This window comes from Gossypium raimondii, chromosome 2 (genome assembly GCF_025698545.1).
Source record: "Gossypium raimondii isolate GPD5lz chromosome 2, ASM2569854v1, whole genome shotgun sequence".
NCBI lineage: Eukaryota > Viridiplantae > Streptophyta > Magnoliopsida > Malvales > Malvaceae > Gossypium > Gossypium raimondii.
The window spans coordinates 38,403,040-38,474,779 of record NC_068566.1 but is presented as its reverse complement, the minus strand read 5'-3'; the positions used below and the strand labels follow the sequence as shown (position 1 = coordinate 38,474,779).

Here is a 71,740-nt window from a genome sequence, read left to right as displayed (position 1 = left end):
GAATATGGAGGTGTTTGCATCACCAACGGCGACGGTCTTTCAAACCCATACGGTGGTGGGGATTGGTAAAAGGAAGAGCTCCTCGACGGCCCCTCTTGCGATTCCTCGTGCGTCGTTAGCCTATACATCGGCGGTCCACTCGGCGTAACAGGAAATGGAGCTGAACTGGGCCATTGGCTCCAACTTGCCATAGGACTCGGAAAAGGAAACATATAAGTGTTAGGATACATAAAAGGGCTAGGAAATGCACCTGGCATCATCTGAAAAGGCGGTTGCGTGGGTATCATCGGTTGAACTGCTGGGTCGGTGGATCGTGTTCGTGTTCTACCGGGCCTGGTGATTCTATGGGCGCTGATGATGGGCTGGGCGAATTTCTGGGCATAGTTGATGGGCCTGCGTCGTCGTCCCTTCTTCTTGGATTTAAAGGGCCACGTCGCTCCCTTTGGTTACGTAATTGCCGCTGCCTCTCCTCTATCGATAGTAAACACGGCTTGCCATAGATCCTAAACCATGGCATGTACTCCGGTACCGACGCTAACTCCGGAACGTTGATCGGTTCCCTATTAGGTATATAAGCATACCTATCTTCCCACATTTCGATGAACTCGGACCAGAATCTCGGCCAATCCGTATTCAATTGCCGAAGGCCGATTTTGTGGTGATCGTCAAACACCTCAGGTTCCACGGAAATCGGTTGTCTACATCCAAATTGCCGTTGTCGAAACCATTTCTATTTTGGAAAAAAAACAAAAATTAGTTGTCGACTTTAAAAAAAAACAAAAATTGGGAGTCGCCACCAATCTTTTATTGAGGTGTGATTGGATCACCTAAAAAAATAGCTTTGGTCTACGAGTTTTAGAAAAACAGATTCGGGAGTCAGTTATGTAAGAGGATGGATTAGCACCCTCGTAACGCCCAAAAATTAGTACCAAATTGATTAATTAATGTCTTAAAGTCGAGAGTTTTAAAAAAATGCGATCCTTAATTAAATTAAATTATCTATTAAGACTTTTTCATTTTGAAAAAAAGAAAAATATCACACCTAATGCGTTAGGGCACAACATTTTATTCTCTTCAAAATGAGTTAGTCAAAAAAACTCATGTAATAAAATTTAAGAAAATATCTAATTATTTAAAATTTATGAACAAATTGCAGCCCAATACGTTAGGGCACAATTTCCTAAAATCTCAAACATTCAATATTTCCTTTATTTTTAAAAAATCTTTGTCTCGAGAAATCAATGTGTCACATCCAATACGTTAGGACACAACCTATTGAATTCCCGATGACAAGTTTTATTTTGCTTGATTAAAGAGCAATCCTCGATAGTTAGATTTTACGAAGAAAATCGGAACCCAATACGTTAGGGCTCATTTTTCTTGAAAATCCTAAATACGAGTATTATCTCTATTTTGAAAAGTTCTATTTTTAAATTCGAGTGAAAAGATGACGTAATGTTAGATTGTATGTACAAATGCCACAATAATAAATACAACAACAATAAATACATCAATGGCATAAAAATAATATAAACAAATAAATAAACGAAACTAATATGCATAAAAATGAACAATGACGATGCAAGAATATCAAATAAATAAACAAGATAAACAATAATATAAATGAAAACACAAATTAATAAACAAATGAAAGAATTAAATAAAAAAGAATAAAAGGTATATAATATACATATTGAACCCTTTTTTTAAAAAAATGCATGTGGATTTACATATAAAATCTAGAATTATAAAATTTATATACATAGCAAAATCTATAATGTATTTATGAAAATAAATAAGAATACGAAATTATATGTATATATAAAAATAAAAAATAAGTAAGTATTTAACCATTTTAAAACATAAATATATACGAATAAATACAAAAATATTTATTAAAAATGAAATATAGAAAAATATTCATGAAAAATATAAATATATACATATGTAGATAAAATAATAATAATTACATATATATATATACATAAAATAATTACATTATCAATTAATTAAAAAATAAAGAAGAAAAGAAAAAAACAACTAAATTGAACTGTAGACAAACATCTGGGGCAAATTCGCAAATAATTGGAGGTAAAAGGACTAAATTGAATGCGCGAATTACATAGAGGGGCTGAAAGGAAAGTTTTCTCTTCTCCTCTAAAACGGTGTCATTCAAGTAGGGTTAAATTGAAATTCAAAATAAATTAAAGGGCGAATTAAAAAATAAAAAAAAAACCTAATTGGAAATATATTAAAAGGCGGAGGGGCCAAAACCGCAATTTTCCCCTCCGCATAAAAAACACGCGGATCCTGGATCCGGGTCGGGTCGACGCGCGGATCACCCCTCCTTCAAACAGTGTCATTTTCAGTAGGCTATATAAGCCAAAATTTAGTTAAAAAAACTTCATTTTCATTCTGTTTTTAAAAAAAGAACCTTCAAAACTGCTCTCTTCCCCCAGTCATCCGGCCTCCTATCCGGTCATCAGGCCACCGGCCACCGGCGACGACGTCACCATATGCGGTGGCCAAAAAGCCATAAATCTCAGATTCGACCCTTTCGAAACCTCTAAAACTTGAATTTAGCCCCGAAATTGCCAAAATATTGGCGGAAAGGGCCCAAATCTCAAGAAACCTTTCGGTTTCTGGCCATCAATCCTCGGAGACGACTTCCTCGGCCATCCGCGACGGTTGGGACTCGAATACAGGTTGTTTTACTTCCTTTTGTATTTATATTTATTTATATGCGGATGAAAAAATAAAAAAAATAAAAACAGTAGACTAAAGTAAAACAGAAAGAAAGATATAGACTTTGAATCGATTTTTCTGCTTTCTTAGTATTGAACTTATTGTTTTTCTTTGCTGTGAAAATAAATGTTTCTCTTATTGATTTCGAATCTGTATCAATGGCTTTTTTATAGCCATAATAAAATAGAAAATAAAGAAACGAATCGCTTTTGATTCAAAATCTTTGAATTTTTTCCTTTTTTGTTGTTTCTTGTTGTGCAGGTGAAGATCGGGGACGCGGCTCGTGTGGATCCTGGCTGCGGCACGAAGGTTTTCTTAGAAACCCTAGGGTTCTGCAACTGATTTGGGCCACGAAGCTTTGGGCCTCTGCTTTATTCCAATTTGGGCCATGTATTCTGGGCCAATTACTTGTTTTGGATTCGACTTTGTAAAACAAACTGGACTTTTTATTTTATTTTTATTTATTAAAGGGCCGGGCAAAATTTAGGTATTACAGCTGCCCTTCTTTGCTCATTATCGTGTAACGGGAATGGAACAAAGACTTTTAAAATTGCCAAATTTAGCCCGGTCATGCTGTCTTTTGGTACTCTTCTTCAAGTAGCCTTATGCCTTCCTACCACATCTTCAGGGGCATAGGAATTAGTACTTCAATCTACTCCACTGCAACTTTCAAGGAGATAAGACTTATAACTTCAACTTGAGTCTGCCTCACTGTAACTTCAAGGAGATAAGACTATATACGATCTGCTCTCTGTAACTTCAGAGAGATAAGATCTAAGTTTTTAATCTGCTCCACTGCAACTTCAGGGAGATAAGATTTGCCGTCGTGGCTTCAATCTGCTCCGCTACAACGCCAGGGAAGTAAGATTCACTGTCATGGTTTCAATCTGCTCCATTGTAATGCTAAAGAGATAGAATTCGCTGCCCACAGCTTTAATCCTCTCCACTTCAACTAATCCAAGCCTTAACGCTAGGGAGATAAGATTCGCCGTCGTGGCTTCAATCTGCTCCGCTTCAATGCCAGGGAAGTAAGACTCACCGCCGCGGCTTCAGTCTTTTAAATTGCAATGTTAAGGAAACAAGATTCGCCGTCGTAGCTTCAATCTGTTCCACTACACCGTCAGGGGAGTAAGATTCACCGTCGTGGTTTCAATCTGCTCCACCGTAATACTAACGAGATAGGATTCGCTGCCCACAGCTTTAATCCACTCCACTTCAGCTAATCCAAGCCTTAATACTAGAGAGATAAGATTCGCCGTTGTGGCTTCAATCTGCTCCGCTACAATGCCATGGAAATAAGATTCGCCGTTGTGGTTTCAATATTTTCCATTGCAATGTCAAGGCGATAAGACTAAATATCTTTGATCTGCTTCACTGCCAGTACAGGAAGGCAAGATCTTCTATTTTCAACCTACTCCACTTCAACCTAGGGAGGCAAGGCTGGTGTCTTCGATCTACTTCACTATCGATGCAGGAAGGTAAAATCTGTTATCTTCAGCCTGCTCCACTGCAAACCAAGGAGGCAAGGTCTTGTGATCTCACCGATCTATTCTCTGAGGAACATGACCTGTATAATGAACTTAAATATGCCTAAGATTAGGATGGCATGATCGAAATGCATCAAATGCTCCTAACTAGACATGTGTGAATGGTGTTTGTATGAATGTAGAATGTTATTTTTTAGATTGATCCCTTTTTTCGCTTAAATTATCATTGCTCAAAGTTTATTAAGGCTTTATCACTAATGTGCTATAGCCTTTTGTTTGGCTGGCGTCTCCAAAGAAACACTTGACCAGATTGTCCCCCCACTGTAAACCTCCAAGTTTGATCCACTATGATGCAAAATTTATACCATCTTTCTCCCGTTGTAACCCAAGAGTAAAAAGATTTGGCCTTTTCTCAATCCTCTTCTATCACAATTTAAGGATACCGAATGTGAAACTCTTTGGTCTCTTACACCATTCCCAGGGTGTCATGCCAAATGCTCTTGCATAAACGAAGAATTTTCTTTTAAAGGGAACTTCTTCTTGGTGATTAAAACTTTGCCACCCACAAGATATCTTGACAAAATCTTAGACATTTCAACTTTCAAACTTGGCATGTTCTAAACAATAGTCCTACTTCAGGTTACTGTATTATTTAGAATCTTCCAAAGTAATATGCAAAACTTCCTTTGTGAAAGTATATTAGTCCATTAATCATTATTCTAATGCAACATGCTCGCACCGAGATTATGAAAGAAAAAGAATTTATTGAGAGAAAGTGTCTTGAAAAGAAAAAGATATTCAAGAACAGTGAAGAATAAAGTATTACAAGAACAAACAAATTTTATATAAGTAATATGAAGACTAGATGCCTTGGATATCGTAGCTTGAACTTCTCCGTGCAAACTAAGAATCATTTTGAATTTAACATGTGTTTAGGAGATCTACAGTACTTCATTGATGCCCCAAGATGTCGCCTACCATTTCTTGTTGATTCAGGTATATCACGCTCATTACATGCCCCAGTTGGTCAGTATTTGAGCCGCCCTTTTCAGGTTTTTAACTCAAATCCCCTTTGGGCTCAAGGGGCCCTTTGCGGATTTTCACATTGGCCTCTCCCTTTTTTTTATTTAAATTCTCTTTGCGAGTTTTCACTTTGATCCCTCCCCACTCTTCAGGTGAAATATTTCTTGACTGAATCCGAGTTCACAGGATTCGACAAATTTTTACCATCCATCTCAGCCAAAATCAAAGCTCCTCCGGAAAAAGCTTTTTTTACAACATAAGGTCCTTCCCAATTTGGCATCCATTTCCCTCTGAAATCCTTCTGCAAATGGAGAATCTTTCTCAGCACCAAGTCTCCCTCATGAAATTCTCTAGGACGAACCTTCTTATTATAAGCTTTCTTCATTCGCTTCTGGTACATTTGATCGTGACGAATAGCTTTTAGTCTTTTCTCTTTTATCAGGTTCAACTAATAATACAGAGATTGAATCCATTCGGCCTCATCTAGTTTTAGTTCAGCCAATACTCGGAGAGAAGGAATTTCAACCTCAATGGGTAAAACTGCCTCCATCCCATAAACCAAAGAAAAAGGCGTTGCCCCAGTAAAAGTTCTGATAGACGTTCGATAAGTAAGAAGAGCGAACGGCAACTTCTCATGCTAGTCATTGTAAGTTTCAGTCATTTTTCTCACAATCTTCTTGATGTTTTTGTTGGTCGCCTCCACTGCACCGTTCATTTTTGGGCGATATGATGATGAATTATGGTGTCTAATATTAAACTGATTGCAGACTTCCGCCATTGTGCTGTTGTTCAAATTCAGTGCATTATCAGATATGATCCTTTCAAGCATTTCATATCGACATATAATCTCTTTCTTCAAAAAATTACTGACTGCTGACTTCGTGACATTCGTATATGAGGCTGCTTCTACCCACTTAGTGAAATAATCAATAACCACAAAAATGAAACGATGCTCATTAAAAGCCTTCGGTGATATTGGTCTAATGACATCCATACCCCACATGGAGAATGGCCATGGAGAGGTCATAACGTGAAGAGGTGCAGGAGGTGCATGCATTTTATCCCCATAAATTTGGCATTTATGACACTTCTTGGCATAATTGATGCAATCTCTTTCCATGGTAGACCAGTAATATCCGAATCTCATGATCTATCTAGCCATGGTGAATCCATTGGCGTGTGTTCCACAAACACCCTCATAGACTTCTTCTAAGATTTCCTTAACCTTTATAGCATCCACGCATCTCAACAGTACTCGATCTTTTCCCCTTTTGTACTCTTATCATTCTCCGTTGCTTGATTAGGATATTTTCGATCCTTCACGTATTGCAATATCTCTTGGTACCGAGGGCAATTATCATTCTCCACCTCTTCAATGCTGTAACAATGGGCCGAGATCTCATAAATACTGATTTGAATGGGCTTCATGTCTTCTAATTTATTCACTTTAATCATGAAGGCTAGTGTAGCCAGAGCATCAACCATCTGATTTTCTTCTCGTGGAAGATACCAGAAAATGATATTGTCAAACTCTTTAATCAAATTCAGAACCAATCTCCAATAACGGATTAACTTTGGGTCTCTCGTTTCCTATTCTCCTTTTAGCTAGTATATTACCAATGCCGAGTCCCCATATACTTCTAGTGTCTTGATTTTTCACACTATGGCTACCTGGATACCCATGATGCAAGCTTCATATTCATCCATGTTATTGCTGCAATCAAAGTCTAACTTACTAGTGAAAGTATGATGATCTCCGTTTGGAGATACCAGGATTGCCCCAATCCCATTACGCAACGCATTTGAAGCTCCGTCAAAGTTCATCCTCCAAGAATGATTTTCTTGAGAATCCTCTTCAGAATTTGCTATATACATCAAGTCTTCATTCGGGAAGTCAAAGTCCAGAGGCTCATAGTCTTCTAAAGCTCTGCTAGCCAAGAAATCTGCTATTGCACTCCCTTTGATGGCCTTTTGACTTACATATACTATATCAAATTCGGAGAGTAAGATTTGCCATCTAGCCATTCTCCCATTCAGCACTGTGGACTCCATCATATACTTTAAAGGGTCTAATTTTGAAATTAACCAAGTTGTATGATAGAGTAAGTACTACCTCAACCTCTTTGTCGCCCAAATCAAGGCACAACATAATTTTTCGATAGACGAATATCTCATCTCGCAATCAGTGAATTTCTTACTGAGATAGTATATCGCCTTTTCCTTCTTTCCAGTCACATCATGTTGACACAACACACATCCCATGGAATTGTCGAACATCGTTAAATACAAAATCAATGGTCTATCTGGGCTAGGTGGTGACAAAATTGGTGTATTGGATAGGTACTGCTTTATCTTTTCAAAGTTTCCTGGCATTCTTCATTCCAAACACCAGGATTATGTTTCTTCAGAAGGCGAAATATAGGATCACATTTCTCGGTCAACTGTGAAATGAACCGAGTAATATAATTCAATCTTCCTAAGAAACCTCGAACTTCTTTCTGAGTACGTGGTGGCAATAAATCTCGTATTGCTTTAACTTTTTCTGGGTCAATCTCAATTCCTTTTTCACTAACTACGAAACCCAACAACTTTCCTGACCTAGCTCCAAAAGTGCATTTCGTCGGATTGAGTTTGAGTTGAAACTTCCTTAGACTTAAGAACAATTTCCTTAGGACCTGTACATGTTCCTCCTCTGTTCTGGATTTGGCTATCATATCATCGGCATAAACCTCAATCTCCTTGTGCATCATGTCATGGAACAAGGCTACCATGGCTCTCTGATATGTTGCACCTGCATTCTTTAATCCGAATGGCATCACTTTATAGCAAAATGTTCCCCACAAAATAATGAATGTAGTCTTTCTCATATCTTCAGGATGTATCTTTATCTGATTATATCATGAGAAACCATCCATGAAAGAAAAGAGTGAATATCCCGCTGTATTATCCACCAAAGTATCAATATGTGGCAATGGGAAATTATCCTTCGGGCTTGCTTTGTTCAAATCTCTATAATCCACGCACATTTGTACTTTTCATCTTTTTTAGGGACTGGAACGATGTTGGCTACCCATTCAAAATATTTGACCTCCTGCAAAAACCCAGCATCAAACTGGTTTTTGACCTCCTCTTTTATCTTAAGCACAATATCAAGTCTTATTCTTCTGAGCTTCTGTTGAACTGGCTTACAATCTTCCCTTATAGGTAGACGATGCACTACAATGTCCGTGCTCAACCCAGGCATATCTTGGTATGACCATGCGAAGACATCTTTGAATTCCTAGAGTAATTCGACAAGGTCTGGTCTTGTCTTTGCAGAAATCTCTGTTCTAATTTTCACTTTTTTCCCTTCTTCTAAGCTCACAGTTTCAATTGTTTCTCTGTGTGGTAGGATCTGTTTCTCTTCCTGTTCTACCATCCTCAATAAGTCCAAGGATAAACCACAATCTACTTCACCTTCAAAGTCATGCGATCCCTCTAAACACATGTTTTGTTCAAAAGGAAACTCTGAATTTGTAGCGGCGCCATTCACGTCATTGATATACAAGGACCTAATATGGTAACAAAAGAATGTATGAATTTATGTACCATTATTTGTGCGATATGATTATAAAGAATGATTAATCTATTTACTTATATGGAAAAAATAAAAGAATATTTGCTTGAAACAATTGCAAAGATGTATTTTATTAAAATAATAATATCTAAATATAAGTTTTTTTCACGAAGGAGTTCTTATTATTTCTAGGCTAAAATAACAAGTTTGTTCTGAACATTACTCTAAGAGAGTTCTAAAGACTTCAGGTATTTCTTCCGCAGTCCAATTATTTAAAACACTCCTAGGTTCAAAAGGGCAGATATCTAACATGCTCCCTTCATCGTTGGCTTTCTCATATATGACATTGATGTGCACATTTTCCAACGTCTCTTCAATGCTTTCTTCAATCAGTACCCTTCTCTTAGAATGAATGTCCCTCTAGATACGAAGATTTTGGATATGTGAGGAATGATCATTGGCTCCCATTTGATTTTCTCCCCATTCAAACGCGCCCTTCTTCTTTCTTGCCTCATTTCCAGCTCTTTCCTTCTCTGCCCTCTATCTGGCTTGTACCCTAAACCAAAGCTGTCTTGTTTCTCTTTTAGTGCTGGGACCCCAATTCTCCCTTGCAGGTATTTCCTTAATCCTCTTCTGGGTAAAGCTCATTTTCCTACCAACAATTGCAAACCCATTTCTATAGTTCTGGATATTTTAGGTACCAGAATTTTGCTCCCGTCACGAACAAATGTTGCATTTACAAACTCCAGAAATCGAAAAGAGCATTCTACCGATTCGTCATTGGTCTCCACATACGGCGCCTCGTTGGATACAGCCGCTATAATATCCTCTTCGGCGTTTATTGTCACCAGTCGACCTTCTGATACTAGCTTTAGTTTCTGATGTAATAATGACGGCACAACCCCGGCCGAATGTATCCTTGGTCTTCCCAATAAGCAATTGAAGGAGGGTTTAATGTCCATCACGAGGAAATCCATCTCATAAACTGTTGGGCGAATCAATAGGGGTATCTCAATTCTTCCCATAACCTTTCTTTCGGTACCATCAAATGCCCTCACTATGTTTTGGCATGTTTTCATGTGTGAGCTGTCTATGGGAAGCCTGTTAAGTGTGGATAACGACAACACGTTTAAAGCTGATCCATTGTCAATTAACAGACCTGGCAAAGTATACCCCTTGCATCGTGTAGTGATATCCAAAGCCTTAGTGGACCCCATGCCTCCAGGTGGTATCTTATCATCGTTGAAGAATATGAAGTTATCAGCACTGATATTATTGACCAATCGATCCAATTTATTGACAGAAATATCATTGGCTACATAGGTATTGTTCAACACCTTCATCAACGCACTACGGTGTACTCCGGAATTCAAGAGCAAGGCTAGTATGGATGTGCGAGCCAGCTGTTTATGCAACTGTTCGACCACATTATACTCACTATGCTTCAAAATTTTGAGGAATTCCACAGCTTCTTCCTCTTTTACTGGCTCGTTAGTGGATGACACATGCTCAGATATTTCCCCTTTTGCTCCACTGTTACGGCCCTTTTTTTCACCAGCTCTGGATAGGTATCTATACCCCGATCATCTATAATCTCTTTTCCAGGGACAGTTGTATTGCATTCTTAATTCCATGGTACTTTCTTACTATCTTGGTAAGGAAAGGCTGCAGGTTTCTTTATTATGATCCTTGGCATTACTGGCGTTCTCATTTTATCGTTCTTTGGTTGCGAGATAATGACCACAGGCTGAGTTACCCTTGAAATCTTTGTGGATTCGGATGTGCAGATACTCCCCTTTTCCTTAACCTCTTCATAAAACTCTATTTCTTTGTCATCCATCAGGCCTTGAACCAAGGCTCTGAATTCTGTACATTCTTGAATCTCATGTCCCTCCCCGTGATGGAACTCACAGTAGTTTTTCACCCCTTCAAAGCTTCTCTCTGAATCCAAAATAAACAATACCCTTTCTACCATATTCCTCCAAGCCATCTCAAAAGAATTTTCACTTTTGCTATGTCTTCCTTGATTTTTCTACCCATGCTCTCACCTATCATGTTCACTCCATTATCATTATGATTAGGTAACAGATCCTCTGTATTGGGTGAATCATCCAATTTAACGACGTCCATGCCTATGAGTTTTTCAACCAGCTTTTTGAACGTCGTACAATGTTCTATGGAATGCCCCACGATTCCCGCGTGATAATCGCATTGTGCGTTTGCATCGTACCACCTGGGGTACGGAGGCTGTAGAGGTTCTAGATAAAAGGGAGAAACTACGTGTTCATTAAATAACTTTTGGTACAACTCCTTATACGCCATTGGAATGGGCGTAAATTGGGGCTTTTCATTGTTTTTCCATGTGTCAGCTCCTTGTTAGTTAACAGCCACCTTTCTTGGCTAATTTACCATAATCGTCTTTGAGTAGCTGGCGTTATTGACCTCGTTTTCCTTTTTCTTCGATGCTGACCTTCTGCTACTTTCTCTCGTATCTATCTTCCTGCTTCTGATAGCATTTTCTATCATTTCACCATTCATAATTATGTCAGAAAAGCTTTTAGTAGCACTTCCCAACATGTGAGTAATAAATGAGGCCTTCAATGTATTAACAAAGAGCATTGTCATCTCCCTTTCTAGAAGAGACGGTTGAACTTGGACAGCAACCTCCCTACACCTCTGTGCATAATGCCTAAAACTTTCACCAGGTTTCTTCTCCATATTTTGTAGAGTGATTCTATCAGATACCATACCAGTCACATGATTGTATTGTTTTATGAATGCCTATGCTAAATCTCTCCACGAATTAATCTTGGTACGGCTCAATTAATTGTACCACTTGGACGCTGCCCCTGTGAAGCTATCCTGGAAGCAATGTATTAGCAGTGGGTCATTATTAACATGCCCAGTCATTCGCCTACAAAACATGGTAATATGAGCTTCGGGGCTACTAGTTCCGTTGTACTTCTCAAACTCTGGCATTTTGAACTTGTAAGGGAGTACTAAATCCGAAACCTGGCTCAATTCTTTAGCATCCATCTCATAGTAGCTCTCCGCACATTCCATCACTCTAAATTTCTCTTCCAGCCATTTGTACTTTTCCTCTAGCTGTTTTGGCAATTCATCATTCATTTTCTCCTTCACAGCTGTCTCATCGAAGTCAGGGATAGCAGGATTAACAAGGTTAACTCCCGGGTTAGAGCCTGATCCAGCATGAAGATTCATTAGCGTCGCAGCGTCGTCCTGAAACTACTGAGGCTTAATGGTAACAGATGACCTGCGCGGGTATATCTCAACTTGCTGGGGGTAAAGTCTGGAGGATAGACAGGTCCCTCATTGTCTCCTTCTTCAACATTAAGCACTGAGCCTTTTCCTTTATCAGTTCCCTTGTTCGACCATTGAGTTAACTGGGCCATCATACTCCCTTGAGATTCTATCATTTTGTCTATCATTTTTTGCTGAATTTTCTCAAACTGCTCATTCATTTGCTGTTGAACCTGCTCCTGCATTTCCTTTTGGAACTGTTCTAGCCTTTGGTCCATGTCTTTAGTTTTCGATCGAGTACCGTAGCGGTGTTTGGTAGGTTGGTTGGTTTCTAGATTATCTGAGAAATTAATTAAAATCTTTTAGTATTTTTTATTATTATTTTTAATGCATGCAATGCATGAAATGAATGCAAAAAGGCGTCAATTTTGATTCAATTTCATTTAAGAAAACTTTACTAGAAAGCAAATTTCTTTACATAAAGTGAATTACAAATAAAGCTTTGCCCTATTACTCAGCATTCTAATCTTCCTAAGTAGCACAGCTAACTCTTGCCCCCGATCTGCTTCTAATTCATACTCCACACTCAGCATGTCTGCCTGTACTGCCAAAGTTTGTACGTGATCAGCTACTTCTCGGATCTGGACCACAGCTTCCCCCATAATATGATCTCTGCTCCTAACTTGGTTCTGAAAGTAGTGTAGCTGTTCATTATTACGATTTTCATTTGCTTCCAAGTGCTTGATCCGGATTTCACAATTTTGCAACGCCGTTTCTAGCTCTTCGATTCTTTTCTTCATTTCTTCAATCTTGCTCAAGCTTGCTTTCAACTCTATTGCGGAATTTCGATTTCGATACTGATGAATAGATCTTTCCAACTCAGTCACCCTATCCTTTAACTCGCCCTTTTCCTTTTGGCTTTCTAACAAACTCTTTTCTAAAGCCTCGTTTCGCCTCTGCATCTCTTGGAATTTCTGTTCCCATCTATCGGCTTTTTCCTTTTCTTCTCGATTTCGCTGCCACTTGTTCAAGTTTTTCCCACCAGCAGCTTCATTGATGACGTAAATTTTTATAATCCATCTTCAGACTACCTAGCTCCTCATCAGCCTTGTTTGTCTCTTTCCTTAATTTCTCAGTTTCGAGCTTCTGAATATCTATGTCTAATCTCAAGTTCATATTTTCTTTCTTCATTTGTTCTATCATCTTTTCTAAATCCGCATTTCTTCTTTCAAAATCCTACCTTATAATTTCCAACTCAGAAGGGACGACTCGCAAAGATTCCTGTATTGACTGGCTGTTTTCCTGATTTAACTTAGGTGTATTATCGTTAATCCTCCTAACCCACCATTCATGATACTCAGAAGTTGCCATCGAACCCACAGCTAACCTCTTCATTCGGCGAGTCTATTTTCACGCACTAGACATCTCTTGAATCTTATTTCTATAACCATCATCCTTGTATGAAAATTCACAATTAGCTATCCTTTGGGTAGCAGGTATAAACTACCTTGACCTATATTTCCTTAGCACCAATAATGGGGCATATCCAACAGCTCCCCAAATACCAAGCAAAGGAACCCAATCAAAATTACCACACCTATACAGGATCTCATCTGGAAGCAACCAAGGAGCTCTCCACTCAACGTCCTCCTAAAGATTTTGAAGAATTGTCATCCACTTCTCCTTCGAAATTTCATTTTTCCTCGGCATAGCTACTATCTCCTTTAGTGGTGAATAATTTTCAGAGAAAACCCGATACGAAACCTTATCCACCTTCCAAAAGTGACTGTGAAACCATGCGAGTAGAAGCTGTGCACATCCAATAAATCTACCTTCACCCGTCTTTCGATATGCACTCAATAACCTAAAAGTTTTTGCCAAAATTACTGGAATCAGTATAACCTTCTTATCAAGCCGGTCGAATAAATCAGTAACTGCTTCATCCACATGCCCCAATGCTTTAGGGAAGACAACCAAGCCGTATATACTTAAAGCAAAGACATCTAACCTCTTTTTCACATCTGAGTGTGTTAGAATTGCATCTTTCAAACTTCTCCAAGAAACGCACTTACTATCCCCCTTTTGTTTAATCCGTGCAGCAACCCACTGCTCACTCATCCCTGCTATACTCATCAGCTTCTTTGAAAAGGTTGGCATATTTACCGCTCTCGAGTAGACCCTGTCTACTTGAAACTTTAAACATCGGAGTAAAGCCACATATTCCTCTATCGTAGGCACCAAATCGACCTTTCCAAATGTAAAGCAGTTGTAAGCAGGATTCCAAAACTGGGCGAGGGCTCGAAACAAATGCTTGTCCACCTTCACGTCAAGCAAATAAGGCAAATCCCCATAATTATTATAAAATAGCTGTCTAACCTCGTCATTCCACTGATCCCAAATTTTCTTCAATTCTTGCAAATTGTTTTGAGTTACACTGATGCGCGTAAAGTCCCATAATTCTGATACATATCCATCAGCCAAACTATCGCATTTTTCTCACTGCATTGTTTCAGACCAAGTTCGGACAGCCGCATTATCCTCCACTTTATCAAGAAACCCTTTTTCCATGACAAGCTTTCTATCTAGCAACTGAATATGAACTGACGCCTTTTATGATGAAATGAAATGCCATGTCATGCAATCAAAATAAAACACAAAAGTCAGTATCAAATATAAGCATATAATCAAGGAAGAGTAAAACGTCTATTAGGACATCTACTAGGGTTTATTGTGGTTCTACCTAAGGAAAGCTCTTAAGGCTCATTATATGCGGTTTGACTCTAAAGTAAAGGTACCCGAACCAGCAGATTCCTCGATCTTCACCCATTATAGGCTCATATAGATCAAGTTTAGTTCAGGGAAATACATTTTCCCTATGACTATACGGAGATGAAAATCTCACGAAGGCATAGGTAACGATGTATTCCGAAAGCGATCCACTATCTTATACGAAGGTGAAAACCTCACGAAGGAATAGTTTCACTCCCACTTAGAAGGGTAAAATTATCCAACACATGTAATATGCAATACAAACAATATTTAAATCAATTAAGTAAGAAAATAATGAATGCCAAAGGATATGAAATTTCTTTTTAAAAATATTTTCTCGACCATAAGACAAGAATTAATCAACTTTGTGGCTCGACTCTTTTATCTTTTTTTTTAAAATGTATCCCCAGTGGAGTCTCCAAGCTGTCGAAACCATTTCTATTTTGGAAAAAAAAACAAAAATTAGTTGTCGACTTTTAAAAAAAACAAAAATTGGGAATCGCCACCAATCTTTTATTGAGGTGTGATTGGATCACCTAAAAAATAGCTTTGGTCTACGAGTTTTAGAAAAAGATTTAGAGTCGATTCACGTGCGAGGAAGGATTAACACCCTCGTAACGCCCAAAAATTGGTACCAAATTGATTAATTAATGTCTTAAAGTCGAGAGTTTTAAAAAAAATGCAATCCTTAATTAAATTAAATTATCTATTAAGACTTTTCATTTTGAAAAAAAGAAAAATATCACACCCAATGCGTTAGGGCACAACATTTTATTCTCTTCAAAATGAGTTAGTCAAAAAAACTCGTGTAATAAAATTTAAGAAAATATCTAATTGTTTAAATTTTATGAAGAAATCGCAGCCCAATACGTTAGGGCACAATTTCCTAAAATTCCAAACATTCAATATTTCCTTTATTTTTAAAAAATCTTTGTCTCGATAAATCAATGTGTCACATCCAATACGTTAGGACACAACCTATTGAATTCCCGATGACAAGTTTTATTTTGTTTGATTAAAGAGCAATCCTCGATTGTTAGATTTTACGAAGAAAATCGGAACCCAATACGTTAGGGCTCAATATTCTTGAAAATCCTAAATACGAGTATTATATCTATTTTGAAAAGTTCTATTTTTAAATTCGAGTGAAAAGATGACGTAATGTTAGATTGTATGTACAAATGCCACAATAATAAATACAACAATAATAAATACATCAATGGCATAAAAATAATATAAACAAATAAATAAACGAAAATAATATGCATAAAAATGAACAATGACGATGCAAGAATATCAAATAAATAAACAAGATAAACAATAATATAAATGAAAACACAAATTAATAAACAAATGAAAGAATTAAATAAAAAAGAATAAAAGGTACATAATATACATATTGAACCCTTTTTTTTTAAAAATGCATGTGGATTTACATATAAAATCTAGAATTATAAAATTTATATACATAGCAAAATCTATAATGTATTTATGAAAATAAAGAAGAATACGTAATTATGCGTATATATAAAAAATAAAAAATAAGTAAGTATTTAACCATTTTAAAACATAAATATATACGAATAAATACAAAAATATTTATTAAAAAATGAAATATAGAAAATATTCATGAAAAAATATAAATATATACATATGTAGATAAAATAATAATAATTACATATATATATATGTACATAAAATAATTACATTATAAATTAATTAAAAAAATAAAGAAAAAGAGAAAAAAAAACTAAATTGAACTGTAGACAAAAATCTAGGGCAAATTCGCAAATAATTGGAGGTAAAAGGACTAAATTGAACACACGAATTACATAGAGGGGCTGGAAGGGAAATTTTTCCTTCTCCTTGAAAACAGTGTCGTTCAAGTAGGGTTAAATTGAAATTCAAAATAAATTAAAGGGCGAATTAAAAAATAAAAAAAACCTAATTGGAAATATATTAAAAGTCGGAGGGGCCAAAAGCGCAATTTGCCCCTCCGCATAAAAAACACACGGATCCTGGATCTGGGTCGGGTCGACGCAGACCCCCCCTCCTTCAAACGGTGATGTTTTCAGTAGGCTATATAAGCCAAAATTTAGTTAAAAAAACTTCATTTTCATTTTGTTTTAAAAAAAAACCTTCAAAACTGCTCTCTTCCCCCAGTCATCCGGCCTCTTATCCGGTCATCAGCCGGTCATCAAGCCACCGGCCATCGGCGACGGCACCGCCGTATGCGGTGGCTGAAAAGTCGTAAATCTCAAATCTGACCCTTTTGAAACCTCTAAAACCTGAATCTAGCCCCGAAATTGCCAAAATATTGGCGAAAAGGGCCCAAATCTCAAGAAACCTTTCGGTTTCCGGTCGTCAATCCTCGGAGACGACTTCCTCGGCCATCTGCGGTGGTTGGGACTCGAATACAGGTTGTTTTACTTCCTTTTGTATTTATATTTATTTATATGCAGATGAAAATATAAAAAAAATAAAAACAGTAGACTAAAGTAAAACAAAAAGAAAGATATAGACCTTTGAATCGATTTTTCTGCTTTCTCAGTATTGAACTTTTTGTTTTTATTTGTTGTGAAAATAAATGTTTCTCTTATTGATTTCGAATCCGGATCCCTTTTATAGTGTATCAATTGCTTTTTTATAGCCATAAGAAAATAGAAAATAAAGAAACAAATCGCTTTTGATTCGAAATCTTTGATTTTTTCCTTTTTTGTTGTTTCTTGCTGTGCAGGTGAAGATCGGGGACGCGGCTCGTGTGGATCCTGGCTGCGGCGCGAAGGTTTTCTTAGAAACCCTAGGGTTCTGCAACTGATTTGGGCCACGGAGCTTTAGGCCTCTGCTTTATTTCAATTTGGGCCATGTATTCTAGGCCAATTACTTGTTTTGGATTCGACTTTGTAAAACAAACTGGACTTTTTATTTTATTTTTATTTATTAAAGGGCCGGGCAAAATTTAGGTATTACAGCCGTAACACCCTGTCTTACTGGTGCATCTCCACGGTCGCATAGTTGATCAACGCGACTTTCACCTGCCAAGCGTTCGGATTTTGTAAGAACTCTTCCGAAATTACTGCCCGAATTGCCGGATCCTCATATGGTGTCCATTGAAACTATATGAACATGATAGAAATATTAGTTATATACATAATACTAAATACTAAATACCAATCGACTAGCGAATGATGGAAATATCAATTTTATTTAATACTTACATGTGCTTCTGACTGTTGGTCTATTAGAAGCCGTATATCTTCAAGAGAGGTAGGTAATCGAGCATGACTTGCCGGATGGTTCCACCTAATTAAATAAATTTTTAGCATACTTTTATTCTTAAAAATCTACATAATAATTATAAAATCTAATATAAAATTTACCTCGTTATGAGTGGAAATGTATATGGGTGGTCCACTCGAGGACGTAGAAATAGAAAGCGAAACCGTGCCCATGACTGCAGTAGTGACAGGCAACCTCCAATTTTTACTCTCCTCGGTCGCGTCGCCCCGCACATCTCCCGATATAATGTTGCCAAGACAACAGACCCCTAACTCAATTCACCAGTTGCTCTAAAATCAACGAGTTTCAACAGCCATCTTAGATGTACGCGGCTCCGTGACAAGTCGGGCATCAGATAACCTCCAATTAATTGAAGAATGTATGCCCGAGCATATCGAATTCTTTCAATTTCTGTTGAATCTTCATCTGGTTCAGGGAATGTGTCACGTAACCAGCTCATCTCGATCTTACCTCCGTCCATTTTCTCCGGAATAGCGCCCAAAAGCTCGTAGCACACCGCTCCCCAATCACTAGATTGGGCAGACCCGGTGACTGGGTACCCGTCCACCGGCAATCCCAATTGCAGACTGACATCTTCCAGAGTGATAGTGCACTCTCCACATGGAAGATGGAATGTATACGTCTCGGGTCTCCACCTCTCGATCAACGCACTGATTAGTTTTGGGTCCACCTTGCATCCCCGGCCTACCGTCGCCACGTGCCAAAAACCCGCTTCCCGCAGGTAGTTCTCTACCAACAGTGATGGAGGACCATGCATATTCCGGATATTGCATTCCAATACCCGATCTACAGACTTTTATAACAATTAATTAATTAATAATTATCTAAAAATGCATAAATAAAAAATTCTTAAATAATATTTAAAAATTAAATTTAACGCTTACCATTTTCATTTGTTCCACCGATATGTGATGCTTATCAAGACGAGTCAATTCTCCGGCCATTGCTGAAATCGTACAAATTTTTACAGTTTAAAAATTTTTTTTAAAAATTAAAATTATTTAAAAAAAAGGATTTAAGAGAAATTTAAGAGGAACTTGAGAGCAAATTGAGATTAAATATGGATTTGAGAGAAATTTGGAAGGAATTTGAGAGGAATTTGAGAGGAATTTGAGAGAAAATTTGAGATAGGATTAGTTTGTGAAAAAAAATGGGTGGGGGTATTTATAGGTTTTTATTTTACCGTTAGGGGGGCAACGGTCAAATTTTTTACCGTTGCACTATTCACGTGAGGGCAAGTCGCATACGTCGTCAGTGCTTTATCGATGTGGCGACAAATCGCCCCTCGTGGACGCGATTTGTTGCCACGTCAGCATAACGCGCTGACGTGGCCGCGATTTCTTGGCACGTCTCCTGACATCGTGCTGACATGGACGCGATTTATCGGAAAGGCCCATTCCGGAAAATAATAAAATACCGAGCCCATTTCAGTAATTTTTAAAAGAATTAAGCTTTTTTTAGTAAATTACCCCATATTTTGAAGTAAATGAAGCCTTAAAACTTGATTCATTGTATTCCAACTTTTGGCCTAATCCGACGTGGCTGGGGGAGGTCTTACCGGGACGAAGAAAAGCAAAATTTCGCAACAAAGAATGTGAAGTATGAGTTGTAAACCTTAAAAACCAGTTGTTGGAAGACACATCATAAAGACACAATGGTGCGTCCCCAGTGATTTTGTGTATGTACTAGGAATGGTACTCTCGAGTAGGGGCTTTGGTGTAAATTGCGGGCTGCTTCCATTCAACACCAACCACCCTTTTTGGGATAAAAAACATAACCCTTTTAACTAATTTTAGAGTTTAGGGGAAGGGACTTTACCTTGCGAATGCTTATTCACAACCAAACCAAAAAGGCTTATCTCTAAATCTTGAAAAGTTCACTACTACCCCTTGTTTTTTCTTTCAAAAACCTTCCATATATTTTTTTTTATTTGCAACTTCACCACTTCTCTTTCTCCCTTTCCAACTCGGATTATATCGATATATGATTCTGGCTTGAATGTGTAGCTCTCGATAGGGTGGAATCGAGTCCTCAACCTCCCATGTAAAATTTCAATTTCTTATAAGATTTTAATTTAATAAAAAATAAAATTACACTTGATTCCGTTAAAATAATAAATTTTTGATTTAATCCTCTAAGAGAATATACAACTTAATTTCAAGTTTACCAACAAAAATTGCTAGCTGTGAGAAAGTGAATCACGTTGAGTCAACTTAAATTTGTAAGATCCTTGTCCATTCAAGTCAAGTGAGTCCAAATATTAAAATATTTGGAGGAGTAATATTGAGAATCAAAATGGAATCTACTGCATATTTGCATGAAAAAAAAAGTAGAATAAGCCGTAAGCCTACCCTTTTCCATCACTATAAATATCGACCCCAAGAGTGCATTCATCACTAGAGACATCAATCAAAACTTTGTTTTTGAAACAAAGAAAGGAGAGGGAATTTACAACAGATATTATGGCTCTTCATGTCTCTTGGGCTTTCGTTTTTGGCATTCTGGGTATACATATTTGAATTCTTTTAATGAAGGTTTCGACTTCAAAATCACCATTTCTTTCTCAATATCTGATATTTCATCTTTGTTTTTCTTCTTCTAGGAAACGTTGTTTCATTTCTGGTTTCCCTTGCTCCCCTGTAAGTCACCATTTTTGTCAGCTTTTATTTCAGTGTATCGTTTCAACGGTTGATGATATTATATATATAATATTTCAGGCCCACATTTTACCAAATATACAAGAAGAGAACATCGGAAGGGTACCAATCAATCCCTTACGTGGTATCACTCTTCAGTGCGATGCTTTGGATTTACTATGCACTCCTTAAGAAGGATGCTATGCTTCTCATCACCATCAACACTTTCTGCGTTTTCATTCAGACTTTTTACATTGTTGTTTACTTTTACTATGGCCCAAAGAAGGAAAAGGTACTATATTATATACTATTATATATAGTTATATACCTCTTTAATTTCCCATATTTTGATTGTTTACAAATGGTTGGATTTCAGTTGGTGACACTGAAACTTATCCTCCTCTTCAATGTTTTCGGGTTCGGAGCCATCTTTTTCTCAACTTTCTTCCTTAAAAACCCTTTGATCCGTCTCCAAATTCTTGGATACATTTGCATGGGATTCGCTTTGTGTGTGTTCGTTGCACCTCTCGGCATTTTGGTAAGCATAAAACAAGCCAACCCCAGATTTAATCTAATTGATTTCCATTCAAAACTAACTAAAATTCGCTGTTTTCTTTTTTGCAGAGAAAAGTGATAAAAACCAAGAGCGTGGAGTATATGCCATTTACTTTATCAGTTTTCCTCACTCTCGGAGCAGTGATGTGGTTTTTTTACGGCCTTTTGTTGAAGGATATGAACATTGCTGTATGTTGTAAAGCATATTTCATGTCTTGGAATTCCTTTTAACATTAGAAACATTTTCTTGACATCTAATCATCTTAACAGGTTCCCAATGTACTTGGGTTTATCTTTGGAATTCTTCAAATGATTCTTTACGCCATATACAAGAACTACCCCAAGAAAATGGTGGAAGATCCCAAGCTTCAATTATCGGCTCAGCAAGTAGTCGTCGACGTCGTCAAACTGGGATCGACGACGGTGTGTTTGGAAGTGAACGCGGTGGGTCCTAACCCCAACAATGGTGAGGGAACCGATGAAGCTCAAAATATCAAGACTAACAACACTACAGATGCTTCAAACGAAGTCTGAAAGTGGAATTAGAATATTCAAAGCATGCAACGTCATATCTTGAGGTTTTTGCATGGGAAAATCTGGGTTGAAACCCATGCAAAAAAAAAAAAAAAATCCCCAGATTTATCTTAATTAAATTAATATGTTTAATGTGTTCTGAATCTTTCAATTTATGTCGTCTCTTAGTATTAATCTTTCATCTGTAACTCTGCTAATCATGTTTTTATCATTAATGAAATGTTTATAGTTGGTAGTGAAATGTGTTCATGACTTGCTTTAAGCCTTTTATAAGAAAGTTCATTATGCCCCAAAAAAGGACTGTCCATTAAGCTGGCCAAAATAGAAGATCAAAAGTTAAAGTCAAACTGGTATCAATATCTTGGATTCAGTTAATATTTTAAAATTTTATGCCTTTTTCTCTCCGATTCTGGACTATAGTTGGGTTTGAGCTCTCCCAGAATTTAGCGCTGACTTTTTAAATATATATTTTTTATTTTATTTAATTCATCCTTTGTTAAAATTTATTGACATAATAGAAAAATAATCTCATATCATAAGTCTTAATAAAATATTAAAGATATTTAAATTTATAAAAATATTAAAATTATTTTACATCGAGAAACAACATGAAAAATAATTGTCTATAATATTATTTCTTTGAACCTAGACTTCAATTTATTCTGATTCATTTTCGAATTACTTTTTAGTAATTTTATATATTCTTAATTCTTTTTATAAAATATTATCTTTTATATTACTATTTTGAAATTAAAATATCTAAAATATATAACATCTATTTTAAGAAAATATAGTTTTATAAAAATTACAAAAATCATTTTACGTCTAGAATGAATATTAACAAATGCTTGTTCAAATGCAACTGAACCTGGACATTAATTTATTCGATTCATTCTAAACTTGTTTTTTTTAAATAATTTTATATATATAATTTTTTATATTATTATTTTGAAATTAAAAATATATAAAATCAAAGTATTTTAATATATATTTTTAATGTCCAGAATGAATATAGACAAATTGAAGTCCAGATGCTGATGAATTTTATCCAAATTCATTCCAAATATGTTTTAGTAATTTTTATATTTTAAATGTCTTTCATAAAAGAATTGATTGTATGAATATGGAAATATATAAAATCAAATATTGGTAGACGAATACTTTATAAAACTTTAAAGAATTAAAAAATCATGACATATTATATCAATTATAAATTATAAATTATTAAAAAAGCTTCATCTAGAATAAACTTGGACAAATTGACGTCCAAGAGTATTTGAATATGTACTTCCACTTGTCCTTGTTCATTTTGGACGTAAAATAATTTTTATATTTTTATAAATAATATATTTTATCAAAAAATAAATTATATATTTTTATTTCAAAAATAATTTAGAAAACATGTATCTTATTAAAATAATTAAAATATATAAACTTACTAAAAAGCAAGTTCAAAATGAATATGGACAAATGGATGTCTAGGTTCATCTACATATGGACAACCATTTGTCCAAGTTCATTTTAGATGTGAAATAATTTTATATATTTTCATTTCAAAATCATAATATAAAAATTGATATTTTATAAAGAAAAACTAAAAATATATAAATTTATTAAGAATAAAATCTAGAATGAGTCAGGATAAATTGTTATTCATGTTCATTCTCAATGTAAAATAATTTTAATTTTTTTATAAATTTATATATTGTTAAAATTTACTTTTTTTATTAGGTATTACCACCACCAAGTGGTATCTTTCAATTGGTCGTTAGTGTCATGTTAGGGAATTTTAATAGTGTTACTATAGAGGTACCAAAGTGTATAACAAAATCCCAATATAAGTACAAATTAATAAAAGGAATAGATACCAAATAAGTATAAGTGGACAAATTCAAAAGCCAAAATATTTATTAACCTTTAAAAAAATTAAATTAGAATGTGATCACCAAACAAAATAGTTACTCCCATGAGGCTAAAGTCACTCAAATTTATCGCTAAAGAAAATTTGGTATAATAGTTTTTGGCCCTTTAAGTTTACAAAAAGTTATTTTAGTATTCTATTTAATTTTTCACTTTTTAGCTTTTAAACTTATATTTTTTATCAAATCACTCGAAAATGGATAAAAAATTTCCGCTTGTTAACTTTATTGATGTGACATGCACATGGATTGTCATATAGATGACGATAAACATTTAATTAATTTTTAAAATTTAAAAATATTTTACATAATTTTTTTAGAATTTTTTAAATTTAAAAAAATTAATCAAATGCTGATGTGTCGTCCATATGGCAATTTACGTGTACGCAATGTCAAAAAAGTTAAAAAATAAATACATTATCCATTCCTTTTGAAGCGATTTGACAAAAAAAAACCCCACAAATTTAAGGGTTACAAAAGGTGAAAAATGAAATTGAAGAGTAAGATAATATTTATACAAAAAGAAAATAGAAAGGAAGATGTGGTGACAAAATGTTTTGGCACCTAATTAGAATGCCAAAAGTGAGCAATACATTGAAAATGAATGAGAAAAGAGTTTGAAGTTGTAAATAGAATCTTTGCAACATACAATTCAACAGATTCTATGTATTTTGGTTTGAGTTATGATGAAGAAAATGCAAATTTGATGTGCCAAAGCCTTGCTTTCAGAAGGGGTATTAGATTTGATAATAGCAACAACAAATTTTGGGTCCTAAAATAGGATAAGTCAAGAGCCAAAATAAGAAGTAGGATGGCATTTTGTCATTGCAAGCCAATCCTTGTTTGATACCCCTTCATTTTTGATCTTCCTCTTTTAGTATTGGCTCTTCCATTTAGTGAATGAATAAAAAATGGAGATAATTTTTATCCTTAATCATATAACACCCTGGAGAGGTAAGATTTAAATCTAAAACCAGATTTTATATCAATTAACAAACCATTTCAAGTACGTGCACCAAATATGTGGCAGATTCATAAGAGATGTAATTAAAGTAAAAACGTGTAGTGTTATGTAATTTAATCCAGAGCCTAAAGTAGGGTAGTAAAATATAACAAAAAGTTTGGCATGGGGTGCTTACCTCTTGAAAACAATACAAATGCTGCCATATGTATTAAATAGGATAAGTTAAAAAAGGAGAAGTGGGCATAAAATGCAACATGGCCTTGGAATAAGACAAGGTCCTACATATCTCAACGTTCTATTACAAAATATTAATTTTAGGATGTGTTTGATTCAAGGAATGCAAGATTAGAAGATGAAATGTCGGATATGTTACGTTACCTTATTTGATTCATTTGGTTGGAATGTAAGATATCTGTGTTAGATTGACTACTCACAGGCATATTTTACTAAATTTTTCCTATTATGAAATTTATTTATTTTAATATATAAACCATAATTCACAAAAAGTGAATGCATTATGGATCCAAAATTTGAGACTTTACGCGTAATTCATGGGATCGATAATATAGCATGTTGAGACTATACTAAGAATTAGTGAGATGATGGGTGTAATGTTATACAAATATGAAGGCAAGCGAGGGTAGGGTAAAGTAGATTAAGGGAAGGCGGTCCACTAACCACATTTTGCCAATATGAAGTTAGTACCTTCTGAAATGATTCTTTTATTCCTCAAGGGATGTTTTTACCTTTGTAGAGAAGTAGCCCAAAGGTTTTGATGTTTAGGAGCAAACAAGGGTTGCCTCCAAAATCTAAATAGTGGAGAATCATAGATTCCATGATCTTTAGTGTCCAATGACTCGAAAGTAGAGAATCAAGTCAGTCTAATTGGCCCACCATGTCAGTTTTACATCTAGGCATCGGTGAAAAAGAAGGTTTTGGGGCACAGGAATTTAGGGCATTTACAAATGGTATTCCAATACCCAAGAACATGCTTAACTCAGGTCACCCAATTCAACTTTTCCTAAACCTTAATGCAGTTCGGTAATTTTGTTTACATCTAGTTATTAATTGGGTCACATTGTTTCCACATATTTGGCACTCGTTTTTAGGTCCCCAAGCATGAAGCCATGGTGTCCCTACACACCTTAGAATTCAGTGGGGCAATGGACTTCAAATTAATTACATGCACAAATTATTGGGATATTTTTAAAAATATTTATAATATTTAATACTCATTAGTAATTCAAAAACTATAAACTATTAGTTATATGTATTAATTCTTCAAAGGCACATCACTTATTATTAATCAAGAGTTCCAACACCTGCTTGGATAGGTATATATACGATTCGAATTTTATTTGGAAGGCACATAAACGATGTTCATTTACTTCTTTCTTAATCTTCAACACTAATTTTCTTTATATTTTGAAATTTATTTGTTAATAAATTTTTTCACACCACCAAAGTAAATAAAACTTAAAAAAGGAACAAACAAATGTGCGATTCTAATGAATTTAGGGACTACATATTTTACATAATCCCAACCATGAAAATAAATAAAGTTCAAATTGGGATTATATTTTACATAAAACGTGCATTTTATTTAAAATATTATAATTTACATTAGTTTGGATACATTTTATATTTCATATCATAGTTTATAACCATACAATTAGTGCAGTGTTTGAGGATAAGATTAGGGGACTAATAGCTTTATATTGCATTGCAAGTCATACATTCCATTCCTTTATGATTCTTCCCTTTATCCCTCAAATCTCGTTGATCCAAATAACAAAAGGGTTCTAATAATTGAGATTGGCATCAATGAATGATAGGCAAATATGATCTCTTTTCTCTTTATGCAAGATAAGATTTATGGGGAGCTCTTCCTACTCCATATTTCAATCGCAACGACCTTCCCATGCATAAAATAATATGTATTAAAAGTTGGTACTTTGATACATGATTGACATAAAAGTTAGAAGATGTAGGACAAGCAACGAGCTAGGGGCCGATAAGTCAACTTCAAACCAAAACAAGTTCGATTTTCATTCAAAATTGGAATAGGTTATTTATGTTTCGCTTTTAAACTTTAGATTTGAGTTGAAGTTCAAATTGAGATTTATAATATTAGTTAATAAAAAAAGAGATTAAGGTACTTAAACTCAACTTGTTGGGTGAATCCAATAGCTTGCGCGTACAAAAATATGGTTTATAGTGTAGAAATAAGTGAAAAGCTTTTATTATTAGTTCTTTAGCAATGATAAGATGAGCAACAGGTAGTGTTTCTCAGTGGCATTGTAGGTGAAATCCATTCCTGTGCTGCCTGTTTGGATCACCCAGAACCAAAAAACAATGCAACAAAGTTGTTTTCTTTATATCTAAAATTTGATTTATTTAAGGCGCCCCACCCCAGCTGCACTCCGTGACATCACTTACGCTAATGACTTTCATCGTCTTTTTATTCAATCATTAAAAAGTGCACAAATTTAAAACCACATGCACTCAATATTCTCCCATATATTAACATATTAACCATAATTACTGTTTCAAATATCCAACCCAATCATAAAAAGCTTTTATTTTTATAAAACAATAAATATTATTTTGGAAACAAATTCTTTTCATATAAAATCTAACACGATTTTAACATTACAATTTTTTTATAATAAAAATCCTGTACCATAATCTATATATAAATACTAAAGGTTGTGCCTCTTGATGTTCCCTTCAAAAATGATATAAGTGAAAGAAGCTTCAACTCGGCATGTAATTTTGTGAATACATATCAGCATTTGAATGATAACAAATAGGTTGTACATTCGCAGTTAGAAACTGAATCATCTTCAATTACTACAACAAATTTTCAAAATGAATTGCTTGACAACCAAAGGGATGAATTGTCTTTCAGAAAATTACAAGAATGGTTGGCACGGCACCGCATTTTCTCGGAAATATATAAAGAAGAGTGAAATTAAGTGAGTGATGCCCAGTCAGGATATGGGCATTCGTAAACCCATTCCGGTCCAGTGTAACGCACACAGTGTAGCCATAATCCTTCTTCATGCCCATCATACCTGTCGTAGAGACCATAACAGTCAGAGATGGTTGAAAGTCCAGCTATTGGATTCCGTACTTGGAAACACATCAAGTTGGGGGTAATATAATATTTAAAGTAATCATATCTAACACTAATGCTGGCCCTATATTTGGACATGATTATAAGTAGGATGCTACAAATAAATGAAAAAGCTGGTCTCAAGCACGTCCTGTCCCTAGTATCTCAAATGTGCTTTGGTAAAAACACAACCTAACTTTTATTAACCATGATTCAGATTTAAACAAGAATGATAGTTAAGGCTAAACAACCTTGACATTGAGGCAGGACCCAAGTTGACTAGTTAAGGCTCCATTGAAACCAACCTCATTCTACATTAACAGCAAGTAGCACCCTAAAATAGAATGATTTGAATGAAACAAATCACATTCACCAACTTAATCCACTACCTTACTACTCTCCTACAATAATAAGGTAATAGACTGGCAAGTAAGTGAATAGTTATTGCTGTTTAAAGTACGAATCTTAGATCACAAGACACAAGCAATACTGGTTTTTGAAGCTTGCCTTCAATTCTGGCTTTCTACCCTACTTAATAAAATCAAAGACTAAAAAAGAAAATTAAGGTTTATGCTGTTCTAGTGAGGAACAATTTTTTTAAGTTAAATGAATAATAAATGGAGAACAGTTAATCATGCATATGAAATTCAATAAGAGTAAATAGTTTGAACTGGCTGAAGATTCTTTCCCCATCTTTTTTCAACTTTCATTTTCTTTATACACGTTAAAAAAAAAAAAAAAACCCAGAACCATGGTTTTTTTTTATATATATATAAAAAATTATAGAAAATTTAAAATTTACTAGGAGAAATAGGGCAACTTTTTGACTATTTAAAAAAATAGGTTAGACTTCGTCAGTGATTCCACCACATCAAATGGCAAGACTAATAAAAAAAATTGACATGTGTCAATCCACTGAAAAAAATACTCTTATTCCACTATCAGACGACGGAATCAAAGTGATGGAAGTAAATAGAAACAGGGGCAGGTAAACTGGAAAGCGTGAAGGGTAAAAGAAATTTAGAAGTGGAATATATTTGTCATATTTTTATTTTAATCCTTTTAGTAGGCTTAAATTTGAGATTTAATCATTATTCTTATCATAATTTTAACATTATATAAGTATTAAAATAAAAATTGACCATAAATTATGTTAGAAGTGGAATATAATGGTCAAATTAAATTTGATCCTTCATAATGTTAAAATAATGATAAAAGGATCGAATTAATTTACTTTGATAAATTAATTCGAAAATTTGCTAGAAGTGATAAATTAAAGCATTGAGATTAAATATCAAATTTAAACATTAAAAGGATTAAAACAAAAATTTGACCAATATATTTCACTTCTAAATCTCTTTTACCCTTCACGTGTAATACTTTAGCTGCCCCAATTTCTATTTACTTTAATCATTTTGATCCAGCCATGTGATAGGGTGGAATCAGAAATTGTTTAAAGTGGACGGTCACATATCATTTTTTTAATAATCCCGCTGATCACAGTTGGACAAAGAAAAACCATGTACTTTTCTGAATAATCAAAAACTTACCTTATTCCTCTAATTTTTTTAGTTTACCAAGTTCTTACAAAAAAAAACATAGAACTATGGACAATAGAATGACCGCCCATGTTATTTTATCACCTAATTGTCAGAATGAATAACCGCCCATGTTGAATTTTGTACACATTGTAGTCAAAGGGAATAAGAAGTGCACTGAAGAAGAATATTTTTGACACAGTTATGGACCAAACAAAGATTCTGTCCGACATCACCCAATGATTCGCACAGACGTTTTATGGTGTCATCACATGGAGGAAAAGAAACAGTACGAAGCAGCATATGTCATTTTGTGTAACCAATTTTTCAAATATAAGATTACGACTAATGCATCATTGACAAGCATAGATGGGGCTGCAATGAGAATGGGATAATTATAATGAACAATCAGAAACGTCTTACCCGTTTGGAGCTAAATTAGGACAGTGCGTACACATAGGATCGATGCTGAAATCTTCACTACAGTACTTGTATTCTTCCTTATGACTCTCACAACTGGTTTCAGGAGAACCTCCAGAAAGAGCTGCAGCTCTATCAGCAGTTGTTCCTAATGTAGAGCGATTAACAACATCGTCTGAAAGATAAAGCATGTCATTGGCTATTGGATGACCTGTACACTGCAAATGCACACGAATCTACAAACCGAAAACTTTAGTCACAAAAATATGCCGTTATTGGAAATGACAAATGCAAAATTATTTAGAAAAATATGATGGAACCTTCAAGTGTTCCTAACTAACAAAACCTTGATAATACGACATATGTATTACTCATCCAGAAGAAGACATAAATGCAAAATAAGTTCACTATGGCATTCACAAATACAAACTATTTTCTAGATTGTCAAAGACATAAAAGTAAGATCCCTTTCAAGACACACAGTCACTGAAAACAGTTTAAACATTAAAAGCCAATTGTGAACAGAATAAAACATAATTTTAGAAGTGACCTAGAAAGTATGGTTTCGTGTCCAAAGAGGCGTCCAAAAGTATCCGCATTCCTCTAGAACAATTACGAACGTCTCCTTTAACCGTGTTAAAAAAGTTTCCTATTGTTTTCTGTTCATTAATCTTACTTGATGAGTTCGGCCGGTAACTGGTTCACACAAGACAATGCTATGAATCCCATTGGTGCTAATCCTAGTAAACTTTGTACAAGCAGCCTTTCCCTTCAAGGTAGTATCACCATTAGAGATGCCAACCTGCATAAAAAGGAAGACTCTCTATGATTCAGTACAGCAGCGAACCACTTTCATTTAATTGGGTAAATTTCTAATCAGATAATAAACTAATGGATAAGAAACTTCCTCGGAAACCTCACGAATTTTCCAGCCTTAGGAAAGGAGAGATTCCTACATAATTAGAGTTCAAAGATTTATGGATCACCTACAGCCTTATTGAGTCATTCAAAGCAAATGACTTTGATTAACAATAATGAGAAATGCCACTATAATTAAGTCGAACAGAATATTAAACACACACAAAAAAAAAAAGGAATTATGGCACTACAGTGTCATTTAAGGAAAATCAATAAAAGGGGCAGCATTTAGTTTTGAACATGTATTAAACACCAAACATTTTGCGTCTTTCATGGCCATGAATATATCTAGTATGCAAATCATCAATAAAGAGAGAAAGGAGTGAAGTGTAATGTATCAGTTTGCAGTAAATATATAAGTCACATTTATACGAAAACCGATCTTATTTTCCTTTGTATTTTCCTCTTATCTTACACATGGTTTACATCTACTATAATCATATATGTCTGGAGTAGAGTTGTCTATGGACTGGGCCGGACCCTAACAAAATTTTAGGTCCAATTGATAGGCCCGGGCCAAAAAAATGAGCATAAAATTTTGCCCAAGCCCGAATAAAAATACTAAAACTCAGGCCCCACCCAATCCGCCCGTATTTAATTTTTTTAAATTTTATTTTTTCATATAAAAATTTAAAAAATATATAATACACAAAATACACTAAAAATATTAAAATAAATGTTTCCCAACAAATTAAAAATAGATTAAAAAAATCTTTATACTTGAATAATAACACTAAGATAAGTACAACTTAACAAGCAAATGCCACTAAAATAGTAGAAAGATTAACAACAAAACAAGTGTTATATAATATCCAAACATTAACAACAAAACAATAGCAAACATAATAGTAAAATGGCAGCAAAACAGTGACAAAAAGTGGGAAAACAACAGGGCTCTTTTTACTGCAAATTTGGGCTGCGCCAAAAGAACCTTTACTCGAGGCCTGACCCATTTTCTAAATTGGCCTTATTTTTGCCCAAGTCCATTTTTCGGGCCTATATTTTTGCCCAAATCCTCCCAGTTTTTAGGCGGGCCTTTGGGACAACTCTAGTCTGGAGGAAACACAAACACAATAATAATCCCATTAGAACATGTAGAAAAAACACACCTCTGCAGTGCTCCTTCCCTCTCTAGCATTGTAATCTATGTTGGCATCAACAACTTGCTGAAAAAGAAAACCTTTACAGGGTCAAACGGGAACATTTTGCACATCATGAGAGGACAGTGCAGAAATATTTAACAACTACTGATATTAATTTACTGTCACACCAGATCTCAATAAAACTTTGTTACGTCTGTGAATTTGGGATTGAGTCAAGGGTGATGAACGGGAAAACCACTCAAACTCGTCAAAAAGAGCCAAAAACCTTTAGGATTCATCAGAAAGACCTATTTAGCCTCTAATATTTTAAACATTATTTGAATTTAATCCTAATTCTAAAAATTCAACAAATTTAACCCTAACATTTATACACTTTATTAATTTGGTCATGATTCTAATAATTAAATTTTATAATTATAAAAATTTAAAAATAATAAAATCTATAATCTACTATAAAAGATCTCCCCAATTAAAAATTTGACTTGCTTTTGTTTTATTCATCGTCCCTCTGAATAGATATTACAATAATTAAAAAAAGCATGTCAAATTGAATAAAGGCAAATCTTAAAGAAAGTACTCCAACTTTAGAAGCATATCAAACTATTTTAAGAGTCGCTTAAGTGTTGCAAAAGCTTTGAAAAATATTCTTCATACGGATTACTTTGTTGAGGAGGGTGTTATAAGTTGAAAATATCTAAATGAATTAGGAGTTTGCTAAAGGTAAATTTCTCTAAAATTTTTATTATGATAAGGGGGGAGTGTTACTTTTGATCAACCAAGCTTTTGAAATAACAATATTTAAATTAAGACTATAAATTTCACCTTAAACCATTTTATGAAAATTTAAAAAAAAAAAAATCTTGTAAAATATTTCCAAGTCTTATAAAATCTCAAAAACACTTGTTTAAAGTAGTTAGACATGTTTTAATGTTTATAAGTTGGTCACAATCTGTTTTGAGTTCTTTTAAACTTGCTTTTACGAATTTTGACTCTAGGGACCAATCTCGAGGGTAAAAATAAGTAAAAACAAGTTAAAACCTTTCTCCTTGTTCAATTTCAACATTATGAGGGATCAAGCAAGATCAAACCTTATTCATAAAAACAAGTTTAAAACAATTTGAAACGGTTTTTGACAAACTCAAAAACATTAGAAACATGCCAAACTATTTTAAGCAAGTGGTTTTTGAGATTTTTAAGACTTCATCTTTATTTACTTTATTGAATTACCATAATCTCTATTTAAAAGGGGGAAATTAATACAACAAAGGCAAGTTATCTTTTTATCAAAACCCTAAAAAGAAATTTGGATGTCTCTTGACGAGTCTTAAAAGTTTCAATCTTCCTTTGATGAACTGAACTATTGTTATAAGACATAATTTTTAAGGGTTAGAATAGATTAGAATTGCAGTAAAATCTAGAAATTATAGATTGTAATATAAGCTATTATCTTACTTATTCCTTTTTTTATACATTTTATTACAATCTAAAGCCCCATCCCAGCTTGAGGGAAAGATCAAGCTAAAATATTGAAATTCAATCCCTTCTATTTCTCTTTACTATTCCTTTCTCTCTCACGTCCTATTTCTTCTTATCATTTCTCTTTCTTCTTAATTCACATGGTATTAGAACCCATTTCTTCTGACTACCCCTTCCATTAAAAGGGCCAACTACAAGCCATCTGGTCAAATATCATTAGAAGCACGTGTGTCAGCTACACGCCAATGTTGTCAAGGGCGCTAGGCGCGCTCAAGGCGGAAATTCCTCTTATATAACCTAAGGCTGGATTCATTTCCGGCCACCATTTTTCACTCCCAAATGCTGGCATGTGGACTCATTTTTGGCCACCATTTTTCGAACACCATATTCTGACCTCATGCCTAGTCATTTCGACACTAGTGATACATTCAATTTGGAATTCTACCTTTCTTTATATTTTGGTATTTCTTAATTCTCTCAACATGATTGAAATTTCAATTCATGTTCTATCAAACCTCCCTTCTCTATTTTTGGTTCACATGCTGTCACTATTACCAACTACAAGATAGTAATAACTATATTTCTTAGGCTGCTTTTATTGAGTTGGGGTTTATGGGACAACAGTACAGAGATCATTTAGAAAGGACTTAATGGTATCATAGGCCCGTAGACTATTTTGAAAAAATCAATCAAGTCTCTCCAAACCATTTGCACCCAATTGAGCCATTGAACTTACAAGAATGACCAAACCAACCTTTTGACTGACGCTAACCGGCAGTTTCTAACAGAATTAAATGTGCTAGTTAATAGCCATTGAGTCTACCAACAAATGCTGACATGGCACTACCATGTTAGCTAAAATAAAAAATTCAAAAAATAAAAATTATTTAAAAATTTTAAGTCTAGAATGAATCAGAACAAATAATTATCCAAGTTCATTTGAATTTGGACACCCATTTGTCCAATTCATTCTGTTTGGATGTAGTTTCTTCAAAATTATAAAAGATCATAAAAGATTTATAAAATATAAAAATCATTAATAATTAAAAATTAATAGAACTTGTTAAATATTATAAAAACATTAAAATTTTAAAAATAAAAGAACATTTTTTTAAATTTTTATAATTAATTTTTAATTATTAATATAAATTGAGGTGGTCAAAATTTATAAAACTTTTGTCAATACTCAATTTGGACAAACCTAACATTGGCTAAAAAATGAGTCTATTGAGAACATATAAAAAAATTATGATAGAAAGGAAATCACAATTGAAAGAACAAAAATATTTCACATGTCTTAGAATGCAAATCACAAATTCAAACATTTAGTGCATCAAGACTAGGAAAGATGGTAACTTGATCTAAAGGATCTATGATTAGGATTTTGGTAAAATCCATACTTGAAGGCATGCATGAAACCTTAGTATTTTGTGTTGTAATTTTATGATTTTTATAATTTTAAATATTTTTAAATTATATTATAAGTTTTGATAATTTTATAAATTTTTTATAATTTTTATAATTTTTAAAATACTACATCCAAATAGAATAAATCTAGACAAATGGGTATCTAGGTTCAAATCTTGACATAAATTTTTAAATAATTATTTTAAAATATTTTGAATTTTTTATTTTTGTTAATGTAGTAATGACAATAGTTGCTAATATGGCACTCCCACACCAGCATCCATTGGTTGACTCAATGGCCATTAACGACCATGTCAGCAATTCCATTGGACACCAACAGTCAATGTCAGTCAAATTGTTGGTTTGATTAATTTTGTGAGGTTTAGAACTCAATTGGGTGCAAAAGATTTGGAAGGGCTTAATTGATATTTGTGAAATAGGTAAAGGGCTTATAATATCATTAAGCCTTTAGAAATATTATGCTAATAAAAACTATGAGAAAAGTAAAGATGTATGGGTCAACTTTGATGCACAACTATGTAGCTTATAGCGACATTGTCTCAAGCCAAAGTTACATTGTTTTGGTCCTGCAAAACTTGTTATAAAGCCTAGGTTAAGGCCAAGGCTTTATGTACCATGTTGTGTTAGATCTTGCTCATTGCAACAAAATCTACAAGATATGACTATTTCAATAAAGTAGAAACTTGGAAGAATTTAACATTCTTATGGCTCTTTTTGAGGAAGTTACTGATAAAAAACAATAGAGAAAATTTTCAAGGTACTTGCCTTGATAGGTCTACGAGCAAATATAGCCTTAGCCCAAGATCAAATTCTTACTAACCCAGTAATTTCTACTTTTGAAGATGTGATTGCTCATCTAGTTCACATCTCCTCTAACCAGGTTAAAACTAAATCCTCTATGTTAGCCATATGGAAAACGAGCCAGCAAAGAGGTAATCAAAACGGAAAAGCAAAGGATTCAAATCCCATTGCACATTTTATGACAAGTGGTCACACACGTGACACCTACTGGGCTTTACATAAACAGCCTCCTCGCAAAAATTAGCCTACCACCCATATAGGCGAAGTTAAAAGAGATGGACTTCTTCCACTACCAACTACCTAAGCACCCCCAAACCCCAAATCCATCACATTAACCGAGACAAACTATGATGAGTATTTACAATATCAAGCCTTGAAACAACAAGCTTCCTCTATGGTTTCTATTGCTCAACTAAGTAATTATTTTGCTTGTCTAACACAATCTTCCTCCTATGGTCCTTGGATACTTAACTTAAGCGCTTTTGACCATATTTTATTAATCGTAGGCTATTTTATTATATATTCTAATATATATTGTAATCTTGCTTATTACTTTTTTGTACATTCTATTGCAATATAAACCCCCTATCCAAGCTTGAGGGAATAATCAAGCTAAAAATTCAAATACAATCCCTTATATTTCTCTCTCATGGCAATCTCCTATTTCTTCTTCTCTCTTCTTCTCTTTCTTCTTAATTCACAACTATCAATCCAAACTCACAAATGTAACACTTTGGTATTCAATGCCAATGATTCTCCACAATGGCAAAACAATGGTCGACAAAATGATGACCAAAAATATGCAAGTAGCTCGAGTATATGCAAACAAAGATGGAACAAATATGCAAGAAGCATGTGGATGAATGTTTTGCTAATAACAGAACCCAGGTGTTTGATCAAATATGCTTGAAGGAATGGACAATTAACCAAAGGCAAATCTAATTTTATCAAAACCTAAACAAGAGATATAGGTCCGTCTTTAATGAATCCTAAAGGTTTTAGTTTACCTTCGATCAGCTAGACTATCAATCCCAAAATCACAAGCGTAATAATACGACTCTTAGAATAAAATAAGTTGTTTTAGGACTCTTAAAATAGTTGTGTTTGATAGGATTTTATTCAGTTTGGTATAGTTTATTTATTGTAATCTCTATTTAAAGGGGCATAATAAAACAAATGTTGATAAAAGAGATATGGGTCGCTCTCTAACTAGTCCTAAAGGTTTCAACTAATGAGCTTGAGTGATTTTCCATCCATTGCTCATAACTAGATTCCAAACACATAGATGTAACAAGACATGATCAAATTTGAACAAGCAGAATGATTCAAATTTGAACACAAATTATGTGAATAATCTGGCTTGAACGAGAAGTATACCTCAGCATCCGGAAACACTCCAACAACCTTTGCAACATACTGTTTCTGCACTAGTCCAGCTTCGATCTACAACCATCACATTCAGATTAAAATGAAAATTTTAGTAAGGTAAACAATTTCAAATTTCCAAATCAAGCATATCAATAAAGAAACGAAATTTTTATCTTTGATAAATGGAACAGCTAGTGTTCCAGGTGTCATTCTACCAAATCATGCAATATAGCACAACATCCAGCCATATTGCTAAAATGATTTTACATAAACAATCAAATGGTAATGCATGCCAATTGTCTGTAATTCCATATTACCAACATAGTTGTAACAAAAACTGCAAAAACGTTTGCCTACAGACACACACAAATACATAACATATATATAATTGTAGATGACTTACATGCTGCCTGAAAATGTCAGCTTTAGCTGGATTTTTGGCCATGATAAGCAGTCCTGAGACTAGACGATCTAGTCGATGAATGGCTAACATGATAATGTCAAGGAATAAGTAGAAACCTCTGCTTTTAAAACTTTATCAAACAGAATTGATTTGCATGTTGAAAATATAATAGTCTACAGTGAAATTTTTGTGCCATATGGAGCTAGTTTTGGATACGATACAAAGGAGCCAATCCATACTCTGCTTGGAGAATACCCAAAACTGTGTTTTTACGATATTGACCACATGGATGTACCTACATACATATTAGAAAAAAATCAACTCCAATAAAATTAAATAAAGGCACATAGTCACTGACATCATATGATATAAAAGGAAGAAAGGTTCCTCCTCTCCTCATCTAATGAATAAGCACATTTGAGATGCCCCAACAATCATGCAAACTCATAAAGTTGAAAGAAGTTTGGTTCACCAAAGACTTACAGGAACTGATGCAGGTTTGCAAACTGTCAGTACATCAGGTTCATTTTGAAGAACTTCAACATCCCAAGCCATCACTGGTGGTTCATGCCTATAACCTTGGGAAAATCAATTACAAGTTCCATAACTTCAAAATGAAATCATGAAGCACAAAAAACAACTTAATTTAAACAGAGCAAACAAAAAAACAAAGACAAGTCAAAATAAATTAGAAAATATGAAAAGATTTTCCAAACAATGTATGTATGAACAAAAACCAACTGCTTTTCGAAACATTATTCCCACAAAAAAATTTGTTGTCTTCTAAAAATTCAGTGAAATTCCATTAGATCAGGCATTGGATGCAAATGTGATGAACCTATGTAAGAAGTGGCTAATCTTCTGGCATCGTTTAACTACGTATGAAACAGGTATATTCTCTCCATCCACTTGTATCCGTCCACATTTGACAGCACTAACCTACAATATTTCCACAATAACAGAAAACGTAATATATAAACATATTCAAACAAGTGCAAATTATAGGTAAAGGAAGCAATTGCCAGAAGTTTATAAAAAGTTCGTTTCTTGAAACTTGCAACACATTGCAATCACAAATTCAATTAATTAATACAAACTAACCAACACTATAGAGTCTTAGATATCACTACCATTGTGTTCGGTAAGAGAAAAATAAGAACAAGAAAAGAAAATGAATAAATTTTCACATATCCTTTCCCCAAATCAATCCTTTCAATTATGAAAGGAATCATTCATGTAACTTAAATTAACAATTTTATTTACTAGTTACGACTTCACTTCTAACCCTGTATCTCTCTCTATTTTCCATCCTTGTACCAAAACAATGAAGGAAATATATTATTATTAACCATTCTTCCACTGCTCTCTATTTTACATCTTTCCAATCAAACAAAGATTTAGCCCAAAAGAAAAAAAGGGGAAAGAGTGATGACTTACATAGTAATCTCTAGATCGACCTCTGAACTCTTGAGCGAACAAATCCACTATTGTTTTACCTTCCCATCGTTTATTAACCTGTGCCAAATCAACAATTAAAATCGTACTTTTTTATTAGATAAGCAGAATTAGGGTTTAATTAGGGGTTTTAAAAAAACTTGCTAACAACTGAAATCAGGAAAAAGAAAGAAAACTAACATGAGAGACGAACTCAAAGTAGTAAGGTCGTACATGGCGCTTCCCTGTCAAATTCCCGCCAAAAAATTGAGCTTCTAAACTTTTTTTGGTTAATAATAATAATAATAATAATAATAATAATAATAATAATAAGAAGTTATTTCTTTTACGAAAAGAAACATTTAATTTACCGTTGTGAAAAACATAATCTTGTTTCTGAGCAGGATGAGCAGGAGTTTGCCAAACAATCTCCATTTTCCTTTTGTTTCTCTCTTCGTTTCCTTCTTCTTCTGCTTCGTCTCTATCTCTTTTCATTTTCTCGGGTGAATTGTTTTTTGAATTATCTATCTACGCTCAAGAAGTAGACAAAACGAGACTTGGAAACGACGCCGTACTTATACAGTAACGACAAGGACGTTTCTACCGCTTTCGCAACGAAAACAGTAAAGGAAACGGCGCCGTTTCAGGTTTAGCGGTCGCGGTTGCGGTTGGGGCATTTGAGACTATGGCAAGACTTATTTGTCTTCTTCAGGTCACCAAACACCAAACTTTCAATTTTGAAATAAAAATATTTTTTTTTCTTTTAAAAGAAAAACCCTTCAAGTCAATCAATTACTACCCTAGAATTCAGGTTTGAATTTTAATCCTTTCTTTTTTCCGTCGTAATTCAATTCTATTTTAGTTGAAATTTCAGTCTGCCTTTCAGTTTGTGCTAATTTAGGCGGCGGGATTCGATTTGATGAACCGCTGACGGTGGTGACCGGTGAGTCGATTTTAGGACGAATTGAACAAACGAAAGCAGGTGCAGAAATGCTGGAGGAGGATTTGGTGGATATAAAGTTCAGGATTTATGATGGCTCAGATATCGGACCGTTTCGATACTCCGCCACATCGACGGTGGATATGCTTAAGCAAAGAATTGTCTCTGATTGGCCCAAAGGTTTACTCTGTTATTTTCTTTCATTTCTTTTCTAATTGTTTATGAAGTTTCTGATATTGGGCTTTGTTTTAGTTATTGAAATTTGTATCTGTTGTAAGATTACTAGGAGAATTTCTGTTAAATTTACATGCATAATTATCTCGTCCACTGCCCACCGGTGGCAACGAGTGATCGAGGCCAGAGTTTTGAACCTAATTATTGTGAAGATTAGTGAAGAAAGCAATAGGGTTAGTCATGGAATGCGGTAAGAAAGAGATTGTTTTGTAGTATAAGGTTATAGCATTGTTTTAGGGCAGAAATGAAGAGAGGAGATTCTCTTCTTGTATTGTTGTATCACATTTTTTTCCAAATTTGGTGCATGATCAATGTCAAAATGATTATATGAGCTCTAAATTGTTCTTATGAACGTATATTGAGAGAGAAGGCTAAATTTGGCTGTTTAAACAGTAAATATTAAAAGATCTGTTCGTTTTTCCTAAAATATTATGTACACTCTCCAGTTCGGGCAACGAAGCTGTAAACGTCTGTTATAGTTGTAAATCACTATATATTGTTATACAACTTTTCAATTGATCTTATCCTCATCATGTTTCTGTTTTTTTAATAAATACATTGCAAAAAGAATGATCATGCTTTTGTTTAAAATACAGTCAAGTATCCTCAAAGAATGCAATTTGCTCTTTGACTTGTTGCCTAAATCTACAAACCATCTTCATATTCTTTTTTTTTAATCATAAGAACCAGAAGGTAGCGTTAAGGATAATAGTTTAAAGCACTTTGTTTTATAATTTTCTTAAATGTTGTTTCTGCCTTCCCTAGGTAAGACAATTGTTCCAAAATCAGTGAATGAAGTCAAGCTGATAAGTTCTGGTAAAATTTTGGAGAACAACAAGACCGTTGGTCTGTGTAAAGTACCCTTTGGTGAAGTTCCGGGTGGGGCTATAATAATGCATGTTGTAGTACAGCCATCCCTTGCAAAAGCTAAAACAGGTCTTCTCTATCTTCTTCTCATGGGACTATTTTATGTTGCTCCAACTCTTTATATTTTTTTAAGTATTCGTCATGCTTGGATCCGATGTCCCAAACATATTACCTGAAACGCGGATGGATTCGGTATAAGGAACAAAAATGGGAATGCAAATCGTTAATTGCTTGGAACCTAATTCATTAGGGGTAGTCTTCTTCGAATCATTTAATAGGAATGAAATGCAGTTCTTTGGTACAAAATAGATTTATTAGGGTAGAGTATAAATCTTTATGATTTATTTTATTTTACTTTTTAAATTAACACTAACCCTTTTTTATTTTATCTTTTATTTTCAACTTTTATTAAAAATCTAAATTAATAAAAAGTAAGAAATAATTAAACAAAATTAAGATAATTGAAAAAATATATAAAAAAATTGAGGTTGCGTTAGAAAAGGAGCAAAGTCAGTAAATTTTTTAAAAGAGGGAATTAGTGGCGTAAACTGTGAAGAAGTCCTTTTTGTTAAAAAATTAAAATGACAGAGCCAAAGACTTTTTTTTTTCTTTCATCGTCTTCATCCCTTCAGTCTTTACCACCAGAACACTCATTTCACCATTTTGGATTGCTGGCGATCCTTGATTGGGATCGAACGATCCAAAATGGAAATTGCATGAGAGTTGGGGATTTAGGTAACTTAGGACTGGTCATGGTGATATAATGCTCCAAGTAGTACATTATATAATTTGGAAAAAATTGAACATACCTAGTTTGAGTAACTTAGAGGCAAATCTCTACGAATTTCACGATGTCTCATTTCGATTTAAGCTCGAGTTACTCAGTGAAGTGGGCGTGGATCTGTACTTGCTCTAGTAACAATCTACTTATAGGTACAACCCGTTTCAAATTGCTTAAAACTGATAGCAAGTGTCATTGATATTGTCTTTCTGATGAGTATGATATAATCTGATTTTGAGGTGTTGGATTTTCGCTAGTTGCATAAAGACTTTGAAAACTAGTTCGTTGTCGTTATGCTAACTTCATTGTTGATCATTGATGAGCATGTTTCTTGATGATGAACATATCAGAGGCCATCTTTATCCTCTCTTTTTTTGCATCTTTCCTCATTTCTTCACACTGATAAGATCAACTAAGGTCCTGAACGCATTAGTTATGGGATTGCCTTTAAGGTAAAAGATCCATGAGTTGATGATGACGTAAAATTTCATGTTTTGACTTATCAACTTATGCTTGATTTTCTGTCTGAAACAGAAAAGAAGATTGATGATTCACCCAGAAAGACTGTCTGCTCATGTTCTATTTTGTGAAGGACAACATGCGGTGTTGGAAAAATCATACATGACGGTGAACCATGTTTAGGAACGTAAACATTGTCTCGGAGTATTTATGTGTATGTTCGTCACAGAGCCCATGTGTGCAAGTTGGTAATGGAGTGAGTGATGAATGATGTGCAATTTTAGTTTCTTTGGTTCCTTAAGACTTTTTATCTGGTTGGTTTCAAATATTGGCTTTGAATTATTTGTAAAGTTGTATAGACTACTCCACGTAAAGACGAAATGTACACCAAATTGGAAGGATGAATGCCTTTGTATAAAATGCTATCCGTTACTAATAATGAAATGTTTCCTATTCGGCATGCTATGGAAGAATAGGCATTTCCTTGCAGGTGATAAATGCTTGGGTAATTTTCCTAATTAGTCCCCATACTTTGTAAAAGTTATAGATTTAGTCTTTATACTGAATTTAATAATTACTCAATTTTAGTCTTGAAGTTTTTGAATTTTGAAATTTTAGTCATGACCCTAATAATAGCATTTAAATTTTTAGGTTAAATTTAGTTATTACTCTTTGTAGATTTGGTTCATATTCTCCAATTGGATCATTTTAAGATGTTTATATATTTTGAAATATGAAATTTTAGCCTTGATACAAATGTAATTGTTAATTCATTAACTAATTTTTAGTCATTTTAGTAAGTATTTGGAAAAGACAAATTGACATGACATTACACATGATATATTTGTTGCATTGGATTTTGACAATAGCATAATTTAATCAATTTAACTGTTCAGTAATTATTGAAATTTTAAATTTTAAAAAATAGAAAAATACCAGAGTACAGACTTCGGAGCAAAATTTAACCTAAAAGCTTTTAATTAACTTTACATTATATCTTTTGTTCTTATTAAGCTCAATTGCAGGGATGAAATTTGTCTTGAGCTCGATTTGCCTTCACTATTCAAACCCGTTCAATTGAGTTAAACTCATTTACTAGGGAAAATCTGTGTTCAAGCTTGAATTTTAAATTGGTTTTCAATATTAATCGAAAAGAAAAATATGAATATAAAACATAAAACTCCGAGCTATTCAAGCATTAGAACATTATAAAACAGCTCACTCAACTTGACAATGATGGAACAGAAATTGAGGTAAGTTGCTTAGGATTAGACCCTCAGGATTCAAATTTGTTAGATGTTACATGAACCAACTCTGCTACATCAGAATTCTTTTCCTTATTCTAATTAGATAAGCAAGATTTTGGTCAAAGGAGATGACAATTGAGGTGGTTGTAAACAAGCTTTAAATGCCTAAAATGGTCTTATACATTACCAACATACAAATGGGTTGATCAGGAAAAATACAGATTCCGAGCAACAAGAGATGACTACAGATCTTTTATCTAATGAACCATTAACTCCCGTGCAAAAAGCTCAATCATGCAAAGACAAAAGGAAGAACAAAAGGGCAGTACTAAGAACATGATTGCAAGACTAGTATTTCTCGGAAGTACTCATACGACTTGCCAAGATTGTAAATCCAGCTTCAAACTGTGAAAATGTAATCAAAGACACTGTAATAGATACCTTAAATCTTGCTAAGAACGTTCTCAGCAGCTGCAACTGTCTTCTGGATGTCTTCAGGAGAATGTGCCAAGCTTGTAAATCCAGCTTCAAATTGTGAAGGAGCAAAGTAAACACCTTTGCGCAGCATTCCTTGGTAAAACCTGACAAATTTTGCTGCATCACTCTTCTTTGCATCATCAAAGTTGTGAACAGGCCCTTCTGTGAAGAAAAACCCAAACATCCCTCTAATATGCCCTCCGCAAATTGCATGCCCTGTCTTCTTTCCAGCATTTAGAATGCCTTGAACAAGTTCTCTAGTGATCCTATCTAAGTATTCATATGTTCCCGGTGCTTTCAACCGCTTAAGGGTCTGTATCCCAGCTGTCATTGCCAATGGGTTCCCACTCAAGGTCCCAGCCTGATACATTGGCCCTGCTGGTGCCACCATCTCCATAATCTCCCTCCTCCCTCCATATGCACCAACAGGCAGCCCACCACCAATTACCTTCCCTAATGTTGTTAAATCAGGAGTTATGCCAAAATACTCCTGTGCCCCACCATAAGACAAGCGAAATCCGGTCATCACTTCGTCAAATATGAGGAGTGCACCGTTTTCCTTGGTTAGGCGACGTATGGCTTCAAGGAAGTCTGGTTTAGGGGTAATGAAGCCAGAGTTGCCAACAGCAGGTTCAAGAATAATTGCTGCTATTTCACCTTCATTACTGTTAAAGAGACTTTCAACAGCTGCTATGTCATTGTAAGGGGCAGTTAGAGTTCCAGAAGTGGTTGCTTTCGGAACACCAGGAGAGTCAGGCAGCCCTAGGGTAGCAACTCCGCTACCTGCCTTGACAAGAAATGGATCAGCATGGCCATGGTAACAACCTTCAAATTTGATTATCTTTTCTTGGCCAGTAAAGGTGCGGGCAAGGCGGAGCGCACCCATGCATGCTTCTGTACCAGAGTTTACAAATCGAACCATTTCAATGCTTGGAACAGCTGAGATTACCATCTCTGCCAAATCACTCTCAAGAAGACAAGGACTGCCAAAGCTGGTTCCTTTCTTCATTGTTTCAGCCAAAGCTTCAAGCACCTGCAGATATATGCAAATCCATGCAGAACTATTAGTTCAAGAGAGGGCAATATTAGCATTTAGAACTATTTTCTCTCTACTACTGACCTATTAACTCTTAGTTGAGATGAGTGTAAGAAAATGACTCTCCAAATACATAGAAAAACTTAAAAATATATAAATAAATGAACATATCTGTGTCAGACACGTACCTATATCGACACTCATATTGAGTGTCTGACTAACATAGTATTGCATCTCATATAACAAAAATGAAGTTCAAAATCAGAAATGCATATAAAACATCAACTATAGAAAAACAAGAATGAAAGAGAAGGAACCATGTAAGATGGTAGGCACATTAAATCACAAAAATGCAAGGCAAACTTAGAGTAAAGGAAGAAATTCTCTAACCTCGTCATCCGCATGACCAATTATAGCTGGTCCCCAAGAGCCAACATAGTCGATATACTCATTACCGTCTATGTCCCACATGTGCGAACCCTTAACCGAATCCATGAAAATAGGCTGTCCACCAACAGATTTAAAAGCACGAACAGGAGAATTTACACCTCCAGGCATCAAATTCTACCACAAAAAGAGCTTGCAGGAGTCAGAGTTCCAAGGACTTCAACATATAAGTGATTCACAATAAGATACAAAAGGAAAAGGGAAAACCTATGTTATCTTTACTCGAAAGTGCCTGTCGGTTACTGGTATGTATCCGGTATGGTTATATATAATTGGAGAATCATCTCAACACCTATGTCTGGGTATAATATAGGAGAAAACATAGTGATAGAACACTACAGAGGAACCTCTCTAGGTACAAATCCGTGAGGCATAGGTTGAAAATTAATATCAATGATACAGTTCAGATATCAATCTTCCAGTTAGCAATGAGCCGAGCCTTTCTTTACATTTGCCATGCATTTTATCGATAAGCAATGAGCTAAGACTTAAATTTTTACTCTCTTTTTTTCCATTTCATCATTTGACAAAAAAAAAACAAATCGACTAATAAAAAAAATGAATTGAAATTAAACAAAATTCAACAAATAAGCTTTAACTTGGCAAGATTCAAACAATCCACAAGTAGGCAAAGAAGGGAAAGAGTTGAAAATCACCAGAGCAGCATTGAAAGCCTCTTGTGACTTTTGAAGGGTATAATTCCTCTTCTTATCTTCAACAGGAACAGACATTTGAACACGGAAAGAAGAGGATCGTGAAGAAGGAAGTGGTGTTTTGGTAGAACAAGTTAGGCCACCAAAACCAACTCCTCCGACTCCATTGATTGAAGCCGCCATCTTTTCTTTCTCTCTCACTCACAGCCTTTGTCTTCCCCGTGGCTCTTTATTTCTTCCTGATCCTTCTTACCAGACTGAAGAAGACGATGAAATGGTAAAAATAAATAAATAAACAAATTGAAAGAAGGAAGGATTCGCCGAATTCCAGCACCAGATTTGGAATTTTGGGCTTATATATGGCTATGACTCAGAGAGTTGGTGGGTCAATTGTCAATTCGTCGTATCAAATATAATTCTTTTTGTTGGTTTTTTTTTAACTAAAAAAAAAAGTGACTTTTATTCGCTTTTACTTGGTTGAAGTGTTATTAGTCATTTATATTATCGTTTTATTACGGAATAGTCACTTTATAATTAAGTTCCGTTACCTCCTTAACGGCGGTTCTATATAACAATCTAAATGAGTTTTAAATGTTAACTTAAATATTCTACATAGCAATTCAAATTAAATTTATTTAATTAAAAATATATTTTATACCAACAACTAAATATCACATCATCAAATTTTAAAGACATCACATTCCAAGAATCTAAATAAGTATTTTAAGAATATCACAGTAATTATTGGTGTTGTGTTTAATATAAAATTAAGGAATAACTTATAATAAGATCATCTTAAAAACTAAAGTTTTATATACCAATCAAATGTCATCACATCATCAAATTTTAAAGTTATGAAATTATTATCATACACTCATCCATATTCAACCTACTCTAGAAACTAATTATATTAAAATTAAAAAAATTCACTATCTAAAAACTAATTTTTTAAAAAAATTGGTTGTACAAAAATAGAAATATTAACTTTTAAAAAATAAAATGATTAAAAATTATAAAAAGAAAAGAAAAAAAGAAAAACGTTTTGTTTATAATTTTAAAAATAATTAATTAAATTAAATTTTTAAAATTAGAGAAGATAGTAGATATAGAGGAATGTATATGCTTAGTATTTTGAAATAATTAAATAGGTTACTTGAGTAGGAGTGAAATAAATTTAAATGAAAATATTCTTCTTTTTAATTATCATATTTCAAACCCAAATTTAAATAAAGAAGCAGGTGAATCACCAATGGTCCTTTCAGGCTTTCTTATTCGGATACAGTAACCCAATACATGACTGAAACAAAGGAATATAGACGGAACACATAACCACTTATAATTCAAATTATATGACTCAGAATTCAGAATCTATCTGATCTGAGGTTAATTTTGTTCTTCAATTTACCAAAAACCCACTGTCAGAAAATCCTCAGATAATGAATGCATGCAACATATGAATCTGAGTATCTGACATAAAATAACTTTCTTCTGCTTAAACCTGCATCAGTTCTTCAAAGCTATTCATTGCTGAAACAGGCAACCCCAACAGTAAATTAATGCTTTTCTTATCTTTCTGATGAGGAAGGAAAATCAGAACTGGCTTTTCAGGCAAAGCAACAGGCCCTGTTGAAATGGGTTCTCCCCAACCAAAATCTATGGTGTAAAAAGATAGTTTAGACCAAGCTGTAATAAGAACAGTTCCATCCAAAGATGGCCTAGCTCTTGTCACTTCAAAATAATCAATGGCTGATCGCATAAAACTGTCTGTCGCCAATTTGACCGCCTGTTGGATCAATCCCACAGCAAATGATAATGGCTTCTCAGCTAACTCACCGGCAGTGGAGATTGAATATGTTAAAACAATCCCATTACCTGCAAAACCTTCAGGTAATGGTGGTATGAATCTTTTTCTCCCATCAGCAGCAAAGAGGAGCTTAGTTTTTTGCTGAGGAACCAAGTTTAATGCTTTGCATCGAGCTCTCCACACAAACCCTGCAAGGACTTCGAATGTGGTGCATTTGGATAAAACCCCATCTTCAAGGGCTTGTTCCTTGAGTTGTCCAAGCTTATCTGGATCAAACAGGAAGGTCTTGTAAACCATTTCTTCTTCTTCATACAGCTTGTTTGTGTTTGATATATCTTCAATCTCATCAAATTCATGGTGCTCGAACTCTATCATAGGTGGGTTTCGGGGTTTCAGTATGGTTCTGTCTAAAAATGGAGGGGTCTTTAATGGCAAGCCTCTGGTAACTTCACCCCATCCATTCACAAATTCCATAGCAGCAATCCCATCAAGCATACAGTGGTTCATGCTCATCCCAATAGAAAATCCTCCACACTTAAATTTAGTCACCTGGAATCAAGTTTCTTACCTCTTACTTTTCTTAAAATGATAAAACTGAAAGCACATAAAGGTTATTTCATCATATGCTCCTACATATGGTATTCGAATTCGGTAAAAGTACCATAAAGACCCTTATATTAGGAGGTAAATCATATTTTATTCTTTTTATTCAAAAATAGGCATACTAGGAGGTAAATCACATTTACTCTCTTCATTCAAAAATAGGCAAATTAATCTTTATAGATTAGATTAAAAAGCAAATCGATCCTTTCTATGAAATTTTTATCCATTTGTATTGTTAAAATTGACGTAGCTAACAAAATAATCAAACAATGACTTGTGACATGTCACGTGTATTTTATGCTAATGTATAAAGATCGATTTTAATAGTAAAATAGATAGATTTTTAACAAAAGGATATGTTTGTTTTTTATTTAATGTATAATAATTAATTTACACATTTTAAGTAAAAAGGACAAAATCAATCGACACTTAGTATAGAAACTTCCGTGATATTTTCACCTTCAAATTCAGGTGTAAGATATATATTATATATCACATATGTATATTCAATTCCCTAGATTTTCCATTTATCCTTTGCCTATGTTCAAGTATGTGCTGAATATGGATATTGGACACGGAGTAACGTGTATGTTAAAGTTTTTATAAATTTGATCATAAACTCAAAGATTGTACCTTAATTCCTGAGGCAGATATTTTAGGAAAAATGAAGAGTAAGGTAAATATGTAAAGGTCCTTCGAAAGAGACTAAGCATAGCACACAGCAGTAACACTAAGGTTAACAAGTTTTACTTGCCAAAAGTTCCACTTTGACATATGCAAGATAGACCAGAAACTAAAGAGTAAAGCAATCCCCAAACCTGAATCACCAAAAGAGGTATCTCTAGCAAGTTCTGAGCACCAGAAATTTCATAAACCAACTTTCCAAGAATGTTAGGGTCAGGCTTTGTTATGTCCCCCATCTCTTCAATCCCACAATTAGCTTCAGCCTCCACAAAAACAGCCCCCTCCCCGGTGCAGTCCACTATGAGCTTCCCTTCGGAGCTGATGGTTAGTCGCCCAGCAAGTGGATGATGATGAACAAGAATCCTTGACAAACCATTTTTAACTTGTTCCGCAGCATCTTCATTCCCTTTAGACTCTGACTTAAACAAGTAAATGGTTCGAATTATGACTGCAATGTTTTGGTCAAGGTTTCCCAGGTAATAAAGACCCTTCTTTGTCTCTTCTGCAGGAAGGACCCGAGTTGGTTCTCCTTGTTTCACTGCAAAACCTTTGGTACCATTGCTAATATCCGCCATTTGAATACCAAACCTAAATCACAACTGAAAACAAAGCTCATTTTCTCAAAAGTCATTATATATGAATGGACTTGAAACATGTGTCGAATACATGGCATACATAGAATCAAATTACTGTAAAAAACAAACCTGAGAATAAGAATCAAGAGAAAGTATTAGCAGCAATGCAACTGTTTTTTGCATGTTATTGTACTCAGGAGAAGAAGTTATTATATAGGACAGAGTTGAGTTAAAAATATTGACAAAACTTCACTATATGAGAGGGACAAGTGTGAGTGTAAAGAGACAGAGAGTCCTTTCAATGGAAGGAACGCCATTAAAGGAAAGAGACAGAAAACTTTAACCTCATTACAAGACAAGGGTATTGTTCTAAAGGATGAAGTACGGACATTTTAGTTGAGTTAGGCTACTGGTCCATACACCAATACATTACCTGAGAGACCTCCCTGGGGTTGGTTGGTTGGTTGGTTTAGTTGGCTTGCACGAGTAGGTTACTTTATCTGACTTTTATCGGAGATTTTACTAAATCATGTCAGTTTCCTGAATTTCATGCTCGAATCCCTACTTTTACTACAAATTATGAGATGGCGTGTTATAATATGGCAGTAGGCTTATTATGGCTGATTAACCAGAATACACGAAAACCTGGACCCCTCCCTTTGTCAAAATCTCCTTCCAAATTCATCAATAATGCATGTTTTCTTGAATCATAGCCTTCTTTCTTATATTTATATATATATAAAATATATATATATATATACATGCAAAAAGAAAAAAAAACAAATGAATGAAAGACATTTTGGGAAGGTGGAATGGATTGATAAAGTGATTTTGGGAAGGTTGATTTCATCCATTGGATAGATTGGATGATATTAAATGGATAAACCTAACATTGCTTGAATATTAAAGGGTGGTTAGTTCAAAAACTTCAATCAAAACTTCTGGTAGAGAAGTGATCATAATCTTGATAAGAATCTTACCAAGCTATTGATTGAGTTTTTTAATGTAGTATTTATAGATAAGTGACTTGTCAAAGGAATGTAATTTTGGCTAAAGGGACCTAAATTTACTGGCTTAATTCATTTTTTCAAATAACCTAAATATATTTTCAGCGGAAAATGTGAATTAAATCTTAACTCGATTAATATAAATATAATTATTCAAATGTAAAGTTCAAATACTTTTAAACACATAATAAAATTATTCAAAAAAACACAAATAACAAAATTTCAAATTAATTATGAATTTTCTTTTTTAAATTTAACTCAGGTTATTCCACTATTAATTGCACCTGCCGGTAGGAAAACAGTTTCGAAAAGCATATGATGGGCACAAAAATAATTAGAAGCATATTTTTGTACATGCTAGTTTTGATTAAAGGGATACATCAGAATTGTTAATAAGGGAGGGTATTTTTATAAAATATACATGTTTAGATACGTCGGGTATTTTTGAATTAAGGATAATATTAATTATTAAAGTTTATAGAGAAAACAAAATAAGTTAAATGTTAAATTTGTATTAATATTATAATTATTTAACTTTATTTTTTACCTAATTAATATTCCGATACCATTTGTACTTAAATATTGTAATTATTAAACTTTATTTTTGCCAAACACTACAGCAAAACAGGTTTTTAGCGGCGTTTGGACAAAAAACGCCGCTAAAGATCGAGCATTTGTGGCGCTTTTCGAAACACGCCGCTGAAAATGAGCATTAGCGGCGTTAGACCTAAGCCCAACGGTGTCGTTTTCAGACCTTTTGGGGCTTTAGCGGCGTTTTTGGAAAAGTGTCGCAAAAAACATTTTATCTGTCTATTTATTATTTAATTGGTTTATTTATATTATTTAAAATTAAATTTATTTTTAATTGAATATTTAAAATCTTCAGAAAAAAATAATGACACGTAGAAATAATTTGAAATAAAAAACATAGAAAAATATTTGTTAAAACTGGAAAAATTAAAATACTATTATTTAAAATAATTTTAAAGTTTTTTGGGTACATTACTAATTGTTTTTAATTTATATATTAAATAATTTCTTATATAATAGTAAAAGAGATATTATTAATTTTAAAATATTGAATTAATTATCATTATAGTTTAGGGTTTAAGATTTAGGAGTTACTATCTTAAGGTTTATGGATTATGAGTTTAGGGATTATGATTTATGGTTTAAGGGTTGGGGTTTAAGGTTTAGTGGTTAGGGGTTAGGGGTTAAGGGTTAAGGGTTAGGGGTTTATGATTTATGGTTTAGGGGTTAGGGGTTTAGATTAATTAGTGTTTTTTAATTTATATATTAAATAATTTCTGTTAGAATTAAGTGACCCAAATCCTTATTTAAATAAAATACTGTGGTAAAATAAAATAAAAGTAAAATCCCTATAGAATTATACTTCTTTTATTTTATTTTAGAATAAGGTTTCTAAACCTTATTAAACTCCATCTATTTGATATTATTTGAATAAGGAGTCTCACTCCTATTAGAATAAGGTTTACAAGCCTATAAATAGGCATAGTCTACTTCTCTTGTAATTAAGTTTTCGACATAGTGAATTTTCTTCTCCTCTTCCCGTGGTTTTATCCCGAAAGGGTTTTCACGTAAAATTTGTGTGTTATTTATTTTTCTATTTCTATTTTTCTTTGAATATATTATTGTCATTACCGATATTATATTTTTCTCAAATTGGTATCAGAGCTTCCGGGTTGTTCATCTCAATCACGGTAATGACGTCTTTGAAGTACAAAATTTCGTAGTTGGATCGCAACACCAGATTTGCATTGTGGCATATAGAGATGCAAGCAGTTATTGCACAGATGGACTTAGAGGAAGCCCTACTAGGGGTAGATAAGATGCCTTCGACTTTGACGGAAGAAGAGAAGAAGCGCAAGGATCGAAAGGCGTTAACACAGTTACATCTGCATTTGTCTAACGAAATTTTGCAGGATGTGATGAAGGAAAAGACTGCCGCTGGATTATGGAAGAGGTTGGAACAGATATGTATGTCGAAAACTCTAACTAGCAAACTACATATGAAGCAGCGTCTTTATGCTCATCTTTTGGAGGAAGGTGCATCTGTGCACGAACACTTAGCAGTGTTCAAAGAAATTCTCTCGAACTTGGAGGCCATGGAGGTTTAGTATGATAAGGAAGATCTAGGGCTGATTCTACTTTGTTCGTTGTCCCCGTCTTATTCAACCTTTAGAGATACGATTTAAAATAGCCGCGAGTCTCTCACAGTTGATGAGGTTTATGATTCTTTAACCTCGTATGATAAGATGAAGCATCTTGTGGTTAAACCGACTCTCAGGGAGAGGGTCTTATTGTTCGTGGAAGACAAGATCGGAATGCTGATGATGATCGTAGAATGACACAGGAACGGAATCCTCGCAGTAAATCTAAAGGTAGATCGAAGTCTTCAAACAGAGGTAAAACTTGTAACTTTTGCAAGAAGAAAGGGCACATTAAATCTGAGTGCTATAAGCTACAGAATAAGATCAAAAGGGAGGTTGCGAATCAAAATGGAAAACAACTAGAAAATTCTGGTAAAGCTGATATTGTAGAAGATTACAGCGATGGTGAACTTCTAGTCGCTTCTGTCAACGATTCCAAAGCGAGCGAGGAGTGGATCCTTGATTCGGGTTGCACCTTCTATATGAGTCCCAATCGAGATTGGTTTACAACTTACGAAACAATGTCTGAAGGTATTGTGTTGATGAGAAATAATGCTTCATGTAGAATTGCAGGTGTTGGAACAATTAGAGTTAAAATGTTTGATGGAGTTATCAGAACACTCAGTGACGTATGACATGTTCCAAAATTAAAGAGAAATTTAATTTCATTGAGTACTCTTGATTCAAAAGGGTACAAATACACAGCTGAAAGTGGGGTTTTGAAGATTTTCAAAGGTTCCCTTATTGTGATGAAAGGGCAGAGAAAGACTGCCAAGTTATATGTTTTGCAGGGTTCTACTGTTACTGGTGATGTAGCTGTGTCATCCTCTTCCTTGTCAGATGATGATATTACTAAACTTTGACATATGCGCCTAGGGCATATGAGTGAGAATGGCATGGCAGAATTAAGCAAAAGAAGACTTCTTGATGGGCAAGGAATTTGCAAACTGAAGTTCTGTGAGCACTGCATTTTTAGGAAGCAAAAGAGAGTTTGATTCACCAGAGGAATCCATAACATAAAGGGAACGTTAGAGTATATTCATTTTGATCTATGGGGGCCATCCAGAGTGCCTTCGAGAGGTGGAGCTAATTATATGTTAACTTTTATTGATGATTTTTTCAGAAAAGTGTGGGCGTTCTTCCTGAAGCAGAAAAGCGATGTGTTTTCCGCATTTAAGTCTTGAAAAACCATGATTGAAAAACAGACGGGAAAGCAAATAAAATATCCCCATACAGACAATGGCTTAGAGTTCTGTTCTGATGAATTTAATAAACTGTGCAAGTCAGAAAGGATCATGAGACACTTGACAGTTTGTCATACTCCACAGCAAAACGGCGTTGCAGAATGAATGAACAGAACAATCATGGAGAAGGTTCGATGTATGTTGTCAAATGCCAACTTATCAAAGTCATTTTGGGCAGAAACAGCCTCTACTGCATGTTTTTTGATCAACCGATCTCCATCCGTTGCCATTGAGAAAAAGACTCCACAAGAGGTTTGGTCTGGTAATCCTGCTGACTATTCTGATTTAAATATCTTTGGTTGTCCTGCGTATGCTCATGTTGATAATGGAAAATTGGAACCGAGATCTATTAAATGTGTTTTTCTTGGTTATAAAGCTGGTGTAAAAGGGCATAAGTTATGGTATCCTGAAAATAGAAAAGTTGTGATTAGCAGAGATGTTGTTTTTTATGAAACTGCTATGCTACCTAACTTATCTCTTAAAGACTCTTCCAATAAAGAAAATCAAAAGTAGGTGGAGCATCAGATTGATCTAGAATCTACAACAGAGTCGACTACTAAAGCCAGTACAAAAATTCAAAATAGAGTTGCTTCTTCACCACAATACTCTATCGCCAAAAACAGAACTAGAAGAGAAATTAAACCTCCAAAAAATTATGCCGAGGCTGATCTAGTTGCTTATGCTTTAAATGTGGCTGAAGATATAGATGCAAACCAAGAGCCATCTAATTATTTTGAGGCGGTTAGTTGTGAAGACTCAGAAAAGTGGATGTTTGCTATGCAAGAGGAGATGAAACCACTACACAAAAATCAAACATGGGATCTTGTGAAACTTCCTAAAAGTAAAAAGGTTGTTCGTTGTAAATAGGTGTTTAAAAAGAAAGAGGGGACTCCAAGAGTTGAAAAACTTAGATATAAAGCAAGGCTTGTTGCAAAGCGTTACAGTCAAATTCCAAGAGTGGACTTCACAGATGTGTTCTCTCCAGTTGTGAAGCATAGTTCGATTCGAGCTTTGCTTGGTATTGTCGCCATGCATGATTTGGAGCTTGAGCAGTTAGATGTAAAAACTGTATTTTTGCATGGAGAACTTGAGGAGGATATTTACATGCAACAACCAGAGGGTTTTATAGTTTCAGAAAAAGAAGACTATGTTTGCTTGCTGAAAAAGTCCCTTTATGGTTTGAAACAGTCACCAAGACAGTGGTATAAGAGGTTTGATTCCTTTATGACTTCTCGTGATTTTAAAAGAAGTAGTTTTGACAGTTGTGTTTGCTTTAAGAAAAACAGTGATGGTTCTTTTCTGTATCTACTCCTTTATATTGATGACATGTTGATAGCAGTGAAAGATAAAGGAGGGATAAGAAAGGTCAAAGCCCAACTAAGTGAAGAATTTGAGATGAAAAACTTGGGACCAGCAAAGAAGATACTTGGTATGGAGATTTTCAGGGATAGGAAAGCAAGTAAATTGTATCTAAGTCAGAAAGGGTACATTGAGAAAGTTCTTTCCAGATTCAATATGCAGAATGCTAAGCCTGTTAGTACTCCTTTAGCAGCCCATTTCAGACTTTCATCGGCTTTGTCTCCACAATCAGATGATGAGATTGAGTACATGTCACATGTTCCATACTCTAGTGCAGTGGGATCTCTCATGTATGCCATGGTTTGTTCACGTCCAGATTTATCATATGCAGTTAGTACAGTTAGCAGATACATGGCGAATCTTGGTAAAGAACATTGGAAAGCAGTTCAGTGGGTTTTAAGATACTTACGAGGTACTACCGATGTTTGCTTACAGTTTGGAAGAACTAGAGATGGAGTCATTGGGTATGTTGATGCTGATTTTGCTGGGGACCTCGATAGAAGAAGATCTCTTACCGGTTATGTCTTTACAATCGGAGGTTGTGCAATCAGTTGGAAAGCCACTTTGCAAACTACAGTCGCTTTGTCTACTACTGAAGCTGAGTAGATAGCGATTACTGAGGCTTGTAAAGAAGCTATATGGTTGAAGAGACTCTTTAGTGAACTCAATGAAGACCTTCAAATCAATACAGTATTTTGTGACAGACAGAGTGCCATCTTCCTTACAAAAGATCAAATGTTTCATGAGAGAACAAAACACATTGATGTTCGGTATCATTTTGTTCATGATATTATTGCTCGTGGTGATATTGTTGTGAGCAAAATTAGTACTCATGAAAATCCTGCAGATATGATGACTAAATCACTTCCTATAACCAAGTTTGAGTATTGCTTAGACTTGGTTGGTGTTCATTGTTGCAAATAAACCCTTAAGGGGTTTTATGGAAGAGGTGGAGAAACTTGTTCGTTGAGAGTTCGCGATGAAGAACTTGTTCATTAAGAATTCGTGTCAAGGTGGAGATTGTTAGAATTAAGTGACCCAAATCCTTATTTAAATAAAATACTGTGGTAAAATAAAATAAAAGTAAAATCCCTATAGAATTATACTTCTTTTATTTTATTTTAGAATAAGGTTTCTAAACCTTATTAAACTCCATCTATTTGATATTATTTGAATAAGGAGTTTCACTCCTATTAGAATAAGGTTTACAAGCCTATAAATAGGCATAGTCTACTCCTCTTGTAATTAAGTTTTCGACATAGTGAATTTTCTTCTCTTCTGCCCGTGGTTTTTTCCCGAAAGGGTTTCCACGTAAAATTTGTGTGTTCTTTATTTTTCTATTTCTATTTTTCTTTGCGATATATTGTCATTACCGACATTACATTTTTCTCAATTTCTTATATAATCGTAAAAGAGATAGTATTAATTTTAAAATATTGAATTAATTATCATTATAGTTTAGGGTTTAAGGTATATGGTGTAGGGTTTAAGGTTTATGTGTTACTATTTTAAGGTTTATGGATTATGGGTTTAGGGACTACGATTTATGGTTTATGGTTTAAGGGTTGGGGTTTAATGTTTAGAGGTCAGGGGTTAAGGGTTAGGGATTTAGGGTTTAGGGGTTATGTTTTATGATTTTGGGTTTAGGGGATAGGGAGTTAGGATTTAGATTAATTAGTGTTTTTTAATTTATATATTAAATAATTTCTTATATAATTGTAAAAGAGATAATATTAATTTTAATATATTAAAATTATGATTATAGTTTAAATTATTTAAGAGATAATAGATAAACTTTATATATATTAAATGGTTTAATATTTAAGTTTTACTTGAGATTTGTTAAATGATGAAATTTTATACATTCAATTAATACTTTTATATTTAAAATATTCTAAAAAATTGATAAATAAATAAATAAAAAGTAATGATTGATATGGATAGGTAACTATCTATTTTGGATAGGACCAAATTATAACAAATAAAAATGAAATACAAAAATTAAAAATTATAATTTTATCTAATTCTTTTAAATATTTTATCTAATTGTAAAAAAGTCTAATATTAGCAGCGTTTATGAAAAAACGCCCCAAAAGGTAAGCAATAGCGGCGTTTTTGCTGAAAATACCGCAAAAAAGTTGGGCAATAGTGGCTTTTTTGGTCCAAATGCCACAAATATGTTTTTATAAAACGACTTTTTGTAATTATATTTTTTTATCCCAAAATTTCAAATGAAATTTTTTCTTTTTTTCCCCTTCTTTTTCCCAAAATCGATTCCCTCCCCCACCCCCAGAAATCCCACCTGAAATCTCTTATTCTTTTTTCCCCATTTTATTTTTCCCAAACCATTTCTCCCCTACCCCGATTCCCTTTATTTTTTCCCCCCAATTTCCCCAAATCGGCAGCCCTCTATAGCCCATACCTGCTAATTTTTTCTTTGTTCTTCCTGATTTTTTATTTTCTCAGTTGTGGCAGTGGTTTTATTTTTTATTTGCAGTTTGTATAATGAATTGTAAATTTAGGGTTCCTTAGCACCAGAACGGTTCAATGTTGACCTTCGAGAGTCAAAAGATTCAAGGCTCTCAGAGCATTGTCGCTAAGCTCACCACCCTTCTTTCCAGCAGTGTCAGCACAACATCACCACCGTCGATTGTTAGCCCTCTGGCACTGGCGGCATGCTGGTTTTCGTCAGTGGTACCCTCCAACTTGCCGGCGAACAGCATGATCTCAAGTTCAGCGAAGTAATTATATTTTCTCTTACATCTTTGTTCATTTCTATTTTTCGTGGTTTTTTAAAAGAAGCTCTAGAGTTTTTATGCGTAGTTAGGTGATCAATCTATGACTTAATTTATGTGTCCTGTTGATTTCATCGATCATATCGATGGTCTTAATTTCATTATGCGATTTGCTAGAGAACTGAGTTTTTCATTTGGTAAAAATTGAGGCTCAGGATTGAATCAGTAGAGTCAGGATCTTAACAATTCAATTAAGTGTGATTTTGTTGTTTATAAATTTATGTTCAAGGAAAAGTTGTTGCAGTATGTGATTTGATTTCATCATATCATGAATATAACTGATCAATATTTGAGATTGAATTTCAGAATTGAATCATTTGGCAATCTTGAAGTACTTGGATTTAAGTGAAAACCAAATTGAAAGCATCTCAAACAAAGGTATAAGTATTAATTTGTGCATGACTTTCCTGACAGACTTTCCTGACAGACATTCCAGAAAGGGTCACTCCTTAATGTAAATTGTACCCGGAAAAACTCAAACAAGATTTGCAAAAATACAAAGGGAAAAAAGATCCTTATAATCTTAAAGAGTTGATTTTGAGAGTTGGTCATGAGAGAATAGGTCATTATAATCCTTAAGACCAGAGAGTTTGAGTCCACAGTTGAGTATTACATTTGAAAACTGAAAATTAAATATTCGATTGCTTTATTTTTTTTAAAAGAAAGATTGAGTTTAGATCTCCGACTGTTTTATTTTTTTGAAAGAAAGAAATATGTTTATAAATTTTAAGTAGGAATTAAAATTATTAACATAATAACTTTTGAATTGGACGTGGATATGTATAGGATTGAGCAATTTAACAAATTTGAAGAAACTCGATTTAAGTTGGAATCAAATTGAAAGCTTTCAATCCTTTAAAGGTATGCATTTATATTTAACCAATTACCTAAATTCTTACATATAATTAAATTTTATGCCAATTCATTTCAGTGAATTGAAAGATTTGGTGATCCACCAAGGTATCATTTAATTGAACTTTCATTTTGTTCAAAATTTAGAAATTTAGTTTCAATTCTTAGTAAAGGTTATTGTGATAGATACTAAAAAAATTATATCATTTCATACTTGAAACAAATGGGTGGAAAAAAAGAATTCAGTTTAAAAAAAAAATTAAGAAATAAGGGTTTGGTGAAAACATCTTCTAAATCCTTATAGTGTGTTTGGATTTTGGAATTTGAAGCAAAGAGAAGAAGTGTGTATGGAAAATAGTAAGCAGCAACATAACTAAATCACCATATGCTGATTATGAGAAGATTTATTGTTCCTATTCCCTTGGCTCCAATTTTTTTGGTTCAAAACTTGATGTCTAAGTGTATGCTTGAGTATTTGGCAATCAATCCTGTAAAATAGTTTCTACTTAAGGTGGCATAGAAGCATATGTCCAGGCATAATCTGTTCTTACAATTTATGATTGTTTTTTGGTTTCTCCTCTCCACAAATTGTCTAATGTATTTGGCAGAATGAGATGATGTTATTTATGCCTATACATGCATTTCTCTCTGTGGATGAGTAACCTATATCTTTGATTTGAGGCATAGTTTGATGACAGCATAACTTATTGCTGAAGTTATACAGCCACGTTGTTTGCATGCTGATGACCAGTTTTGACGTTTAAGATTTCAGAATTGAGATGAATTTCCAGCTTGGAGGATTTATAGAGCCTGAAGAAGGTTATGATAAATAATGTGCTTGTTGTTGCACTTATATTAAATATTGTACCCTTTTTTTGCGAAATTGTTGTCTTTTGAAATATCTTTAAGATTAAGGAACTATACTAAATGCGGTCACAAAACTTATGGAGGACAGTTATACTTTTTGCTTTCATTAATGAATAGCTTTCTTGTCTTTATCTGCCCTTATCAAATAAGATTTTATTAGTTAAGGGATGTTTTCTGGATCAACCTTCAATTGATACTAGAGGTGTTCATGGGTCGGGCGACCCGGCCTGGCCCGACGGCCTGCCCGAAATATGGGAGGGTTTGGGTAAAAATATAGGCCCAAAATATGGGCTTGGGCAAAAAAATGAGGCCGTTTAGAAAACGGGCCAGGCCTCGGGCACCACTTTTTTGGGCGGGGCCAGTCTGAATAATAAATATATATTTTTTATTTTTAAAAATATTTTAAAATACTTTTTTATTTTTAAAATATTTTTAAAATACTTTTTTTAATTTTCTAAAATTTTTTTGTGTTTATTTAAAAATGGGTGGGTCAAGGCGGGGCCGGCTTAGAATTTTCCTGGGCGGCCTGGACAAAATTCCAGTGCCCAAATTTGAAGTTTACCCAAGCCGAGCCTAGGACTCGGGCCGATTTTTTTATGGGCCCGGCCTGAACCCGACCCATGAACACCTCTAATTGATACTGTAAACAATTTTCTTATGTAATTCTAATATAGAATGTGTCTTGTTTTAATTTTCTTAATTTAAATTCATTAATTTTTATATTTAGCTTTAAAGTTAAAATTTTAATAGAAATTTTAATTTAATATTTTTTATCCTTAAAAGTAATAGTTTAAAGTTTAAATTTAAAAAATAAAACATAATATAATATTTATGATAGAAATAAATATTATTTAATTAAAATATTTTTTAAAAGTCATGTTGTTAGCAGCGTTTGTGAAAAAGCGCCGTTAAAAGTCATTCTTTATAGTGGCGTTTGTGGTAGAAGCGTCACTAAAGGTCATGATCTTTAGCGGCGTTTATGGTAGAAGCGTCGTTAAAGGTCATGATCTTTAGCGGCATTTCTTCACCTAAACGCCGCTAAAATTAGCGACGTTGTCTATAGCGGCATACTTTTAGCGGCACATAAAAACGCCGCTAAAAGCCTAAAAAAGCGCCGCTAAAAGTCTATTTTGCTGTAGTGAAACTAATATTTAGATACTATTTTGTATTAGTTTACCGAATTAAATTAAACATGTTGCTAAATTTATCATAAAAATATATATAAATTCTATAAAAGAAATCAAATTTAAAAAACTTTGAAAAGCTTTGTGGGGAACACAAATTTTTCCTTTTTTTTGAACACTAATTAAAATATCAAAATTAAAAAATTAAATGGGCTTAAAAAGTAATTTTACAAAAATTTAGGAGGGTCGGGGGCCCTGTCAGCCCTCCTTAAATTCGCCTTTACATGTGGCAAACGATAATAATCCTAAATAAATATTTTTGCTTAATTTGATTCGTCTTGAAAATTGATATTATTCTCCCTTTAAAACGAAGGGAAAAAAGTTTGACATTGTTTTTGTTGGGAAATGTGTTAATATTGTAGTAAACATGTAATTGTTTTTTTATCTATTTGAATGATGAATAAATAAAGTTAATTTCACATTTCACTATTATATCTTTTGTATTTCTGCTTTTCATGTTTTGCATACATAACAAAATTGTGATAAGCAAATATTAGTTCATTGATTGCCTAAGTTCGAACTGATGATAAGTGGCACTGTAAGAACGTTTACGTTGCAAGAAAGACAATTTACTTCAGTAGATAATTTAAACAAGTTTGTAATCTCGTAAAAGAATCAAAATGAGCATTTGATTCAAATGCTTAGAAAGATTATTATGTCGTCTATAATTGCAATAGAGAAGATGGCTAGTCTTGGCTATCGGAGTAGTTGACTCCACGGGTAGAGACATGGATGTACTCATTAAAAGAATGATACACTAGACTGTACTCAAGTTGAATTAATTCTGAATTCATTTGTAAATTAATTCACTGGTGACATTCATGGTGTGACTTACCTAAATCCTAAGTTAGTCACCATCCATACGTATGTAACTTATGTGCTTTGATATAGGTGGAGGTTTATGCTCTAAAGCTGATCAAGCCGATAGCCGGTAAGTTGGGTACATGACTTGTGTATGACATGACTTTACTAGCAAAAATGGAATTCATAGCTCGATTAAAGTGTTAACGTTATCCTCTCATTGGTATTGTATGGATTGATAAATATGGAGCGTGTCAAGAATGAGCAATTTATCATAGTCATAGTTAACAATGATCATATTAGTCATTAAGAAGACACAATGGTGACAATGAGATAAAATAAGATTGTATTGAGTGAACGAATTTAACTTAAAGGAATCAAGAATATCATATGAGGGTAACACACACATAGTGAGATCATTGGACAAAGCAGTTGAATGAATTTTTTTCGTAAAAAGTATATAATGAGTTTTCAATCATGGTACTTTTTGTGGGCTGACTCCATGATTAAATAAATTGTGAATTATCGAAACAATGCTTCAGGACATAATTGTAATTAACTCGAGCCTAATTGTATATGTTTGATTGGTCCCTTTGCTACCTCAACAAAAGCTCAATCAGGCTGCATTTAAATCAGAAGAAAATTTTACGATTTTGAAAATAATTTAATTGAGTCGATTTATTCGATGTAGAATTAAATTAGGTAGTCATGAGAATTGTTTCACTAGAGAATTTGATTAAAGAATTTTTTTGAATAATTAATTTCGAAAATCTCAGTGATTTTTGGAAAAATTAATTTTGATCAAGTAAAATTAAATTAATCAAATTAATTAAAATAAATATGATATTTTTGGAAATCAATTTTTAAGTCAAACAATTAGGCAAATGGGTAATTGAACTTGAAAATTGGACCCGAGATCGAAAATTGGACCCGAGAACCAAAAATCAAAACTGAAACTCAGAACTGATTGAACTAGGCCCAGTGTGTGAAACAGAACCGACAGTCCAACCGATGCCTGATCAGACCAATCGGGTCGTCATTGGCTTAGACTGAACTGGCAACAATGGAACTAATCGCCCCACCTGTCAAGCACACAAATACCTGACCGATAGTGCCCTCGGCCATGACAACAAACTATTCAAACAGCTTGTTGGGAGATCATCGGCGACATCAGGCTAGGCGTACGAATGCCTAGTCGAGGGATGCTGCACCTTATGCAGCTAGTCGTGTGAATGACCGGCCTAGGCAGGCATTTGCCGATCAGGAAAAAGGGATAGGCTAGGCACAGGGCCAGCCGTTCAAATAGCCAACCCCGCCCCAGCCACAATATCGACAGCCTCACGAGGTGGTGTCGAGCTGACCAAGCCCATTTAGGCACAGAGGCAACGATTTGGGGTGTCGGGGGGAGTTGCACCTACAACGACACCATCAGGCACGACAAATGTGACAGTGATGATCCAGCAGCCGACGAATGGTCAGCAATGATAGTTCTTTGACAGAAGAGGAGTGGGAAAATATACTTCTAGTTGGACTCTACCGAGTAATTTGATTTCAAATTAATTTTTCCAAATATAGTATTATTTTAATAAATTAAACATTTATCTAGATAGTATTTTATTAATATTATATTAATACGATATATTTAATTTAATTTAATATTTATATTTATATTTATATTGATAATATTTTATTAATTTAATATTAGTGTGATTAATTCTAATCCTAGTTCACTTGTCTCTAAACTCTTCCTATATAAAAAGAGTATGGTCATTATTCTCATACATTTAAATTCAAAAAAAAGTTGTAAAGAGAAAATTTTCTAAAGAAATTATTTCAAAAAATTTCTAGAGATATTATTTTTATTTACAACTTAACCCCAGAAGTTTAGAGAAATTATAAAATTACCCTATTGGTAATTTTGTGAAAATTTTTCTAATTGGAAGCGAGCCCACACTTGAAAGATATGAGCTTGAAGATAACGAAGAAGACTACTCGGTCGAAGAGTTCATCCTAGACAAATCATAAATGTATGATTTTGATTAAATGTGTATTACTTTAGATAGCACAACCAAGTTCTTATTTTTGAAAAAAAATTAAAACTCTGGTTTTCTCTTAAACCTAATTTTTGTTGCATTTTTCAAAGTTGATTTTCCAACAATTGGTATCAGAGTCAAGTTGTGATCTATCTATAAGTATAAACAAGTAATCGAAATAGATTTATCTTCTTCTTAAGTGATTCGATTATATAGAAAGTGGTATTCTTTAGATTTTATGCATGTTTTGAGTTATATATGGGAATAGATGCAATATTATATGTTTGTTATATTATTGTTATTTTTTGTCAAGGTTTTGGTTTTTAGGAAATAAACTGTGAACTATCATCTCCACGTAGGAGTTTTTTTTTAATCTCATAAAATTCTTGTGAGTTAGAAGCGGATATAAGATTTAAATATAATATTTTCAAATGGAGTCCATGGTGAGGAGAAGATGGAAAGATGGAGCGATGGCGGTTGAAGATCCAAGGAATGCCTTGTAGTGAAAAATTATGTAATTTTGTTTTCCATTTATTTTCTAAAAATAGAACCATGGAAACCTTGGCTAGCAGTTTTATTTTAATTACTCATCTCTTTATATATCTATTTCATAATTGTTTATATTATGTTATATTATAATTGTGATATATATATGAGATGATCCACAATTGATCGATTAAAAAATAAAGTGTGGTAATGTGGAAATACATGTGTTCATGACTTCAGATCTAGAGTTCAATCAATTTCTTATAGACATACTTTGATATGAACAGTATACATGCAATAGTCAGACTAAAGACTCACCTATAGGGGTGTTCATTCGGTTAACCGACCGATTAACCGACCCGAAATAACATTAACCGAATTAACCGACCTTTCAAAATCTTTAACCGTTAACCGAACCGAAATTTTTTTCAAAAAATTAACCGAACCGAAATTTTTTCGGTTAATTCGATTGGTTAACCGAATTAACCGAAAATTATATGTCTTTTTTATTTTTGGTTAAAAATTAACCGAATTAACCGAATTAACCGAATTACCCGAATTAACCGAATTACCCGAATTAACCGAATTACCCGAATTAACCAAATTGAATCACTACATAATTAAATTATTTTTAGACTTTTAGACTTTAGGTTTAGTCTTAGTTTTAAAATTTTATTTTATTTATTAAATTATTTGTAATTTAATTTTATGATTGGGTTGGGTTGGGTAATTGGGTTGGGGTTGAATACTTGGGTTTAGATTGGGTTTAGATGAATAGTGGGCCTATTTATATATTATAATTTTATTTATTAATTTTTTCAGTTAACCGAAAAATTTCGGTTAACCGACCGGTTTCGAACCGAATTAACCGTTAACCGAAAAATCAAAAAATAATTAACCAACCCCAGACCGAAAAAATTCGGTTAACCGACCGATTAACCGAATTCGGTCGGTTAACCGAATTTTTTCGGTTTTACCCGAATTTTGCACACCCCTACTCACCTATCACCCACATACAACAGCTTGAACTCCAGATTCAAACTTCTATCATGAAACCACAACCATTACTTACAAAACATAAGAACACCATTACTGCTCTTATACATACAAGTTGTTTATCATTTCAATCGTTGTCAATCCCATGCAAAAACTTTATACTTACAGTCTCACTGTTCAGTTACCAAATGCAGATTTACTCATTTAGAACTTAATATGTAGAGCTAAAATACTTACCCTGATGCAAAGTAACTACTGATTATAAAAGAACCTTAGGTTCTAGATCATCGAGGTAGGATACATTTAGATTTAAGGAAGATTTCAGTAGATACCACTTAGGGAAAAGAAGAAAGAAGAAAGAAGAAAGAAGAACCCCTTTCAGAACACATTCTCACATATAAATATGACTCATCTTACTTAGTGGAATTTAACAAGTGTTATGTATATCAGAACTTGTCTTCTTATTGCTCTATTGTTTTCGAGTATATCAACATGTCATCAACATAAAGGAGTAGATAAACAAAAGAACCATGCTGTTTTTCTTAAAGTAAACACAACTGTTTAAGTTACTTCTTTTAAAATCATGAGAAGTCATAAAAGAATCAAACCTCTTGTACCACTGTCTTGGTGACTATTTCAAACCGTAAAAGGACTTTTTCAGCAAGCAAACATAGTCCTATTTTTCTAAGACTGTAAAACCCTCTGGTTGTTGCATGTAAATATCTTCCTCAAGTTCTCCATGCAAAAATACAGTTTTTACATCTAACTACTCAAGCTCCAAATCATGCATGGCCACAATACCAAGCAAAGTTAGAATCGAACTATGCTTTACAATTGGGGAGAACACATCTGTGAAGTCTACTCCTGAAATTTGACTGTAACCCTTTACAACAAGCTTTGCTTTATTCTGAGTTCTTCAAATCTTAAAGTTCCTTCTTTCTTTTTAAACACCCATAACAAACAACCTTTTTACCTTTAAGAAGTTTCACAAGATCCCATATTTTGTTTTTGTAGAGTGATTTCATCTCTTCTTACATAGCTAACATCCACTTTTCTAAGTCTTCACAACTAACCACCTCAGAATAATTAGATGGCTCTTGGTTTGTATCATATCTTCAGCCACATTTAAAGCATAAGCAACTAGATCAGCCTCGGCATACTTCTTTGGAAGTTTAATTTCTCTTCTAGTTCTATTTTTGGAGATAGAGTATTGTGGTGAAGAAGCAACTCTATTATGAATTTTTGTACTGGCTTGAGGAGTTGACTCTGTTGTAGATTCTAGATTAATCTAATATTCCACCTGCTTTTGATTTTCATTATTGGAAGAGTCTTTAAGAGATAATTTAGGTAGCATAGCAGTTTCATCAAAAACATCTCTGCTAATCACAACTTTTTTTTTTTATTTTTCGGACACCATAACTTATTCCTTTTAACACCAGCTTTATAACCAAGAAAAACATATTTAATGGATCTCGGTTCCAATTTTCCATTATCAACATGGGCATACACAGGACACCCAAAAATATTTAAATTAGAATAGTTAGCAGGATTACCAGTCCATACCTCTTGCAGAGTCTTTTTCTCAATGGCAACGGATGAAGATCGGTTGATCAAAAAACATGCAGTAGAGGCTACTTCGGACTAAAACAACTTCGGTAAATTAGCATTCGACAACATACATCGAACTTTTTCCATGATCGTTCTGTTCATTCGTTCTGCAATGCCGTTTTGTTGTGGCATATGACGAACTGTCAAGTGTCTCACGGTCCCTTCTGACTTGCATAGTTCATTAAACTCATCAGAACGAACTCTAAGCCATTGTTTGTGCGAAGCTGTTTTATTTTTTCCGTCTATTTTTCAATCATAATTTTTCAAGAATTAAATGTGAAAAACACATTACTTTTCTGCTTCAGAAAGAACGCACAAACTTTTCTAGAAAAATCATCAATAAAAGTTGGCATATAATTAGCTCCACCTCTCGAAGGCACTCTGGATGGCCCCCACAGATCAAAATGAATATACTCCAACGTTCCCTTCGTGTTATGGATTTCTCTAGTGAATCGAACTCTCTTTTGCTTCCCAAAAATGATGTGCTCACAGAACTTTAGTTTGCAAATTTCTTGCCCATTAAGAAGTCCTCTTTTGCTAAATTCTGTCATGCCATTCTCACTCATATGTGTTGTGCGGAAGCGTGTAAAAGAGTAAAATTATTGTACTAAAAAATCACATTAAGTTTAATTCCCAGGAAAGAGAGGTGGATCACAAGGATCGCTTAAGTACCAAGTCTTTCCTAGCCAGAATATTCCTCAATCGTAATTTAATAGCACCATAAATCACTACAATCACACTCACAATTCATGCAGAATAATACAATAAAGAACACAAGAATTTAACGAGGTTCAGCAAATTTTGCCTACGTCCTCGGGCACTACCAAATATATTTCACTCCAAAATACAAGTGAGAATTTACAAAGAGAGAGAGATAGAACAATGCCTTAAGTAGAGAATGGCAAATATGAGATACAGAATGAGAGATGGTTGTGCCTATTTATAGTTGAGGTTCAGGGATCAACTTGCAAAGTCACTTTACAATTAGGGACCAAATATTACAAATATCTCAGATTTCTTATGCCAATATCTCGATACCCATATCTTTGACTTTATTTGATACCCATATCTTTGACTGTCCATAAATATGGATGATTTCCAATAATCTCCACCTTAAAGATTTGATTCGATTAATCTTATCTTCACACAATTCTCTCTGCCTTTGTCAACAACACTTGATAGTGCCTTCTTCAACTGTTAAACATGCAGAATATTGATCAAGTTCAAACAATGTTCAAACTTGATTGTTGTTACCACCTTGGTCATCATATCTGCGGGATTATCTGCAATCTTAATCTTCTGAAGGTGAATTTTCCCCTCATCAATAATTTCTCGCACAAAATGGAAACGTACGTCGATATGCTTTGTACGTGCATGATAGACTTGATTTTTTGCTAAATGAATAGCACTTTGATTATCACAATACACGCTAATATGCTCCTGAACCAATCCCAAGGTTTTAACCATACCTTATAACCAAATAGCTTCCTTTACAGCCTCTGTTACAGCCATGTATTCAGCTTCTGTGGTTGACAACGCAACTGTAGACTGTAGTGTAGACTTCCAACTTATTGGTCCTCCAGCAATTGTAAACACATAACCAGTGGTTGATCTTCGTTTGTCCAAATCACCTGCATAATCAGAATCAACGTACCAAATAACACCTTTACCAAGTGTAGTATCCTACTTGAACAGTAATCCAATATCTATGGTATTCTGAATATACCGTAGAATCCATTTCACAGCTTACCAATGTCCTTTTCTAGGATTATGCATATACCTGCTCACTATACTAACTGCCTGTGAAATGTCGGGCCTTGTACACACCATTGCATACATCAAGCTACCTGCTGCATTAGAATACGAAACTTGTAACATGTATTCTTGTTCCGTATTCGTCGAAGGAGATAATTGTGCAGAAAGCTTGAAATGAGAAGCCAACGGGCTACTTACAGCTTTTGTCTGCTCGTTCATGCCAAAATTTTGTAGTACCTGCTTCAAATATTGCTTCTGAGACAAACTAACTCTGCCATGAGCTCTATCCTTACATATTTCCATGCCAAGAATCTTCTTAGCTTCACCCAGATCTTTCATCTCAAACTCAAGGTTGAGTTGAGTCTTCAATCTCTCAATTTCAACTTTACTCTTAGATGCTATCAACATATCATCAACATATAAGAGCAAGTATACGAAAAATCCTTCTTGTAGCTTCTGAAAATACACGCAATGATCAAATTTACTTCTTGTGTACTTTTGCCCTTTCATGAACTGATCAAATCGCTTGTACCACTGCCTCAGAGATTGTTTCAATCTATAAAGCGACTTTGTCAATTTGCAAACCTAATTTTCTTTATCAGCAACCTTGAATCCATCTGGCTGAGTTATATAGATTTCCTCTTCCAAATCACCGTGTAAAAATACGGTCTTCACATCGAGCTGAACTAGTTCAAGATCACATTGCGCAACCAAGGCTAGCAAAATCCGAATAGACGAATGCTTCACAATTGGAGAAAACACTTCATTGTAGTCTATTCCTTCTTTCTGAGCGTAACCCTTTGCTACCAATCTAGCCTTGTATCGAACTTCATTTTTACCAGGAAATCCTTCCTTCTTTGCATATACTCATTTGCATCCAATTGCCTTTTTTCCTTTGGGTAGTGTCATCAACTCTCAAGTCTTATTTTTATGAAAAGACTGCATTTCTTCATTCACAGCTTGCTTCCAGTTTACACCATCAGGGTTACTTCTTGCTTCTGTGTAAGTAGAAGGAACATCATCATCTACAATTGGAAGTGCATAGGCCACTATATCATCAAAGCGAGCAGGCATACGAATCTCTCTTCTTGGCCTTCTATATGCAATTGAATCATGTTGCTGTAGAAGTTCTTGGGTCGAAACATCTTCATCATTTGTTCCTTCAATATTAGCTGGATCATCATTAACCTTTTCAAGCTCCACCTGCTGCAAAATGCCACTGATTTTGTTATCCTTTTGTGAATCCTTGTTCTTCATCATGGTTGATTCATCAAAAGTCACATATCTACTGAAAACAATCTTCCATGTATCAGGACACCAGAGACGGTATCCTTTTACTCCATCGGTTATACCTATGAATAATGCTTTCTTTGCTATTGGGTCTAACTTAGATTCTTTTACATGATAAAATGCAGTGGAACCAAAAACATGTAAAGAATCATAATCAGTAGCAGGTTTACCAGCCTACCTCTCCATAGGAGTTTTTCCATTTATTACAGCTAATGGCAATCGGTTAATTAGATGGCACGCATACGTAACTACCTCAGCCCAAACTTTTCTAGAAAAATCATCAATAAAAGTTGGCATATAATTAGCTCCACCTCTCGAAGGCACTCTGGATGGCCCCCACAGATCAAAATGAATATATTCCAACGTTCCCTTCGTGTTATGAATTTCTCTAGTGAATCGAACTCTCTTTTGCTTCCCAAAAACGATGTGCTCACAGAACTTTAGTTTGCAAATTTCTTGCCCATTAAGAAGTCCTCTTTTGCTAAATTCTGTCATGCCATTCTCACTCATATGTGTTGTGCGGAAGCGTGTAAAAGAGTAAAATTATTGTACTAAAAAATCACACTAAGTTTAATTCCCAGGAAAGAGAGGTGGATCACAAGGATCGCTTAAGTACCAAGTCTTTCCTAGCCAGAATATTCCTCAATCGTAATTTAATAGCACAATAAATCACTACAATCACACTCACAATTCATGCAGAATAATACAATAAAGAACACAAGAATTTAACGAGGTTCAGCAAATTTTGCCTACGTCCTCGGGCACTACCAAATATATTTCACTCCAAAATACAAGTGAGAATTTACAAAGAGAGAGAGAGAGAACAATGCCTTAAGTAGAGAATGGCAAATATGAGATACAGAATGAGAGATGGTTATGCCTATTTATAGTTGAGGTTCAGGGATCAACTTGCAAAGTCACTTTACAATTAGGGACCAAATATTGCAAATATCTCAGATTTGTCCAATATAGTCCGATTCATACGTTCTGCCACCCCATTCTGTTGTGGTGTATCTTGAACAGTGAAGTGTCGGACAATGCCCTCATCTTGACATACTTGTAGAAATGAATCATTCTTGTACTCAGTACCATTGTCTGATCGAAGTCGTTTGACCTTTCGACCTGTCTGAGTCTCCACCATCTTCTTCCATTTTAGAAATGCATCCTAAACTTCATTTTTCCTTTTCATTTGATACACCCATACTTTTCTTGAATAATTATCAACAAAAGTAACAAAATAGTGCATACCTCCCAAAGAAGCCACTTTAGTAGGTCCTCATACATCACTGTGAACGTAGTCCAGAATTCCTTTTGTATTGTGAATTGCTGAACCAAATTTTATCCTCGTCTGCTTGCCCAGAACACAATGTTCACAGAATTCTAATTTGCAAGAATTTGCACCTTTCAACAAGCTTTGCTTCGCCAAACTCTGCAAAACTTTTTCACCAGCATGTCCCAATCGCATATGCCATAACCTGGTAGCCTCTGAATCTGCATCTTTCGCAGAAACTGTTGATGTTGATCCAATAACTGTACTTCCATTTAAATAGTACAGATTATTCCTTCTTGTGCCTTTCATCACCGTCAATACCCCAGCTACTACCTTTAGTAATCCATTTCTCAAAGTGATTGTGAGCCCTTTAGATTCTAGGACCCCTAATGAGATGAGAGTTTTCTTCAAGCTAGGTATGTAGCTAACATCTGTCAAGACTTGAATTGAGCCGTCGTG

General features: G+C 34.2%; 5 protein-coding genes across 9 annotated transcripts; 2 read left to right on the top strand and 3 right to left on the bottom strand.

The window, feature by feature from the left end:
- The first annotated feature begins 20,542 nt into the window (after positions 1–20,542).
- Positions 20,543–22,107, top strand: LOC105788670 (bidirectional sugar transporter SWEET10). Its single transcript, XM_012615656.2, has 6 exons — positions 20,543–20,646; positions 20,744–20,780; positions 20,859–21,069; positions 21,154–21,315; positions 21,402–21,521; positions 21,603–22,107. The coding sequence occupies exons 1-6, from the start codon at positions 20,604–20,606 to the stop codon at positions 21,864–21,866; spliced, it is 837 nt and encodes a 278-aa protein (XP_012471110.1). The 5' UTR covers positions 20,543–20,603; the 3' UTR covers positions 21,867–22,107.
- Positions 22,108–27,491: 5,384 nt separating this feature from the next.
- Positions 27,492–39,344, bottom strand: LOC105788668 (RNA pseudouridine synthase 7). Of its 2 annotated transcripts, XM_012615651.2 has the most exons (12): positions 39,128–39,334; positions 38,958–39,001; positions 38,760–38,837; positions 38,161–38,261; positions 37,806–37,893; positions 37,539–37,617; positions 37,323–37,405; positions 36,929–36,994; positions 31,853–31,909; positions 30,502–30,627; positions 29,829–30,061; positions 27,492–27,826 (listed from the first exon to the last, which is right to left on the bottom strand). In XM_012615651.2, the coding sequence occupies exons 1-12, from the start codon at positions 39,249–39,251 to the stop codon at positions 27,724–27,726; spliced, it is 1,182 nt and encodes a 393-aa protein (XP_012471105.1). In that variant the 5' UTR covers positions 39,252–39,334; the 3' UTR covers positions 27,492–27,723. The 2 variants fall into 2 exon arrangements, with proteins under 2 accessions (XP_012471105.1, XP_052483436.1); XM_052627476.1 differs by lacking the exon at positions 31,853–31,909 and having other exon boundaries at positions 39,128–39,344.
- Positions 39,345–39,426: 82 nt separating this feature from the next.
- LOC105788669 (membrane-anchored ubiquitin-fold protein 3) lies at positions 39,427–42,535 on the top strand. Of its 3 annotated transcripts, none has more exons than XM_012615653.2 (4): positions 39,427–39,567; positions 39,643–39,876; positions 40,696–40,866; positions 42,113–42,535. In XM_012615653.2, the coding sequence occupies exons 2-4, from the start codon at positions 39,747–39,749 to the stop codon at positions 42,166–42,168; spliced, it is 357 nt and encodes a 118-aa protein (XP_012471107.1). In that variant the 5' UTR covers positions 39,427–39,567; positions 39,643–39,746; the 3' UTR covers positions 42,169–42,535. The 3 variants fall into 3 exon arrangements, with proteins under 3 accessions (XP_012471107.1, XP_012471109.1, XP_012471108.1); XM_012615655.2 differs by having other exon boundaries at positions 39,469–39,567; positions 39,658–39,876; XM_012615654.2 differs by having other exon boundaries at positions 39,492–39,567; positions 39,631–39,876.
- An 890-nt stretch (positions 42,536–43,425) lies between these two features.
- LOC105788667 (glutamate-1-semialdehyde 2,1-aminomutase 2, chloroplastic) lies at positions 43,426–46,281 on the bottom strand. Its single transcript, XM_012615647.2, has 3 exons — positions 45,901–46,281; positions 45,188–45,361; positions 43,426–44,794 (listed from the first exon to the last, which is right to left on the bottom strand). The coding sequence occupies exons 1-3, from the start codon at positions 46,078–46,080 to the stop codon at positions 43,727–43,729; spliced, it is 1,422 nt and encodes a 473-aa protein (XP_012471101.1). The 5' UTR covers positions 46,081–46,281; the 3' UTR covers positions 43,426–43,726.
- Positions 46,282–47,136: 855 nt separating this feature from the next.
- LOC105788665 (omega-hydroxypalmitate O-feruloyl transferase) lies at positions 47,137–49,840 on the bottom strand. 2 transcript variants are annotated; one of them, XM_012615645.2, is made up of 3 exons: positions 49,693–49,840; positions 49,123–49,587; positions 47,137–48,250 (listed from the first exon to the last, which is right to left on the bottom strand). In XM_012615645.2, the coding sequence occupies exons 2-3, from the start codon at positions 49,561–49,563 to the stop codon at positions 47,390–47,392; spliced, it is 1,302 nt and encodes a 433-aa protein (XP_012471099.1). In that variant the 5' UTR covers positions 49,564–49,587; positions 49,693–49,840; the 3' UTR covers positions 47,137–47,389. The 2 variants fall into 2 exon arrangements, with proteins under 2 accessions (XP_012471099.1, XP_012471100.1); XM_012615646.2 differs by having other exon boundaries at positions 49,123–49,576; positions 49,693–49,821.
- Between the last annotated feature and the right edge of the window lie 21,900 nt (positions 49,841–71,740).

What these genes read in the sequence shown, in the direction of transcription:
- LOC105788670 (XM_012615656.2), top strand. Translation starts at nt 20,604, where the DNA reads ATGGCTCTTCATGTCTCTTGGGCTTTCGTTTTTGGCATTCTGG. An exon ending in ATGGCCCAAAGAAGGAAAAG is followed by an intron (nt 21,070 to 21,153) that starts GTACTATATTAT and finishes GTTGGATTTCAG; the next exon opens with TTGGTGACACTGAAACTTAT. An exon ending in TGAAGGATATGAACATTGCT is followed by an intron (nt 21,522 to 21,602) that starts GTATGTTGTAAA and finishes TCATCTTAACAG; the next exon opens with GTTCCCAATGTACTTGGGTT.
- LOC105788668 (XM_012615651.2), bottom strand. Translation starts at nt 39,251, where the DNA reads ATGAAAAGAGATAGAGACGAAGCAGAAGAAGAAGGAAACGAAGAGAGA. An exon ending in TGGATTGGCTCCTTTGTATC is followed by an intron (nt 37,406 to 37,538) that starts GTATCCAAAACT and finishes TTATCATGTTAG; the next exon opens with CCATTCATCGACTAGATCGT. An exon ending in GAGTGTTTCCGGATGCTGAG is followed by an intron (nt 31,910 to 36,928) that starts GTATACTTCTCG and finishes TTTCTTTTTCAG; the next exon opens with CAAGTTGTTGATGCCAACAT.
- LOC105788669 (XM_012615653.2), top strand. Translation starts at nt 39,747, where the DNA reads ATGCTGGAGGAGGATTTGGTGGATATAAAGTTCAGGATTTATGATGGC. An exon ending in TGTCTCTGATTGGCCCAAAG is followed by an intron (nt 39,877 to 40,695) that starts GTTTACTCTGTT and finishes TGCCTTCCCTAG; the next exon opens with GTAAGACAATTGTTCCAAAA. An exon ending in CCTTGCAAAAGCTAAAACAG is followed by an intron (nt 40,867 to 42,112) that starts GTCTTCTCTATC and finishes TGTCTGAAACAG; the next exon opens with AAAAGAAGATTGATGATTCA.
- LOC105788667 (XM_012615647.2), bottom strand. Translation starts at nt 46,080, where the DNA reads ATGGCGGCTTCAATCAATGGAGTCGGAGGAGTTGGTTTTGGTGGCCTA. An exon ending in AGGCTTTCAATGCTGCTCTG is followed by an intron (nt 45,362 to 45,900) that starts GTGATTTTCAAC and finishes TTTTTGTGGTAG; the next exon opens with AATTTGATGCCTGGAGGTGT. An exon ending in TTGGTCATGCGGATGACGAG is followed by an intron (nt 44,795 to 45,187) that starts GTTAGAGAATTT and finishes ATATATCTGCAG; the next exon opens with GTGCTTGAAGCTTTGGCTGA.
- LOC105788665 (XM_012615645.2), bottom strand. Translation starts at nt 49,563, where the DNA reads ATGGCGGATATTAGCAATGGTACCAAAGGTTTTGCAGTGAAACAAGGA. An exon ending in TACCTCTTTTGGTGATTCAG is followed by an intron (nt 48,251 to 49,122) that starts GTTTGGGGATTG and finishes ACTTGATTCCAG; the next exon opens with GTGACTAAATTTAAGTGTGG.